Source organism: Haliotis rubra, unplaced genomic scaffold (assembly GCF_003918875.1).
Source record: "Haliotis rubra isolate DU_JTF1 unplaced genomic scaffold, ASM391887v1 Scf607, whole genome shotgun sequence".
NCBI lineage: Eukaryota > Metazoa > Mollusca > Gastropoda > Lepetellida > Haliotidae > Haliotis > Haliotis rubra.
The window spans coordinates 541678-613766 of record NW_025767310.1 but is presented as its reverse complement, the minus strand read 5'-3'; the positions used below and the strand labels follow the sequence as shown (position 1 = coordinate 613766).

Below are 72089 nucleotides of genomic sequence, written 5' to 3'. Positions count from 1 at the left end.
GCTTTCTGACTTGTAGCGGCTTATGATTTGGTGGCGTGGTGGAACTGCTCATGTCTTGCTGACTTGTTGCTCTTTATGATTTGGTGGTGTGGTGGAACTGCTCATGTCTTGCTGACTTGTAGCTACTTATGATTTTGTGGCGTTGTGGAGCTGCTAATGTCCTGGTGACTTGTAGTTGTTTATGATTAGGTGACGTGGTGGAACTGCTAATGTCTTGCTGACTTGTAGCTGCTTATGATTTGGTGGCGTGGTGGAGCTGTTAATGTCTTGCTGACTTGTAGCTGCTTATTTGGTAGGGTGGTGGAACTGCTAATGTCTTGCTGACTTGTAGCTGCTTATGATGTGGTGTCGTGGTGGAACTGCTAATGTCTTGCTGACTTGTAGCTGCTTACTATTTGGTGGCGTGGTGGAAATGCTAATGTCTTGCTGACTTGTAGCTGCTGATGATTTGGTGGCGTGGTGACTTGCTCATGTCTTGGTGGCTTGGAACTGCTTATGATTTGGTGGCGTTTGGAAGCTGCTAATGATGACTTGTAGCTGCCTATGATTTGGTGACTTGTGGAACTGCTCACTGGCTTAGCTGCTTATTTAGGTGGCGTGGTGGAACTGCTAATGTCTTGCTGACTTGTAGCTGCTTATGATTTGGTGTCGTGGTGGAACTGCTAATGTCTTGCTGGACTTGTAGCTGCTTATGATTTGGTGGCGTGGTGGAACTGCTAATGTCTTGCTGGCTTGTAGCTGCTTATGATTTGGTGTCGTAGTGGAACTGCTCATGTCTTTCTGGCTTGTAGCTGCTTATGATTTGGTGGCCTAGTGTGAACTGCTAATGTCTTGTTTACTTGTAGCTGCTTATGACTTGGTGGCGTTGTTGAACTGCTCATGTCTTGCTGACTTGTAGCTGCTTACTATTTGTTGGCGTTGTGGAAATGCTAATGTCTTGCTGGTTAGTAGCTACTGATGATTTGGTGGCGTGGTGGAAATGCTCATGTCTTGCCGGCTTGTAGCTACTTATGATTTTGTGGCGTTGTGGGGCTGCTAATGTCCTGGTGACTTGTAGTTGTTTATGATTAGGTGACGTGGTGGAACTGCTCATGTCTTGCTGACTTGTAGCTGCTTATCATTTGGTGGCGTGGTGGAACTGCTAATGTCTTGCTGACTTGTAGCTGCTTATGACTTGGTGGCGTTGTTGAACTGCTCATGTCTTGCTGACTTGTAGCTGCTTACTATTTGTTGGCGTTGTGGAAATGCTAATGTCTTGCTGGTTAGTAGCTACTGATGATTTGGTGGCGTGGTGGAAGTGCTCATGTCTTGCTGGCTTGTAGCTACTTATGATTTTGTGGCGTTGTGGAGCTGCTAATGTCCTGGTGACTTGTAGTTGTTTATGATTAGGTGACGTGGTGGAACTGCTCATGTCTTGCTGACTTGTAGCTGCTTATGATTTGGTGGCGTCGTAGTGGAACTGCTAATGTCTTGCTGACTTGTAGCTGCTTATGATTTGGTGGCGTGGTGGAACTGCTAATGTCTTGCTGACTTGTAGCTGCTTATGATTTGGTGGCGTGGTGGAACTGCTAATGTCTTGCTGACTTGTAGCTGCTTATGATTTGGTGGCGTTGTGGAACTGCTAATGTCTTGCTGACTTGTAGTTGCTTATGATTTGGTGGCGTGGTGGAACTGCTAATGTCTTGCTGACTTGTAGCTGCTTATGATTTTGGTGGCGTGGTGGAACTGCTAATGTCTTGCTGACTTGTAGCTGCTTATTATTTGGTGGCGTTGTGGAACTGCTAATGTCTTGCTGACTTGTAGCTGCCTATGATTTGGTGTCGTAGTGGAACTGCTCATGTCTTTCTGGCTTGTAGCTGCTTATGATTTGGTGGCCTAGTGGAACTGCTAATGTCTTGTTTACTTGTAGCTGCTTATGACTTGGTGGCGTTGTTGAACTGCTCATGTCTTGCTGACTTGTAGCTGCTTACTATTTGTTGACGTTGTGGAAATGCTAATGTCTTGCTGGTTTGTAGCTACTTATGATTTGGTGGCGTGGTGGAAATGCTCATGTCTTGCTGGCATGTAGCTACTTATGATTTGGTGGCGTTGTGGAACTGCTAATGTCTTGCTGGTTTGTAGCTACTTATGATTTGGTGGTGTGGTGGAACTGCTCATGTCCTGGTGACATGTAGTTGTTTATGATTAGGTGACGTGGTGGAACTGCTAATGTCTTGCTGACTTGTAGCTGCTTATGATTTGGTGACGTTGTGGAACTGCTAATGTCTTGCTGACTTGTAGCTGCTTATGATTTGGTGGCGTGGTGGAACTGCTCATGTCTTGCTGGCTTGTAGCTGCTTATGATTTGGTGGCGTTGTGGAAATGCTAATGTCTTGCTGGTTTGTAGCTACTTATGATTTGGTGGTGTGGTGGAACTGCTCATGTCCTGGTGACATGTAGTTGTTTATGATTAGGTGACGTGGTGGAACTGCTCATGTCTTGCTGACTTGTAGCTGCTTACTATTTGTTGACGTTGTGGAACTGCTAATGTCTTGCTGGTTTGTAGCTACTTATGATTTGGTGGCGTGGTGGAAATGCTCATGTCTTGCTGGCTTGTAGCTGCTTATGATTTGGTGGCGTTGTGGAACTGCTAATGTCTTGCTGACTTGTAGCTGCTTATGATTTGGTGTCGTGGTGGAACTGCTAATGTCTTGCTGACTTGTAGCTGCTTATGAATTAGTGGCGTTGTGGAACTGCTCATGTCTTGCTGGTTTGTAGCTGCTTATGATTTGGTGGCGTGGTGGAACTGCTCATGTCTTGCTGGCTTGTAGCTGCTTATGATTTGGTGTCGTGGTGGAACTGCTAATGTCTTGTTTACTTGTAGCTGCTTATGATTTGGTGGAGTTGTCGAACTGCTCATGTCTTGCTGGCTTGTAGCTGCTTATGATTTGGTGTCGTAGTGGAACTGCTCATGTCTTTCTGGCTTGTAGCTGCTTATGATTTGGTGGCCTAGTGTGAACTGCTAATGTCTTGTTTACTTGTAGCTGCTTATGACTTGGTGGCGTTGTTGAACTGCTCATGTCTTGCTGACTTGTAGCTGCTTACTATTTGTTGGCGTTGTGGAAATGCTAATGTCTTGCTGGTTAGTAGCTACTGATGATTTGGTGGCGTGGTGGAAGTGCTCATGTCTTGCTGGCTTGTAGCTACTTATGATTTTGTGGCGTTGTGGAGCTGCTAATGTCCTGGTGACTTGTAGTTGTTTATGATTAGGTGACGTGGTGGAACTGATAATGTCTTGCTGGCTTGTAGCTGCTTATGATGTGGTGTCGTGGTGGAACTGCTAATGTCTTGCTGACTTGTAGGTGCTTATGATTTGGCGGCGTGGTGGAACTGCTAATGTCTTGCTGACTTGTAGCTCCTTATGATTTGGTGGCGTTGTTGAACTGCTCATCTCTTGCTGGCTTGTAGCTACTTATGATTTGGTGTCGAGGTGGAGCTGCTTATATCCTGGTGACCTGTAGTTGTTTATGATTAGGTGGCGTGGTGGAACTGCTAATGTCTTGACCACTTGTAGCTCCTTATGATTTGGTGGCATGGTGGAACTGTTCATGTCTTCCTGACCTGTAGCTGCTTATGATTTGATGGCGTTGTGAAACTGCTAATGTCTTGCTGACTTGTAGCTGTTTATGATTTGGTGACTTGATGGAACTGCTAATGTCTTGCTGATTGTAGCTGCTTATGATTTGGTGGCGTTGAGGAACTGCTAAGGTCTTGCTGACTTGTAGCTGCTGATGATTTGGTGGCGTTGTGCAACTGCTCATGTCTTGCTGACTTGTAGCTGCTTATGATTTGGTGGTGTGGTGGAACTGCTCATGTCTTGCTGACTTGTAGGTGCTTATTATTTGGTGGTGTAGTGGAGCTGCTAATGTCTTGCTGACTTGTAGCTGCTTATGATTTGGTGTCGTAGTGGAACTGCTAATGTCTTGCTGGCTTGTAGCTGCTTATGATTTGGTGGCGTGGTGGATCTGCTCATGTCCTGGTGACTTGTAGTTGTTTATGATTTGGTGGCTTGATGGAGCTTCTAATGTCTTGCTGATTGTAGCTGCTTATGATTTGGTGGCGTGGTGGAATTGCTAATGTCTTGCTGACTTGTAGCTGCTTATGATTTGGTGGCGTTGTGGAACTGCTAATGTCTTGCTGACTTGTAGCTGCTTATGATTTGGTGGCGTGGTGGAACTGCTAATGTCTTGCTGACTTGTAGCTGCTTATGATTTGGTGGCGTAGTGGAACTGCTAATGTCGTAGTGGAACTGCTGGTCTTTCTGGCATGTAGCTGCTTATGATTTGGTGGGGTGGTGGAACTGCTAATGTCTTGCTGACTTGTAGCTGCTTATGATTTGGTGGCGTGGTGGAGCTGCTAATGTCTTGCTGGCTTGTAGCTGCTTATGATTTGGTGGGGTGGTGGAACTGCTAATGTCTTGCTGACTTGTAGCTGCTTATGATTTGGTGGCGTTGTGGAACTGCTAATGTCTTGCTGACTTGTAGCTGCTCATGATTTGGTGGCGTGTTGGAAATGCTAATGTCTTGCTGGCTTGTAGCTACTTATGATTTGGTGGCGTGGTGGAGCTGATAATGTCTTGCTGGTTAGTACCTGCTTATGATTTGGTGGCGTGGTGGAGCTGCTAATGTCTTGCTGGCTTGTAGCTGCTTATGATTTGGTGTCGTAGTGGAGCAGGTCATGTCTTTCTGGCTTGTAGCTGCTTATGATTTGGTAGCCTAGTGGAACTGCTAATGTCTTGTTTACTTGTAGCTGCTTAGGACTTGGTGGCGTGGTTGAACTGCTCATGTCTTGCTGACTTGTAGCTGCTCACTATTTGTTGGCGTTGTGGAAATGCTAATGTCTTGCTGGTTAGTAGCTACTGATGATTTGGTGGCGTGGTGGAAATGCTCATGTCTTGCTGGCTTGTAGCTATTTATGATTTGGTGGCGTTGTGGAGCTGCTCATGTCCTGGTGACTTGTAGTTGTTTATGATTTGGTGGCGTTGTGGAGCTGCTAATGTCCTGGTGACTTGTAGTTGTTTATGATTTGGTGACGTGGTGGAACTGCTAATGTCTTGCTGACTTGTAGCTGCTTATGATTTGGTGGGGTGGTGGAGCTGCTAATGTCTTGCAGGCTTGTAGCTGCTTATGATTTGGTGGGGTGGTGGAACTGCTAATGTCTTGCTGACTTGTAGCTGCTTATGATTTGGTGGCGTTGTGGAACTGCTAATGTCTTGCTGACTTGTAGCTGCTTTTGATTTGGTGGCGTGTTGGAAATGCTAATGTCTTGCTGGTTAGTACCTGCTTATGATTTGGTGGCGTGGTGGAGCTGCTAATGTCTTGCTGGCTTGTAGCTGCTTTTGATTTGGTGTCGTAGTGGAGCTGCTCATGTCTTTCTGGCTTGTAGCTGCTTATGATTTGGTAGCCTAGTGGAGCTGCTAATGTCTTGTTTACTTGTAGCTGCTTATGACTTGGTGGCGTGGTTGAACTGCTCATGTCTTGCTGACTTGTAGCTGCTCACTATTTGTTGGCGTTGTGGAAATGCTAATGTCTTGCTGGTTAGTAGCTACTGATGATTTGGTGGCGTGGTGGAAATGCTCATGTCTTGCTGGCTTGTAGCTACTTATGATTTGGTGGCGTTGTGGAGCTGCTCATGTCCTGGTGACTTGTAGTTGTTTATGATTAGGTGGCGTGGTGGAACTACTAATGTCTTGCTGGCTTGTAGCTGCTTATGATGTGGTGTCGTGGTGGAACTGCTAATGTCTTGCTGACTTGTAGCTGCTTATGATTTGGTGTCGTAGTGGAGCTGCTAATGTCTTGTTGGCTTGTAGGTGCTTATGATTTGGCGGCGTGGTGGAACTGCTAATGTCTTGCTGACTTGTAGCTCCTTATGATTTGGTGGCGTGGTTGAACTGCTCATCTCTTGCTGGCTTGTAGCTACTTATGATTTGGTGTTGAGGTGGAGCTGCTTATATCCTGGTGACCTGTAGTTGTTTATGATTAGGTGGCGTGGTGGAACTGCTAATGTCTTGACCACTTGTAGCTCCTTATGATTTGGTGGCATGGTGGAACTGTTCATGTCTTCCTGACCTGTAGCTGCTTATGATTTGATGGCGTTGTGAAACTGCTAATGTCTTGCTGACTTGTAGCTGTTTATGATTTGGTGACTTGATGGAACTGCTAATGTCTTGCTGATTGTAGCTGCTTATGATTTGGTGGCGTTGAGGAACTGCTAATGTCTTGCTGAATTGTAGCTGCTTATGATTTGGTGGCCTTGTGGATCTGCTAATGTCTTGCTGACTTGTAGCTGCTGATGATTTGATGGCGTTGTGGAACTACTAATGTCTTTCTGACTTGTAGCTGCTTATGATTTGGTGGCGTAGTGGAGCTGCTAATGTCTTGCTGACTTGTAGCTGCTTATGATTTGGTGTCGTAGTGGAACTGCTAATGTCTTGCTGACTTGTAGCTGCTTACGATTTGGTGTCGTGGTGGAGCTGCTCATGTCCTGGTGACTTGTAGTTGTTTATGATTTGGTGGCGTGGTGGAACTGCCAATGTCTTGCTGACTTGTAGCTGCTTATGATTTGGTGGCGTTGTGGAACTGCTAATGTCTTGCTGACTTGTAGGTGCTTATTATTTGGTGGCGTTGTGGAACTGCTAATGTCTTGCTGACTTGTAGCTGCTTATGATTTGGTGGCGTTGTGGAGCTGCTAATGTCTTTCTGACTTGTAGCTGCTTATGATTTGGTGGCGTTGTGGAACTGCTCATGTCTTGCTGACTTGTAGCTCTTTATGATTTGGTGGTGTGGTGGAACTGCTCATGTCTTGCTGACTTGTAGCTGCTTATGATTTGGTGTCGTAGTGGAACTGCTCATGTCTTTCTGGCTAGTAGCTGCTTATGATTTGGTGGCCTAGTGGAACTGCTAATGTCTTGTTTACTTGTAGCTGCTTATGACTTGGTGGCGTGGTTGAACTGCTCATGTCTTGCTGACTTGTAGCTGCTTACTATTTGTTGGCGTTGTGGAAATGCTAATGTCTTGCTGGTTAGTAGCTACTGATGATTTGGTGGCGTGGTGGAAATGCTCATGTCTTGCTGGCTTGTAGCTACTTTTGATTTGGTGGCGTTGTGGAGCTGCTAATGTCCTGGTGACTTGTAGTTGTTTATGATAAGGTGACGTGGTGGAACTGCTAATGTCTTGCTGACTTGTAGCTGCTTATGATTTGGTGGCGTGGTGGAGCTGCTAATGTCTTGCAGACTTGTAGGTGCTAGCTGCTTATGATTTGGTGGGGTGGTGGAACTGCTAATGTCTTGCTGACTTGTAGCTGCTTATGATTTGGTGTCGTAGTGGAACTGCTAATGTCTTGCTAACTTGTAGCTGCTTACGATTTGTTGTCGTGGTGGAGCTGCTAATGTCTTGCTGGCTTGTAGCTGCTTATGATTTGGTGGCGTGGTGGAACTGCCAATGTCTTGCTGACTTGTAGCTGCTTATGATTTGGTGGCGTTGTGGAGCTGCTCATGTCCTGGTGACTTGTAGTTGTTTATGATTTGGTGGCTTGATGGAACTGCTAATGTCTTGCTGATTGTAGCTGCTTATGATTTGGTGTCGTGGTGGAATTGCTAATGTCTTGCTGACTTGTAGCTGCTTATGATTTGGTGGCGTTGTGGAACTGCTAATGTCTTGCTGACTTGTAGCTGCTTATGATTTGGTGGCGTTGTGGAGCTGCTAATGTCTTTCTGACTTGTAGCTGCTTATGATTTGGTGGCGTTGTGGAACTGCTCATGTCTTGCTGACTTGTAGCTCTTTTTGATTTGGTGGTGTGGTGGAACTGCTCATGTCTTGCTGACTTGTAGCTGCTTATGATTTGGTGTCTTAGTGGAACTGCTCATGTCTTTCTGGCTTGTAGCTGCTTATGATTTGGTGGCCTAGTGGAACTGCTAATGTCTTGTTTACTTGTAGCTGCTTATGACTTGGTGGCGTGGTTGAACTGCTCATGTCTTGCTGACTTGTAGCTGCTTATGATTTGGTGGCGTTGTGGAGCTGCTAATGTCTTGGTGACTTGTAGTTGTTTATGATAAGGTGACGTGGTGGAACTGCTAATGTCTTGCTGACTTGTAGCTGCTTATGATTTGGTGGCGTGGTGGAGCTGCTAATGTCTTGCTGGCTTGTAGTTGCTTATGATTTGGTGGCGTGGTGGAACTGCTAATGTCTTGCTGACTTGTAGCTGCTTATGATTTGGTGGCGTTGTGGAGCTGCTCATGTCCTGGTGACTTGTAGTTCTTTATGATTAGGTGGCGTGGTGGAACTGCTAATGTCTTGCTGACTTGTAGCTGCTTATGAATTGGTGGCGTTGTGGAACTGCTCATGTCTTGCTGGCTTGTAGCTGCCTTATGATTTGGTGGCGTGGTGGAACTGCTAATGTCTTGTTTACTTGTAGCTGCTTATGATTTGGTGTCGTAGTGGAACTGCTAATGTCTTGTTTACTTGTAGCTGCTTATGATTTGGTGGAGTTGTCGAACTGCTCATGTCTTGCTGGCTTGTAGCTGCTTACTATTTGGTGGCGTCGTGGAATTGGTAATGTCTTGCTGACTTGTAGCTGCTTATGATTTGGTGACGTTGTGGAACTGCTAATGTCTTGTTGGCTTGTAGTTTCTTATGATTTGGTGGCGTTGTGGAACTGCTAATGTCTTGCTGACTGGTAGCTACTTATGATTTGATGGTGTGGTGGAGCTGCTAATGTCCTGGTGACTTGTAGTTGTTTATGATTAGGTGACGTCGTGGAACTGCTAATGTCTTGCTGACTTGTAGCTGCTTATGATTTGGTGGCGTTGAGGAGCTGCTCATGTCCTGGTGACTTGTAGTTGTTTATGATTAGGTGGCGTTGTGGAACTGCTAATGTCTTGCTGGCTTGTAGCTGCTTATGATTTGGTGTCGTGGTGGAACTGCTAATGTATTGCTGACTTGTAGCTGCTTATGAATTGGTGGCGTTGTGGAACTGCTCATGTCTTGCTGGCTTGTAGCTGCTTATGATTTGGTGTCGTAGTGGAACTGCTAATGTCTTGTTTACTTGTAGCTGCTTATGATTTGGTGGAGTTGTCGAACTGCTCATGTCTTGCTGGCTTGTAGCTGCTTACTATTTGGTGGCGTCGTGGAACTGCTAATGTCTTGTTGGCTTGTAGTTTCTTATAATTTGGTGGCGTGGTGGAACTGCTAATGTCTTGCTGACTGGTAGCTACTTATGATTTGGTGGCGTGGTGGAGCTGCTAATGTCCTGGTGACTTGTAGTTGTTTATGATTTGGTGGGGTGGTGGAACTGCTAATGTCTTGCTGACTTGTAGCTGCTTATGATTTGGTGGAGTTGTCGAACTGCTCATGTCTTGCTGGCTTGTAGCTGCTTATGATTTGGTGGCGTCGTGGAACTGGTATAGTCTTGCTGGCTTGTCTTGCTGACTTGCATGGAACTGCTAATGTCTTGCTGACTTGTAGCTGCTTATGATTTGGTGGCGTTGTGGAACTGCTAATGTCTTGTTGGCTTGTAGTTTCTGATGATTTGGTGGCGTTGTGGAACTGCTAATGTCTTGCTGACTGGTAGCTACTTATGATTTGATGGTGTGGTGGAGCTGCTAATGTCCTGGTGACTTGTAGTTGTTTATGATTAGGTGACGTGGTGGAACTGTTTATGTCTTGCTGACTTGTAGCAGCATATGATTTGGTGGCATGGTTGAATGCTAAAATCTTGCTGGCTTATAGTTGCTTACTATTTGGTGGCGTTGTGGAGCTGCTAATGTCTTGCAAGCTTGTAGCTGCTTATGATTTGGTGGCGTGGTGGAACTACTAATGTCTTGCTGACTTGTAGCTGCTTTTGATTTGGTGGCGTGTTGTAAATGCTAATGTTTTGCTGGCTCGTAGCGACTTATGATTTGGTGGCGTGGTGGAGCTGCTAATGTCTTGCTGGTTAGTAGCTGCTGACGATTTGGTGGCGTGGTGGAGCTGCTAATGTCTTGCTAGCTTGTAGCAGCTTATGATTTGGTGGGGTGGTTGAACTGCTAATGTCTTGCTGACTTGTAGCTGCTTATGATTTGGTGGCGTTGAGGAGCTGCTCATGTCATGGTGACTTGTAGTTGTTTATGATTAGGTGGCGTTGTGGAACTGCTAATGTCTTGCTGGCTTGTAGCTGCTTATGAATTGGTGGGGTGGTTGAACTGCTAATGTCTTGCTGACTTGTAGCTGCTTATGATTTGGTGGCGTTATGGAGCTGCTCATGTCCTGGTGACTTGTAGTTCTTTATGATTAGGTGGCGTGGTGGAACTGCTAATGTCTTGCTGACTTGTAGCTGCTTATGATTTGGTGGCGTTGAGGAGCTGCTCATGTCCTGGTGACTTGTAGTTGCTTATGATTAGGTCGCGTTGTGGAACTGGTAATGTCTTGCTGGCTTGTAGCTGCTTATGATGTGGTGTCGTGGTGGAACTGCTAATGTCTTGCTGACTTGTAGCTGCTTATGAATTGGTGGCGTTGTGGAACTGCTCATGTCTTGCTGGCTTGTAGCTGCTGATGATTTGGTGTCGTAGTGGAACTGCTAATGTCTTGTTTACTTGTAGCTGCTGATGATTTGGTGGAGTTGTCGAACTGCTCATGTCTTTCTGGCTTGTAGCTGCTTACTATTTGGTGGCGTCGTGGAACTGCTAATGTCTTGTTGGCTTGTAGTTTCTTATAATTTGGTGGCGTGGTGGAGCTGCTAATGTCCTGGTGACTTGTAGTTGTTTATGATTAGGTGACGTCGTGGAACTGTTAATGTGTTGCTGACTTGTAGCAGCATATGATTTGATGGCGTGGTGGTTTGCTAAAATCTTGCTGGCTTATAGTGGCTTATGATTTGGTGGCGTGGTGGAGCTGCTAATGTCTTGTTTACTTGTAGCTGCTTATGATTTGGTGGCGTTGTGGAACTACTAATATCTTTCTGACTTGTAGCTGCTTATGATTTGGTGGCGATGTGGAACTGCTCATGTCTTGCTGACTTGTAGCTGCTTATGATTTGGTGGTGTGGTGGAACTGCTCATGTCTTGCTGACTTGTAGCTGCTTATGATTTGGTGTCGTAGTGGAACTGCTCATGTCTTTCTGGCTTGTAGCTGCTTATGATTTGGTGGCCTAGTGGAACTGCTAATGTCTTGTTTACTTGTAGCTGCTTATGACTTGGTGGCGTGGTTGAACTGCTCATGTCTTGCTGACTTGTAGCTGCTTACTATTTGTTGGCGTTGTGGAAATGCTAATGTCTTGCTGGTTAGTAGCTACTGATGATTTGGTGGCCTGGTGGAAATGCTCATGTCTTGCTGGCTTGTAGCTACTTATGATTTGGTGGCGTTGTGGAGCTGCTAATGTCCTGGTGACTTGTAGTTGTTTATGATAAGGTGACGTGGTGGAACTGCTAATGTCTTGCTGACTTGTAGCTGCTTATGATTTGGTGGCGTGGTGGAGCTGCTAATGTCTTGCAGGCTTGTAGTTGCTTATGATTTGGTGGGGTGGTGGAACTGCTAATGTCTTGCTGACTTGTAGCTGCTTATGATTTGGTGGCGTTGTGGAGCTGCTCATGTCCTTGTGACTTGTAGTTCTTTCTGATTAGGTGGCGTGGTGGAACTGCTAATGTCTTGCTGGCTTGTAGCTGCTTATTATTTGGTGGCATTGTGGAGCTGCTCATGTCCTGGTGACTTGTAGTTGTTTATGATTAGGTGGCGTGGTGGAACTGCTAATGTCTTGCTGGGTTGTAGCTGCTTATGATGTGGTGTCGTGGTGGAACTGCTAATGTCTTGCTGACTTGTAGCTGCTTATGAATTGGTGGCGTTGTGGAACTGCTCATGTCTTGTTTACTTGTAGCTGCTTATGATTTGGTGTCGTAGTGGAACTGCTAATGTCTTGTTTACTTGTAGCTGCTTATGATTTGGTGGAGTTGTCGAACTGCTCATGTCTTGCTGGCTTGTAGCTGCTTACTATTTGGTGGCGTCGTGGAATTGGTAATGTCTTGCTGACTTGTAGCTGCTTATGATTTGGTGACGTTGTGGAACTGCTAATGTCTTGTTGGCTTGTAGTTTCTTATGATTTGGTGGCGTTGTGGAACTGCTAATGTCTTGCTGACTGGTAGCTACTTATGATTTGATGGTGTGGTGGAGCTGCTAATGTCCTGGTGACTTGTAGTTGTTTATGATTAGGTGACGTCGTGGAACTGCTAATGTCTTGCTGACTTGTAGCTGCTTATGATCTGGTGGCGTTGAGGAGCTGCTCATGTCCTGGTGACTTGTAGTTGTTTATGATTAGGTGGCGTTGTGGAACGGCTAATGTCTTGCTGGCTTGTAGCTGCTTATGATGTGGTGTCGTGGTGGAACTGCTAATGTATTGCTGACTTGTAGCTGCTTATGAATTGGTGGCGTTGTGGAACTGCTCATGTCTTGCTGGCTTGTAGCTGCTGATGATTTGGTGTCGTAGTGGAACTGCTAATGCCTTGTTTACTTGTAGCTGCTTATGATTTGGTGGAGTTGTCGAACTGCTCATGTCTTGCTGGCTTGTAGCTGCTTACTATTTGGTGGCGTGGTGGAAATGCTAATGTCTTGCTGACTGGTAGCTACTTATGATTTGGTGGCGTGGTGGAGCTGCTAATGTCCTGGTGACTTGTAGTTGTTTATGATTAGGTGACGTCGTGGAACTGTTAATGTAGTTGCTGACTTGTAGCAGCATATGATTTGGTGGCGTGGTGGTTTGCTAAAATCTTGCTGGCTAATAGTTGCTAATGATTTGGTGGCGTGGTGGAGCTGCTAATGTCTTGTTTACTTGTAGCTGCTTATGATTTGGTGGCGTTGTGGAACTGCTAATGTCTTGCTAGCTTGTAGCAGCTTATGATTTGGTGGGGTGGTTGAACTGTTAATGTCTTGCTGACTTGTAGCTGCTTATGATTTGGTGGCGTTGTGGAGCTGCTCATGTCCTGGTGACTTGTAGTTCTTTATGATTAGGTGGCGTGGTGGAACTGCTAATGTCTTGCTGACTTGTAGCTGCTTATGATTAGGTGGCGTTGAGGAGCTGCTCATGTCCTGGTGACTTGTAGTTGTTTATGATTAGGTGGCGTTGTGGAACTGCTAATGTCTTGCTGACTTGTAGCTGCTTATGAATTGGTGGCGTTGTGGAACTGCTCATGTCTTGCTGGCTTGTAGGTGCTGATGATTTGGTGTCGTAATGGAACTGCTAATGTCTTGTTTACTTGTAGCTGCTGATGATTTGGTGGAGTTGTCGAACTGCTCATGTCTTGCTGACTTGTAGCTGCTTATGATTTGGTGTCGTAGTGGAACTGCTAATGTCTTGCTAACTTGTAGCTGCTTACGATTTGGTGTCGTGGTGGAGCTGCTAATGTCTTGCTGGCTTGTAGCTGCTTATGATTTGGTGGGGTGGTGGAACTGCCAATGTCTTGCTGACTTGTAGCTGCTTATGATTTGGTGGCGTTGTGGAGCTGCTCATGTCCTGGTGACTTGTAGTTGTTTATGATTTGGTGGCTTGATGGAACTGCTAATGTCTTGCTGATTGTAGCTGCTTATGATTTGGTGTCGTGGTGGAATTGCTAATGTCTTGCTGACTTGTAGCTGCTTATGATTTGGTGGCGTTGTGGAACTGCTAATGTCTTGCTGACTTGTAGCTGCTTATGATTTGGTGGCCTAGTGGAACTGCTAATGTCTTGTTTACTTGTAGCTGCTTATGACTTGGTGGCGTGGTTGAACTGCTCATGTCTTGCTGACTTGTAGCTGCTTACTATTTGTTGGCGTTGTGGAAATGCTAATGTCTTGCTGGTTAGTAGCTACTGATGATTTGGTGGCGTGGTGGAAATGCTCATGTCTTGCTGGCTTGTAGCTACTTTTGATTTGGTGGCGTTGTGGAGCTGCTAATGTCCTGGTGACTTGTAGTTGTTTATGATAAGGTGACGTGGTGGAACTGCTAATGTCTTGCTGACTTGTAGCTGCTTATGATTTGGTGGCGTGGTGGAGCTGCTAATGTCTTGCAGACTTGTAGGTGCTAGCTGCTTATGATTTGGTGGGGTGGTGGAACTGCTAATGTCTTGCTGACTTGTAGCTGCTTATGATTTGGTGTCGTAGTGGAACTGCTAATGTCTTGCTAACTTGTAGCTGCTTACGATTTGGTGTCGTGGTGGAGCTGCTAATGTCTTGCTGACTTGTAGCTGCTTATGATTTGGTGGCGTTGTGGACCTGCTCATGTCCTGGTGACTTGTAGTTGTTTATGATTTGGTGGCTTGATGGAACTGCTAATGTCTTGCTGATTGTAGCTGCTTATGATTTGGTGTCGTCGTGGAATTGCTAATGTCTTGCTGACTTGTAGCTGCTTATGATTTGGTGGCGTTGTGGAACTGCTAATGTCTTGCTGACTTGTAGCTGCTTATGATTTGGTGGCGTTGTGGAGCTGCTAATGTCTTCTGACTTGTAGCTGCTTATGATTTGGTGGCGTTGTGGAACTGCTCATGTCTTGCTGACTTGTAGCTCTTTATGATTTGGTGGTGTGGTGGAACTGCTCATGTCTTGCTGACTTGTAGCTGCTTATGATTTGGTGTCGTAGTGGAACTGCTCATGTCTTTCTGGCTTGTAGCTGCTTATGATTTGGTGGCCTAGTGGAACTGCTAATGTCTTGTTTACTTGTAGCTGCTTATGACTTGGTGGCGTGGCTGAACTGCTCATGTCTTGCTGACTTGTAGCTGCTTACTATTTGTTGGCGTTGTGGAAATGCTAATGTCTTGCTGGTTAGTAGCTACTGATGATTTGGTGGCGTGGTGGAAATGCTAATGTCCTGGTGACTTGTAGTTGTTTATGATAAGGTGACGTGGTGGAACTGCTAATGTCTTGCTGACTTGTAGCTGCTTATGATTTGGTGGCGTGGTGGAGCTGCTAATGTCTTGCAGGCTTGTAGTTGCTTATGATTTGGTGGGGTGGTGGAACTGCTAATGTCTTGCTGACTTGTAGCTGCTTATGATTTGGTGGCGTTGTGGAGCTGCTCATGTCCTGGTGACTTGTAGTTCTTTATGATTGGTGGGTGGCGTGGTGGAACTGCTAATGTCTTGCTGGCTTGTAGCTGCTTATTATTTGGTGGCATTGTGGAGCTGCTCATGTCCTGGTGACTTGTAGTTGTTTATGATTAGGTGGCGTGGTGGAACTGCTAATGTCTTGCTGGGTTGTAGCTGCTTATGATGTGGTGTCGTGGTGGAACTGCTAATGTCTTGCTGACTTGTAGCTGCTTATGAATTGGTGGCGTTGTGGAACTGCTCATGTCTTGCTGGTTCGTAGCTCCTTATGATTTGGTGGCGTGGTGGAACTGCTAATGTCTTGTTTACTTGTAGCTGCTTATGATTTGGTGTCGTAGTGGAACTGCTAATGTCTTGTTTACTTGTAGCTGCTTATGATTTGGTGGAGTTGTCGAACTGCTCATGTCTTGCTGGCTTGTAGCTGCTTACTATTTGGTGGCGTCGTGGAATTGGTAATGTCTTGCTGACTTGTAGCTGCTTATGATTTGGTGACGTTGTGGAACTGCTAATGTCTTGTTGGCTTGTAGTTTCTTATGATTTGGTGGCGTTGTGGAACTGCTAATGTCTTGCTGACTTGTAGCTGCTTATGATTTGGTGTCGTGGTGGAACTGCTAATGTATTGCTGACTTGTAGCTGCTTATGATTTGGTGGCGTTGTGGAACTGCTCATGTCTTGCTGGCTTGTAGCTGCTTATGATTTGGTGGCGTGGTGGAGCTGCTAATGTCTTGCTGACTTGTAGCTGCTTATGATTTGGTGGCGTGGTGGAACTGCTAATGTCTTGCTGACTTGTAGCTGCTTATGATTTGGTTTCGTAGTGGAACTGCTAATGTCTTGCTAACTTGTAGCTGCTTACGATTTGGTGTCGTGGTGGAGCTGCTAATGTCTTGCTGACTTGTAGCTGCTTATGATTTGGTGGCGTTGTGGACCTGCTCATGTCCTGGTGACTTGTAGTTGTTTATGATTTGGTGGCTTGATGGAACTGCTAATGTCTTGCTGATTGTAGCTGCTTATGATTTGGTGTCGTCGTGGAATTGCTAATGTCTTGCTGACTTGTAGCTGCTTATGATTTGGTGGCGTTGTGGAACTGCTAATGTCTTGCTGACTTGTAGCTGCTTATGATTTGGTGGCGTTGTGGAGCTGCTAATGTCTTTCTGACTTGTAGCTGCTTATGATTTGGTGGCGTTGTGGAACTGCTCATGTCTTGCTGACTTGTAGCTCTTTATGATTTGGTGGTGTGGTGGAACTGCTCATGTCTTGCTGACTTGTAGCTGCTTATGATTTGGTGTCGTAGTGGAACTGCTCATGTCTTTCTGGCTTGTAGCTGCTTATGATTTGGTGGCCTAGTGGAACTGCTAATGTCTTGTTTACTTGTAGCTGCTTATGACTTGGTGGCGTGGCTGAACTGCTCATGTCTTGCTGACTTGTAGCTGCTTACTATTTGTTGGCGTTGTGGAAATGCTAATGTCTTGCTGGTTAGTAGCTACTGATGATTTGGTGGCGTGGTGGAAATGCTAATGTCCTGGTGACTTGTAGTTGTTTATGATAAGGTGACGTGGTGGAACTGCTAATGTCTTGCTGACTTGTAGCTGCTTATGATTTGGTGGCGTGGTGGAGCTGCTAATGTCTTGCAGGCTTGTAGTTGCTTATGATTTGGTGGGGTGGTGGAACTGCTAATGTCTTGCTGACTTGTAGCTGCTTATGATTTGGTGGCGTTGTGGAGCTGCTCATGTCCTGGTGACTTGTAGTTCTTTATGATTAGGTGGCGTGGTGGAACTGCTAATGTCTTGCTGGCTTGTAGCTGCTTATTATTTGGTGGCATTGTGGAGCTGCTCATGTCCTGGTGACTTGTAGTTGTTTATGATTAGGTGGCGTGGTGGAACTGCTAATGTCTTGCTGGGTTGTAGCTGCTTATGATGTGGTGTCGTGGTGGAACTGCTAATGTCTTGCTGACTTGTAGCTGCTTATGAATTGGTGGCGTTGTGGAACTGCTCATGTCTTGCTGGTTCGTAGCTCCTTATGATTTGGTGGCGTGGTGGAACTGCTAATGTCTTGTTTACTTGTAGCTGCTTATGATTTGGTGTCGTAGTGGAACTGCTAATGTCTTGTTTACTTGTAGCTGCTTATGATTTGGTGGAGTTGTCGAACTGCTCATGTCTTGCTGGCTTGTAGCTGCTTACTATTTGGTGGCGTCGTGGAATTGGTAATGTCTTGCTGACTTGTAGCTGCTTATGATTTGGTGACGTTGTGGAACTGCTAATGTCTTGTTGGCTTGTAGTTTCTTATGATTTGGTGGCGTTGTGGAACGGCTAATGTCTTGCTGGCTTGTAGCTGCTTATGATGTGGTGTCGTGGTGGAACTGCTAATGTATTGCTGACTTGTAGCTGCTTATGAATTGGTGGCGTTGTGGAACTGCTCATGTCTTGCTGGCTTGTAGCTGCTGATGATTTGGTGTCGTAGTGGAACTGCTAATGTCTTGTTTACTTGTAGCTGCTTATGATTTGGTGGAGTTGTCGAACTGCTCATGTCTTGCTGGCTTGTAGCTGCTTACTATTTGGTGGCGTCGTGGAACTGCTAATGTCTTGTTGGCTTGTAGTTTCTTATAATTTGGTGGCGTGGTGGAACTGCTAATGTCTTGCTGACTGGTAGCTACTTATGATTTGGTGGCGTTGTGGAGCTGCTCATGTCCTGGTGACTTGTAGTTGTTTATGATTTGGTGGCTTGATGGAACTGCTAATGTCTTGCTGATTGTAGCTGCTTATGATTTGGTGTCGTGGTGGAATTGCTAATGTCTTGCTGACTTGTAGCTGCTTATGATTTGGTGGCGTTGTGGAGCTGCTAATGTCTTGCTGACTTGTAGCTGCTTATGATTTGGTGGCGTTGTGGAAGCTGCTAATGTCTTGCTGGCTTGTAGCTGCTTATGATTTGGTGGCCTAGTGGAACTGCTAATGTCTTGTTTACTTGTAGCTGCTTATGACTTGGTGGCGTGGTTGAACTGCTCATGTCTTGCTGACTTGTAGCTGCTTACTATTTGTTGGCGTTGTGGAAATGCTAATGTCTTGCTGGTTAGTAGCTACTGATGATTTGGTGGCGTGGTGGAAATGCTCATGTCTTGCTGGCTTGTAGCTACTTATGATTTGGTGGCGTTGTGGAGCTGCTAATGTCTTGCTGACTTGTAGCTGCTTATGATTTGGTGGCGTGGTGGAGCTGCTAATGTCTTGCAGGCTTGTAGCTGCTTATGATTTGGTGGGGTGGTGGAACTGCTAATGTCTTGCTGACTTGTAGCTGCTTATGATTTGGTGGCGTTGTGGAGCTGCTCATGTCCTGGTGACTTGTAGTTCTTTATGATTAGGTGGCGTGGTGGAACTGCTAAAGTCTTGCTGGGTTGTAGCTGCTTATGATGTGGTGTCGTGGTGGAACTGCTAATGTCTTGCTGACTTGTAGCTGCTTATGATTAATGTCTTGTTTGCATTTGTAGCTGCTTATGATTTGGTGTCGTAGTGGAACTGCTAATGTCTTGTTTACTTGTAGCTGCTTATGATTTGGTGGAGTTGTCGAACTGCTCATGTCTTGCTGGCTTGTAGCTGCTTACTATTTGGTGGCGTCGTGCAATTGGTAATGTCTAGCTGACTAGTAGCTACTTATGGTTTGATGGTGTGGTGGAGCTGCTAATGTCCTGGTGACTTGTAGTTGTTTATGATTAGGTGACGTCGTGGAACTGCTAATGTCTTGCTGACTTGTAGCAGCATATGATTTGGTGGCGTGGTGGAATGCTAAAATCTTGCTGGCTTATAGTTGCTTATGATTTGGTGGCGTGGTGGAGCTGCTAATGTCTTGCAAGCTTGTAGCTGCTTATGATTTGGTGGCGTGGTGGAACTACTAATGTCTTGCTGACTTGTAGCTGCTTTTGATTTGGTGGCGTGTTGTAAATGCTAATGTTTTGCTGGCTCGTAGCGACTTATGATTTGGTGGCGTGGTGGAGCTGCTAATGTCTTGCTGGTTAGTAGCTGCTTATCATTTGGTGGCGTGGTGGAGCTGCTAATGTCTTGCTAGCTTGTAGCAGCTTATGATTTGGTGGGGTGGTGGAACTGCTGATGTCTTGCTGACTTGTAGCTGCTTATGATTTGGTGCGTGGTGGCGCTATTGTGGAGCTGCTCATGTCGTTGTGGAGCTGCTGGTGACTTGTAGTTCTTTATGATTAGGTGGCGTGGTGGAACTGCTAATGTCTTGCTGACTTGTAGCTGCTTATGATGTGGTGTCGTGGTGGAACTGCTAATGTCTTGCTGACTTGTAGCTGCTTATGAATTGGTGGCGTTGTGGAACTGCTCATGTCTTGCTGGCTTGTAGCTGCTGATGATTTGGTGTCGTAGTGGAACTGCTAATGTCTTGTTTACTTGTAGCTGCTTATGATTTGGTGGAGTTGTCGAACTGCTCATGTCTTGCTGGCTTGTAGCTGCTTACTATTTGGTGGCGTCGTGGAATTGCTAATGTCTTGCTGACTTGTAGCTGCTTATGATTTGGTGGCGTTGTGGAACTGCTAATGTCTTGTTGGCTTGTAGTTTCTTATGATTTGGTGGCGTGGTGGAACTGCTAATGTCTTGCTGACTGGTAGCTACTTATGATTTGGTGGCGTGGTGGAGCTGCTAATGTCCTGGTGACTTGTAGTTGTTTATGATTAGGTGACGTCGTGGAACTGTTAATGTGTTGCTGACTTGTAGCAGCATATGATTTGGTGGCGTGGTGGTTTGCTAAAATCTTGCTGGCTTATAGTTGCTTATGATTTGGTGGCGTGGTGGAGCTGCTAATGTCTTGCTGACTTGTAGCTGCTTATGATTTGGTGGCGTGGTGGAACTGCTAATGTCTTGCTGACTTGTAGCTGCTTATGATTTGGTGGCATGTTGGAGCTGCTAATGTCTTGCTGGCTAGTAGCTGCTTATGATTTGGTGGCGTGGTGGAACGGCTAATGTCTTGCTGGCTTGTAGCTACTGATGATTTGGTGGCGTTGTGGAGCTGCTCATGTCCTGGTGACTTGTAGTTGTTTATGATTAGGTGGCGTGGTGGAAATGCTAATGTCTTGCTGGCTTGTAGCTACTTATGATTTGGTGGCGTGGTGGGAATGCTAATGTCTTGCTGACTTCTAGCTGCTTATGATTTGGTGGCGTTGTGGAACTGCTAATGTCTTGCTGACTTGTAGCTGCTTATGAATTGGTGGCGTTGTGGAACTGCTCATGTCTTGCTGGCTTGTAGCTGCTTATGATTTGGTGTCGTAGTGGAACTGCTAATGTCTTGTTTACTTGTAGCTGCTTATGATTTGGTGGAGTTGTCGAACTGCTCATGTCTTGCTGGCTTGTAGCTGCTTACTATTTGGTGGCGTCGTGGAATTGCTAATGTCTTGCTGACTTGTAGCTGCTTATGATTTGGTGGCGTTGTGGAACTGCTAATGTCTTGCTGACTTGTAGCTGCTTATGATTTTGGTGGCGTGGTGGAACTGCTAATGTCTTGCTGACTTGTAGCTGCTTATGATTTGGTGGCGTTGTGGAACTGCTAATGTCTTGCTGGCTTGTAGCTTCTTATGATTTGGTGGCGTTTTGAGCTGCTAATGTCTTGCTGACTTGTAGCTACTTATGATTTGGTGGCGTGGTGGAGGTGCTAATGTCCTGTTGACTTGTAGTTGTTTATGATTAGGTGACGTCGTGGAACTGCTAATGTCTTGCTGGCTTGTAGCTACTTATGATTTGGTGGCGTGGTGGAACTGCTAATGTCTTGCTGGCTTGTAGCTGCTTATGATTTGGTGGCGTGGTGGAACGGCTAATGTCTTGCTGGCTTGTAGCTGCTTATGATTTGGTGGCGTGGTGGAGCTGCTAATGTCTTGCTGGCTTGTAGCTGCTTATGATTTGGTGTAGTGGAACTGCTAATGTCTTGCTGACTTGTAACTGCTTATGATTAGGTGGCGTGGTGGAAATGCTCATGTCTTGCTGACTTGTAGCTGCTTATGATTTGGTGGCGTTGTGGAGCTGCTAATGTCCTGGTGACTTGTAGTTGTTTATGATTAGGTGGCGTTGTGGAACTGCTAATGTCTTGCTGACTTGTAGGTGCTTATGATTTGGTGGCGTTGTGGAAGTGCTAAAGTCTTGCTGGCTTGTAGTTGCTTATGATTTGGTGGCGTTGTGGAACTGCTAATGTCTTGCTGACTTGTAGCTGCTTATGATTTGGTGGCGTGGTGGAACTGCTAATGTCTTGCTGGCTTGTAGCTGCTTATGATTTGGTGGCGTGGTGGATCTGCTAATGTCCTGGTGACTTATAGTTGCTTATGATTTGGTGGCGTGGTGGAACTACTAATGTCTTGCTGACTTGTAGCTGCTTTTGATTTGGTGGCGTGGTGGAAATGCTAATGTCTTGCTGGCTTGTAGCTGCTTATGATTTGGTGGCGTGGTGGAGCTGCTAATGTCTTTCTGGCTTGTAGCTGCTTATGATTTGGTGGCGTTGTGGAAGTGCTAAAGTCTTGCTGGCTTGTAGTTGCTTATGATTTGGTGGCGTTGCGGAACTGCTAATGTCTTGCAATATCAAGTTAGGGTTTAGTACCTGCGTCTTTTCAGAAGAGTGTATCGCAGATACCGCAATCATGAAAACAAGAAGGCAAATTGATCAATATCCCCTTCACTGGTAAAATACTCTTCATGAATATGTTAGCTAGTTTTGACGTTTTAAAGTGTTACATTGTTCTACCAAAAACATATATATGTCCACTATTCATATAGTAGCATGTTTGTATCAACAACAGACTGAGTGCTTCTACAGTTTGATGTACATCAGTAATGTTGATACTGGAAACAGAGTGGTACTGTTGATTGAAGTCATTAGGTTCTTGAATACCCACAAAGTGGAAGGAGAGTATTGAAAGGTTTGGGAGCACTACCACCAATTTCAGTCAATGTAATATTTGTTGCTATGGAAATGCAGAAATTATGTTATTCAGAAATCTAAAACTATCCAAAGGCACCAGTTCAACACCAGACCTATCTATGTGCCCAACTTGGTGAATAAACACTGAACGGTGTTAAAGTTCTGCTCTGGAAACAGCACTACCACTAATTTCAGCAGAAGTCAAAGTTGTTGCCATGGAAACGCAAATATATATTTTATTCAGAAGTCCCAAAGTACCAAATGGCACCAGTTCACCACCAGACGTATCTATGTACCAAGTTTGGTGAAGAAACATTAAAGGGTTAAAACCCTTGCCATGGAAACGCAAACTTTAGTTTATTCAGAAATCCAAAACTACTAAAAAGGCACCAGTTCACCACCTGACATATCTATGTACCAAGATTGGTGAAGAAACATTGAAGGGTTTTAAAGTTTTGCTCCGGAAAAGACGAATTTGCACGGACAGTCCAAAATATTGCTGGGAATAATTATCCTTCATTGTGCTTGGTGCCTTAGGTAAACATGAACATACAGCCCATAGCTTTGGAGATATTGTGTGAAGCACGTACTGTACATGTGCTTTCCAGTATGATAGGGTATGGTCGCCTGTTTGGTATACATCAGAATAATAATAATAATAATGAGTGAATTTGTAACGCGCCAATCTCCACGCCAGCTGGTGTGCTCAAGGCGCTACAAGTAAAGTTATTTGGGTGAAAGTCTAGACAAAGTACTTCTTAAATAAAAACGTTTTGAGGAGAGTTTTGAAGGAGTGCAGGCTTGGGGCTGTTTTGAGATCTTCAGGCAGAGAATTCCATAGAACAGCTGATTGTTAGGCAAATGATCTGATTCCAAATCGTTTTAGTCTGTATCTGGGCACTGTGCACAGAATTTGTGACTGGGATCTGAGAGTTCTGGTTGGATTATACTGGCTTACAAGTTCACACAAATAGGATGGCGCGATAGCGTTACGGTACTGGTATGCGAGTACAAGAACTTTAAACTCAATTCTAGCTAAGATGGGCAGCCAGTGTAGGGATAGTAGAAGTGGCTGTATATGTGCAAACTTTGGAGCAAGACACACAATTCGGGCTGCAGTATTTTGTATTTTTTGTAACTTTGAAACAGATTCTTGTGACACACCACACAGTAGGCTATTGCAATAGTCCAGGCGTGAGAATATCAGTGTTCGAACTAATGCAGCGGCAGCTTCCTGGGATATAAGATGCCTTACTTTGCCGATGTTTCTTAAATGAAAATGGCATTTTCGACATAGCTCTTGTATATGACAATCCATACTCAATGTGGACTCTATCAAGACACCCAGATTCTTAACCACAGGTTCAAATAGTATATTTTCGTGACACACAGACAGGTGTGTAACACCTACTTTCGTCACCATTGCATCCGTACCAATAAGCATAGCTTCTGTTTTATCTTGATTCAACTTTAATTTGTTTGTTGACATCCAGGATGCAATCTGTTGGTGCATGATTCTAATTTAGCCAGTGGTTGTCTATCATCAAGATTCAAACAGTCTGACATCTGAGTATCGTCAGCATACATGTGGTGATCGACAGAATTATTATCAATCACATGGCCCAGTTGGGTGGTGTACAAAGTAAACAGAACCGGTCCAAGAACCGAACCTTGTGGTACACCATAATCCATGTTGTGACATCTGGATTTTGACTGTCCGACCACAACTGATTGGCACCTGTTCGATAAATATGATTTGATCCACGACAATGTGGAGCCTTCAAGACCAAAAACCTTCTGAAGACGATAGATGAGCCTGGGGTGATCCACAGTGTCGAAGGCCGCCGATAAATCCAAAAGAACTAGAACTGACGGGCGGCCGCGGTCTACAGTTGAAGGCCGTTCATAGCAAGGCAGTCTCGGTGCTGTGATGTGCCCTATAGGATGACTGGAATTTGTAGGACAGTTTATTGTGATCAAGATGATCCTTTAAGCGTTTATTAACAGCTTTTTCAAGGAGTTTAGCCAGAAAAGGTAAATTTGATACGGGTCTGTAGTTGTTCAACTGATTATTATCGAGGGTGGGTTTCTTCAATGTAGGCTTAATAACAGCATTCTTGAGTGGAGGGGGGACGACTCCTGTCTCCAGACTTGTGTTGATTAACTTCATGATGACAGGAAGAAGTACATCAACATGTTCCGACAACAACTTTGTGGGAAGTGGGTCTAAGTCACATGTTGTTGGTTTAGACTGACTGATCAGCACCATAACATCTGCTGGAGTAAGCGGAGGAAAGGCTGTGAGAACATCACCAGCGAATTCATCACTCGTGAATCCAATATCAGAAGATAAGGCATCTAGGCCAGATCTTATCTTTTCTATTTTGGCTTGGAAATAATCACTGAAGCTTGATGCTAGCTCCAAATTATCATCTGTCCGAGGTAAGACAGTATTTGGAGCTTTACCCAAAAGGGAATTCAGGTGACAGAACAAGGTGTTTGGATTACCAAGACTCTGCAAAATTTTGTCATTTTAGTAGTTTTAAGCAGTCTGTTAAGAGTATTTCTGGAATGGTTATAGATTTGTCAGACAACGTTTTCATGACAATATTCATAGTTTATTTGTCCTTTTTGAAACAGTTCGTAACGACCTGATTTTAGTACATTTAAAAGAAATCAAACTGAATGATAAAATACAGATTTTTATCTCAAAGCAAGTTTTTACCCTTGAATGTGATATGTGACTGAAAATATTAAAATGCACACCATTTTCATTATGATTGTTAACATAAAGTTTATTTTATGACATTTCTCGCCGCAAATAGCTGCAACATTGCTGATGCTGTGTTAAGCAATTATTTATATTTACTCTCTCACTCAGACATGAAGGAAAGGCATCAAGGCATATTTCAGGGTGGGTCTAATGATATGGGTTGGGTTCGCTATGACTGCCAGAATGTCACTGTATATTGTCCATGTAAGGGCCATTGTACATAACTACCTAGACAACATACTGGCGCAGACAGTTGTGCCGTGTGCGAGCTATACTGGTTCTCCTTTTCTCTTTAAAAACGATAACGCTTGTCCTCACCGTGCACATATTGAAATTGGCTCCCAACAATAACTTCAGGGCGTAATGTCCAGTCATGAGTAACGCGGGTGTAGTTTACACTTGTGTATACACGTTTGGAAATAGCTGGAGGACATACTGAACGGGATTGCTGTTTTATGATTGAATTACATGAATGATACATAGCGGGAGCAGTAGATATTCAATGTGAGGTTGTGTACGTACAGCTGGGGCGCCACTCACACTCAGTAGGCCAGCCAGAGAGGACGACTGTATCACATGGACGCCTGAAAGAGATCAAGTAGTGGCTTAAGTTCAACTATTCTTGTGAAATTACAGGCTACAATAAATTATGACCGGTTTGTCAATATCATTTCAGTTAGATATTTTACTACTTCCCAGTTCCAGTCCGTTCGCCATAAAAGACACCAAAGGAGTGATAAATTACTCAAAGTACCTAACATGTTACCAGATAATTACCGTGCACAAATTTATCTAATCACATATAAAATAGGGGATCGTCATAGAGAACTTCTTTAAGAAATCATCATTTAATTCTGGATCCTTCCAATGATTTGGAAAATTACAAAAATATTCACAACCCCAAGGCCAGATATACAGTTTTAGACAAAATTGAATCCTTAGATCTTATTGAACTTAATCCTGATTTAAGAATAATACTAGTATACATTATTGGAAAAAAAAATCCCAGACAGCATTCAAGATTGGACTGTTTTTAATTTCGCAGGACATGTTTAATCTTTCACTTGATTCTGACATCATACCTGGCTATAAAACAGACCATTCAGCTATTAGTTTCACTTTCTCAAACGCTAGTAATAAAAAAAAGAGGGAGGGGTTACTGGAACGTCAATACTTCTTTACTCTTGAATCCCGAATATGCTGATTTAGTCAGATCAATATAAAAGGAGACGACCAAAGAATACTCAGTTATTGACTCTTACACTAGCTCCAAATTATCATCTGTCTGAGGTAAGACAGTATTTGGTGCTTTACCCAAAAGGGAATTCAGGTGACAGAACAAGGTGTTTGGATTACCAAGACTCTGCTTAAAACTACTAAAATGACAAAATTTTGCAGTCTGTTAAGAGTATTTCTGGAATGGTTATAGATTTGTCTTTCGATCTCTAACCGAGATTTACGCCATTTCCTTTCATGGGTGCGTTTCTGTGTCTTGGCTATCTTGATAGCATCATTGTACCAGGGTGAGTTCGTCCTTGGACGCACATGCTTTAATGCATCTGGTGCAATGGTGGATCTCTTCGAGGGAATGCTAATATATCCAATGTGCTCAGTGTGCGATTTGCGGACTTTGTAAAAGGTTTCTGTCAACGCAGAATATTATGACAGGTGTGCACTGAGCGCATAATGTCAAGGACAGACGCCTGGGATCAGAAACAATGCTTAAAGATATGAAGCCCAAGCACCCGATCACATTGCTATACACTTGATCCAGGCCACTGTCATGTAAATGTCCAGGAATTAGAAATTGTCTGTACACAACGAATTGCATGTACGGCTACCACGTATTGTACTGCCGTTAACTCGACGCATTCTTACCAGATGCCATTGGTGTTCATTATATTTGCCGGTGATCTGTAATGATTTCAGACGAATCCAGGCCCAGTCCTGACTTACAAGATAGGCATGACGTGTCTGGTAGCGTCTCAACGAACATGAAGTGATCTTTATTGCCATGATGACGTTGTATTACAACTTTGCCGCATTGGACACAGTATTTACACACATTCATTTTATTGAGGTGAGGTGAAGACCCTCCTTTTTGCATCCCTTGCAAAAGTCCACTTACTATCAAGCACATACTGCTTAAATGTGCTGATTTAGAGCTATTCAGACAACGTTTTCATGACAATATTCATAGTTTATTTGTCCTTTTTGAAACAGTTCGTAACGACCTGATTTTAGTACATTTAAAAGAAATCAAACTGAATGATAAAATACAGATTTTTATCTCAAAGCAAGTTTTTACCCTTGAATGTGATATGTGACTGAAAATATTAAAATGCACACCATTTTCATTATGATTGTTAACATAAAGTTTATTTTATGACATTTCTCGCCGCAAATAGCTGCAACATTGCTGATGCTGTGTTAAGCAATTATTTATATTTACTCTCTCACTCAGACATGAAGGAAAGGCATCAAGGCATATTTCAGGGTGGGTCTAATGATATGGGTTGGGTTCGCTATGACTGCCAGAATGTCACTGTATATTGTCCATGTAAGGGCCATTGTACATAACTACCTAGACAACATACTGGCGCAGACAGTTGTGCCGTGTGCGAGCTATACTGGTTCTCCTTTTCTCTTTAAAAACGATAACGCTTGTCCTCACCGTGCACATATTGAAATTGGCTCCCAACAATAACTTCAGGGCGTAATGTCCAGTCATGAGTAACGCGGGAGTAGTTTACACTTGTGTATACACGTTTGGAAATAGCTGGAGGACATACTGAACGGGATTGCTGTTTTATGATTGAATTACATGAATGATACATAGCGGGAGCAGTAGATATTCAATGTGTGGTTGTGTACGTACAGCTGGGGCCCCACTCACACTCAGTAGGCCAGCCAGAGAGGATGACTGTATCACATGGACGCCTGAAAGAGATCAAGTAGTGGCTTATGTTCAACTATTCTTGTGAAATTACAGGCTACAATAAATTATGACCGGTTTGTCATTATCATTTCAGTTAGATATTTTACTACTTCCCAGTTCCAGTCCGTTCGCCATAAAAGACACCAAAGGAGTGATAAATTACTCAAAGTACCTAACATGTTACCAGATAATTACCGTGCACAAATTTATCTAATCACATATAAAATAGGGGATCGTCATAGAGAACTTCTTTAAGAAATCATCATTTAATTCTGGATCCTTCCAATGATTTGGAAAATTACAAAAATATTCACAACCCCAAGGCCAGAGATACAGTTTTAGACAAAATTGAATCCTTAGATCTTATTGAACTTAATCCTGATTTAAGAATAATACTAGTATACATTATGGGGAAAAAAATCCCAGACAGCATTCAAGATTGGACTGTTTTTAATTTCGCAGGACATGTTTAATCTTTCACTTGATTCTGACATCATACCTGGCTATGAAACAGACCATTCAGCTATTAGTTTCACTTTCTCAAACGCTAGTAATAAAAAAAGAGGGAGGGGTTACTGGAACGTCAATACTTCTTTACTCTTGAATCCCGAATATGCTGATTTAGTCAGATCAATCTAAAAGGAGACGACCAAAGAATACTCAAAGAATACTCATTATTTGCATCCATTTCACATGTAGAATGATTCTATAGGGTATGAAGAGAAACTAGAATACATGATATCATACACAAGTACGAGAAATATGCCACGATTAACAGATGAAGGTATCGAAAGAGCCATTGGGATGGTGCAGATGGGGTCGACATACAATGCTGTTGCCAACGCCCTCGGATGCCACCGTATCACGGTTATAAGACATATTCAGGGCTTCAGTCAGACTGGGATCACCATAGACAGACCAAGAAGTGGACGTCCACGCATCAGAACGCCAGCTGAAGATAAGTACTTCCGTCATTAAGGAAGGGAAGTAACGTTTCATTTGGCGTTTAGTGTATGTTGAGAATGTGAATGACTCAGATATCAAACTTCAGATAGATGACAGCTTATTCTTAGAAACATTTCTGATGAATGTTCGAGGTAAATCAATATCTTTTTCATCTTATCTTAAAAGGAAAACAAAGGACAAATCTAATGAGTTAGAAACTAAAATAAGAGACTGTGAAGATACTATTAGAAAATATTTTCAAAACGTAGATGAAGCCTTACTATCTGAACTCTCTAAATTAAAATCAGAACTACAACAAATTAAGGAAGAAGAGATTCGAGGAATTCAACTCAGAAACATAATTCTATGATATTAAGAAGGGGAAAAACCAACAAAATATTTCTGTCACTTAGAAAATAGGAATTTTGTCAGCAAATCAATTAATAAAATTATTACAGATAAGAATGAAGAAATTACTGACAGGGATGCGATCTTAAATGAAGTTAAAGAGTTTATAAAAAATCTGTATTCTTCTGCTGAGAACTATGGGAATAATGCCTGTTTATAAAATGTGATAACTCCAACCTTGAGTCACCAACAGAGAGACAAATTGGAAAAAGAATTAGACATAAATGAAATACCATTGGCAATAAAAAGTATGAAAAATAACAAAAGCCCCGGTATAGATGGATTTCCAATTGATTTCTTTACATTCTTCTGGAAAGAACTAAAAGTCTGGATTTTCAGATTTATCAAAGATGTATCAAAAAGAATTAAGATGTCTCTTACCATGAAGTGAGGATTTATCACTTGTATACCTAAAGCTAATAAAAATAGGACCTTATTGAAGAACAGGAGACCAGTTACTTTATTAAATGCTCTGTATAAATTAATAAGTGCACGTATCTCAAGTCGGTTTAAAACTGTTTTTTTAACCTGGCAGAACATTAAGTGAAAACACAAGGCTATTATATGACATTATGTTTGCAACTTAGAAAAGAGACATGTCAGGTTTATTAATTTTGATTGATTTCGAAAATGCATTTGACACAGTTTCCAAGGATTTTATCAATTCTGTCCTACGCATGATTGATATTAAGACCTTTGTTAACGCCATGAAATTATCTACACTTAAACTATACTTAAGAAAACAAATCCTGGTAACCCATGCAATTTTCCGTTTAAGGATATGCTAAAATATGAAGCAAAGTTTCAGAATATAGTTGCAGTTGATAATCCTTTTTGGAAAGATGTTTAAAAGGGATGGAATTTATATTGTATCAAAAATACTATAGATGCAGAAAAACATTAATGAAATCTTATCCCAACCTTTATGGCTGAATAAAAATTTCAAAATCTCAAATCACATCTTTAGTCACTGGGCTAAAAGTGGAATCTTGACAATCAAATATCTTTGTGATGAACATGGGTTTATATCTTTTGATCATTAGAAGCTTCAATTTGATATAAGAGGTGCTCACTTAGATCTTGGATATGTTATACATATTTTACCTGAAACTTGGAAAAAGACTTTAAAGGAATATAGATACATAAACATTAATGACCTCCTATAAATTCTCTCCAAAAGGATTTCATATCCCTAAAAATAAGTTCAAGATTATTCTATGATAAATTATTATCTGAAAATATTAAACCTCACATGTGCCAAAAATGGGAAACATTATTTGATTGTATTCATTTTGATTGGCATTTGATTTTGGATATTTGAGAAACAATTTTAGAGATGTGAAACTGTTACATTTTCAATATAGACTTCTGCACGGAATTGTTTATACCAAAAAAGAACTTTTTATAATGAATCTGGTTGACAATACACTATGTTCTTTTTGTAATGATTCAGTTGAGACCTTATGCCATGTATATTGGGAATGTGATGAAACCAAAACTTTCTGGAAGAAACTTGAACAGTGGATTACGAAACGTATCCAAACACTTACTTTGACAAAAACTTTGATCTGGTTTGGCTTTTTAGGTAAGAATCCAATACTGAATCACATAATCTTATCTGCTAAGAGGTATATTTACACTTGCTCTTTGAAAAAACAATTCCAAAAGTTGATAATTACTTAAGGATATTGAAAGACATATTTACTACTGAAGCATTCATCTCCAGAAGAAATAATAATGTTGAAAGCATTTTAGCCAAATGGTTTCCTCTCATCCCTGAATTTGACCCTGAATGACTATTTAACCAAAACATATCACTGATATCGATATTTAATGTACTTAATGTACTATATCTCTATTGAGCCCACTCGCCGCTATGTGCACATATTCCTCTATATGCTTGTACTCATCATACTTTTGTACTCATCACATTTGGAACAATAAAAAACAAATCCAAAAAAATCACCATTTAAATGTCCGTATCCTACATCACATACAAAGAACAGACACCTTTGACCTGCACGTGGAGCATGCGGCAAAGTGGAATGGATTAATACATTTATTTACAAAGCTTGCAATAATTTCAAAGTAGGAGTTTAGATTATTTTATACAGTAAATATACTTGAAACTTGCATCTTCAAAATACAATTATTGAAGAAATAGGGAGGACGATACTGAACAGAAAGGGGCGTATAAACATCACTGAAAAATCCAAAATTAAATACCTTGCCAACCAGTGTTATTCACATTGAATTACAAAACTTTTATGCAAAAACAATTTGCTTCGCTATGAATTCTTCAAAAGGAGTTAGTGAGTTAAAAGTTATAGTCACATTGGCAATATTTCAGCCATATCGTGACTCTCTTCGAAAGGAGTTTGGCAAGGTGCACCATAATACATATATCCAAGCAAACTCTTTGGATGTTCCTACATAAATTTCGTTATAAATACCAAAATGCTACAAGCAGAACTGATGTTGTTTAGCTTATTGTTAACCTTTATCGGCGAACAATCCGACGAAAATGTGATGAATGGCACTTTTACCGAATGGTTACAGCTTTGCCTCTAAAATCTCTATTGAAAATGGAGAATGTCCCTTATCAGAGTGTGCAAATTTCAATGACAAGGTTTCAACCTCATACAAGCTGAAAGGGAACCTTGGGACACGGTTACAAAATCAGAACTTTGCATTTGCTGATAAAGCCACTAAGTCCCAACTCTGTGATATCTTTAAAGCAAACATTTTTTTTACAATCCGTCATAACACCAAATTTCATACGGGATTAGGTATAGCATATTCATCAACTTGTGCAGCGGAATTGTTAAATAATATGTTCAGCAATTTGAGTAAATTCTGATGTGTCTTTTTTGGCAAACGGAATGAACAGCATTTCAGTTGATGTGAGGAGGAAGTCTGTGACATTTATACTTAGATGCAATCTTGCCAATCAGGTGTACCTGATATTATACCATAATGATTTCATACAACCCTGAAGATAAGACATGTTTCTTTCCGTCAAGTGAATGACTAAGATAGAGGAGAACACAAACGGCTCTGATTACAAACGGCAAGGAATACATGCTAATTAATTTTGTGATCTAGTTGGCGGTTTACCTTTGGTTTTAAGGTCGGCAACAGCTTCTTGTGTTGAAATCACTGCTATGCCCCTGGTAGCATCAGCGACTGTATACGTCTTGTAGCCTTCAAATCACAATAGCTATTGTGAGAACAAAATGAAACTAGAAACACTTTTGCAAAACGGTCATTTCCCTAATGGCGCCGGACACAAGTACTACGGACAAAACCGTAGTGATGGAATAATGACGATCACCATATTGTCGGGCGCGTACATCAATATCTGGTGTGTCAACTAAATTCGGCCAAACATCTACGGTCTTTTAAGGCATACTGTCGGGTGTAGCCTCCCTTTGTATTGCCCATTATTCCTCCAGAAGAGCTACCCAAGTGTGGGCCAAGTCATCATGTATGCAATCACTTTGGTCACTAGAGGTTATGTGCAATGTAAACCAATATTAAAAACCAAACTGTGATCAACACTAGTCTGTGTTTTACACTTCGGTAAATGGTCTCACGTGCAACTGCAGGGCATTGCGTTACCCTACTTGTACCACCACCACCAGTGCCACCAGCAGGGGATGACGTCTTACTTATTCAAAACACAATTCAAATTCACAATTCACAATATATTGAAAACAAATCAATTTAAGAAATAAAAGATCACTGACATTATCCAACATATATACTGAAGGAAAGAAATAAGGGATCACACGAAAGGACAAGTGTTCCTTTATTTTTTTTTCCACGGTTTCTTCACAAGCTTTGAATCGCATAGCTTGTGAAGAACCTGGAAAAAGGTAAGGGAACACTTTTGCTTTCATGTGATCCTTTATTTGTTTCCCTCAGTATACCTTTCAATGATGATAAATGGCAATACACATCCTTTGTGACTCATCTACCCAGTCAAGCAAAACATACTTGGCGGCGATTCTCTCGTCACAAAGGACACCAAATGTAGGATCGTCACTTTTTAATACAATATTCATATATGCATGTGCAAAACGCGTGTAACCATATCGACATCACCAAAGAAAAAGTCCATTGTTCATTGCAACCATGAAAGGTACGAACTAAGGTTTGTCAAGTTTGTTGATACCTCCTTCGGTGTTCCGCTTGTATTAACACTTCCATTTCCACTTTCCGTAAAGGTTTAAAATCGGAATGAGATATTAGAAGTGGAGAGACGGACCTGCTTTAGCTGCATCATCTGCCTTTGTGTTACCGACTCTGTCGACATGGCTTGGTGTTTCAGAGTGCAAATGTCGGTCACGAGATCGACCTGTCCTAAAACCGAAGTGTGTACTAGAAATAGCTTATTGCTGAAAAACCGAATTCTTTTACAGCGGTCGGAAGTTATAGTTATTGGTATGCAAGCATGGAAAGAAGGAATGATAATTAATGACGAATATATTATTTTTTAAACATTTGACAATGTAAGATCAAATATAGGTGTCCTCCTTGGTTATTAAATATACTGGTTATATTTTTCCTGAGAAATGCTCTCAGTATGTATTATTCTATTTCAATAACATGGCTGTCTTTGCAGTAAATGTATATCTAGAATCTTTGAGGAAATTGGGCAGTGTTCAATTTTTCTTTGCCTGAATCATTTTGAAAGTTTTCTGAAAGAAAAAGGAAGTTTCTAAAGATCATGTAGGATCTGCATTTAATTATAACATAAGTAAAGGGATTATACAGTTCCTCTAGTACCCTTTAGGAATCTTAAAATCTTTAATGGTCACCGGCAGTGTCTTCCATGCGTCAATTATTTATGGCTTGTTAAAAAGCATACTTCCTCGAATACCTCTTAAAAATACACGGTAATAAATTTCGATGAACATTAATATTTCCCTTTCATACATGTAGCTTGGGTTTAGGAATTAGGAAAATAGTTTGCTGTATAACGTTTATCATTATCACCAGATTAAACTCAAGTGTCAGTTTTATCTCAGTTTAGATAGTGTCACCAATCAAAGTTACCGGATAACAGCTCTAATTTTACAGCAAAGGCTAATGCCATATTAACAGCCTTAAACTATATTAATAACACCATAAATACAAACAATTAATAAGCTTTTTTCTGATTCTTTCGGGCTATTACTTTTTTCCCTGTAAACATCCACTTTTAAAAGAAATATTTGAATTATATAATGATCTTGCTACTGGCCAATACGACATCGTCCTCTGTTGGTTACCCAGCCATGTTGGTATTTCTGGCAACACAATGGCCGATTTTGCTGCTAAGGCAGCACGCAACAAATCTGTGACACCACTTCTGATCCCACACTCCGATTACAAAGCCGTCATCAGATCGTATATCCGTGATCTGATGCAGAAGAAGTGGGACACCCAAGTATAAATAAATTAGATGAAATAAAACCCTATATTGGTTACACCTACTTGGGCTGTCAGTCCGCATTTGAGGAGGTCATTATACGCCGTTGTCGTATTGGCCATTAAAGATATACACACGAATACTTACTGAAAGGTGAGGATCCTCCGTTTTGCATTCCTTGTGATGAAAGAATCACGGTCAAGCATGTCCGGCTTGACTGCTGATTTTTCCATCACATAGGGTAAATATTTTACTGTAAAACCGGTTAAGGGTCTTTTTAATAATGCTAACGATCAACAGAAATTGGCTTGATTCATAAATTTTAATTGATCTGTTTTGTAGATAGTTGATGATGATGATAGGATATTTATATAGCACACATATCCACGCAACTAGTATACGCTCAAGGCGCTTGAGTGTTCCCTTGATCAACGGATGTCGTTTTTTCTGCGATCTTTTAACCAACTGAACTCCCTGAGTATTCAACTCATGCAGCCTGTTAGGCGCAGCGAGTTGTCACACAGCCTCATCCTCACAAGGTACCCATTTACAGCTGGGGGAACTGGGATACATAGTCACAGTATTTGGTCCAATGATACTGCACTTTACTGTACCCGCAACTAGGTGTGTGCGCCTGTTCGTGTGTCCTCCATCTGGTCACCTACCGTCGGATGAGTGAGTTCTTTTAAGTGCACAAGGTTGTGTGTACTGCACACTAGATACGTGTAGTTTTACAATCGGTATAGTTTAAATTAGCAACTGAGATTGTTTGTGTCTGTATCCTCAAAGAGGGTTGAAGTCCTGTAAAATTATTACCCTTCTGAGAGGGTACGTAAGTTCCGAAAACATTCAGTAAATTTGCCCGATTTTTAAAACGTAGCATTTTGTAATTTTACATTATGGCTAAATCTGACTACAATCGCCAACGGTTGTAGGGATGATGTAAATCCAGCTTCGGTCCAGCAGCTAGCAAAGGTACTGTTAGTCGAACTTAGTCCTCATAGTCCCTAGTATGGTGATCTCCCTTCACTTGTTGGCGATCTATAGCTCGTATTTTATATTGTATTGTCCCAAATAGTCACATGATTTTAAAGTTAAATGCTAGTTTTAATACCTCAAATTGTTATATTCTAGTTGTTTTACTGTCCTTTGATGACAGATTTTATGCTCTTATATTATCTATTGTTAATGTATTACCTGTTTTAGTCACGATATGGCTGAAATATTGCCGATGTGACTATAAATTGTAACTCACTCACTAATCAAAGCAGCCAAGGTAAACATTGCCCTTAAATAATGAATAGAAAATCTGCACGTTTCAGTGTTAAAATAGGCAGCTCTAAGTGGGTTGTATACAACATATGTTAGTGATAAAGCTTTCATACCTTGATATTATAAAACTTTCCAAAAATGGAAATAAATAGAAACACAGTGTTAATAGAAACGTTAGGTATTTGTAAATACGCGTTGTTTTGAAAGCCATGACTATTTTAAACACTTAAATATATATACTCCCGCTTTGTACACATCAACATGAATGTTTAGCTAAGTAAAGTTTGGGAATCTAAGCTGATCTTCAGTGATAAAAGATACAAAATACATGTGAGCCTCATTTATTACCAACGGCAATTTATACAACACCATTCTATTTTCAATGTGCTTTGTTATGTCGATATATATTCTCACTGCTGTTGCCATAATTGATTTAAGTATAAGAACCCAGATGACCAGATGGTGGCCACATGAATACGTGCAAACACCTAGTTGTGAGTTCAGCAACGTGCAGTAAACTTGGACGAGTACTTTGACTATGTGTCCCAGTCCACCCCGCTGTGAATGGGTACCTCGTAGGAATGGGAAAGCCGCAACAACTCGGTGCGCCTTGTGGCAGAAAGCGTTGTATATATGATGCCCAGGGAGTTGTGATTCATAATAAGATGTGCCGTTGAGATTGACATCCAATGATCAAGGGAAAAACTACAAGCGCCTTGCGCATGCACTAGTGTATGGAGATGTGCGCTATATAAATCCAATAATGATAATAATATCCAATAATAACACACATATGTCCCTGAGATCATTTATTTCGTTTCAGTCTAAACGTAACTTTAGGTTACTTACTTCAAAATATAATGATTCCTGCTACATTTTGTAAACATATACAAAATGTGTCAAAAGTAACCAAATACTGAGCTCACCGCCACACGAATATATACTAGGCACATAAAGAAACTGTGCATACAAAAATTTAAAATCTAATTTATCAAACCTGTGTAGACACATAAGGATTTAAACTCAGAGATTAGTGACATGTATCCAACATGGATGCACGTGCCACGTTCCGTGACGTCAGAGGGTTCGTCCTTGAGACGTGCAATACGTTGTTGCACGTGCATTCCGGGAAAGAGAAACAGAGCAAATGAATGACACACAATATTGTCACTTTGGAAAGCTCAACCCCTGCCCTTGCGATCGTTCAAAAAATTAAACGGCTATGGAAACGCATAGCATGCCAAGGCTCACGTCTGCACAACGTCATGAGGCCATTGGGATGGTCCTCGGGGGAATGTCTCAACGACAAGTGGCTGCATATTTCCACTGCCACCGGAACACCATTTCTGCACTGGTGAGACGCTACCAGAACACAAATGACGTCATCGATCGGCCACGTTCTGGACGTCCACGTGTAACAACGCCAAGACAGGACAGATGGATAAGGGTGACCCATCTTCGCCACAGGTTTCAGACTGCAGTGATGACTGCCCGAACCATCCCAGGACTTCGCCGCATCCACCCCAACACAGTTCGACAACGTTTACGTCATCCCGGAATCAGACCACGACATCCCGCCATACGGCCTATCCTGACACAACGTCATCGACAAGCTCGCCGAATGTGGTGCCGAAATCATGTCCGCAGACCCTTGTTTTGGTGGAGAAATGTTGTTTTTACAGATGAGTCCAGGTTTAACATTTCCCATAGTGATGGACGTCAACGTGCCTATAGACGCGTGAGAGAACGTTATGCACAGGCCTGTGTCTTGGTGAGGAATCGCTTTGGTGGAGGTTCCGTGATGATTTGGGGTGGAAGATTTGGTGATTGTTCAGGGCAACTTAACTGGTGTGGGCTACAGGGATCAGATTCTTCGACCTGTGACAATTCCTTTTCTGCAACGTCATGGCCCTGGGTTAACATTCCATCAGGACAATGCCCGCCCTCATACGGCAAGGGTTGCTTTGGATTTCTTGCAACACCACAATGCTGACTTACAGCCTTGGTCTGCAAATTCACCGGATCTCTCCCCGATAGAGCATGTTTGGGACGAGATGGTTCGACGTCTACGCCGTCTTCCTCATCCGCCAGATAACGTCCTTCACCTTGCAACAGAACTTGAGAGAGTCTGCCGTGACATCCCACAAGCCTTCCTTGCACGTTTGATAGGCTCTATGCGTCGTCGATCCACTGCTGTTCTCAATGCCGATAGTGGACATACCCGTTATTGAGCTTGTGACATGGTCGTTTGACCCCTGTCCCGCTTGTGGACTCGTGACGTCATTGTGATTGACTTTTCAAGTGAAATTCTCCCGACTTGTTATGGTCTCATGATCCCTCCATTAAAGTTTATATGTACCTTTGACATTGTTATCGTACTTATCAACTGGGATAATATTTTGACAATGCACAGTTTCTTTATGTGGCTAGTATATAACCAGGAAACTAACAAGGGAAAGTTACTCACGAACAATTTCAGTTGTACAGGCCTGATGTGATATTGACAGTTTGACACGCCTACCTAGGCTGTGGGCGTCCAGTGATGTGAAGTGATGATATATTGACATTTTGACACGCCTACCTAGGCTGTTGGCGTCAAGTGATGTGTAGTGATGATATTTGACATTTTGACACGCCTACCTAGGCTGTTGGCGTCAAGTGATGTGTAGTGATGATATTTGACATTTTGAAACGCCTGCCTAGGCGGTGGGCGTCCAGTGATGTGTAGTGATGATATATTGACATTTTGACACGCCTACCTAGGCTGTGGGCGTCCAGTGATGTGTAGTGATGATATATTGACATTTTGACACGCCTACCTAGGCTGTTGGCGTCCAGTGATGTGTAGTGATGATATATTGACATTTTGACACGCCTACCTAGGCTGTGGGCGTCCAGTGACGTGTAGTACACACAGTAGTCCAGAGCGAGTCCCACGACGTACACCACGCTGATATTGTTACGCTGGAGCAGTCGATGTAGTCTCGTGTGTCGCAGACCACCATTGGAGTTAAATGCAGAGTAGGAGTCCACCTGCAGGAAGAGAACATTATATACATGTACTGTATGCAAGCTATCTGTATCTGTGGCCGCTAGGCAAACGGCACGTATATAGTTATATTGATTCCTGCTTCTACTGGGGCAATGTCTCTAACCTGATCTTCTTCATCAGGATTCAGTGGTCTTTTAACAATACTGATCGAGCATACTTTCCTGGATTAAGGTTCATGTTCAATAAAAGTATAACTGTTGAAGTCGGTCGTTATAGCATTGTATTGTCTCTCGGACACTGAGAGGTAACCGCAACTATCAAGGTGATACTGAGAGGGCTGTCTTGGTAGATCTAGCATGTTAAATGGTGCTCATGATGTAGTAAAAGGGTCTTATGAGGGTACCGATGACTGTTTATAATGGTAATGATGGGTATACCTCGCAGTCATTTCCCTTCAATATGATCTCATCATTTGGTTTCCTGGTAAGCCTGGAGTCGATCGCAGATGACGTCGGTCCGGACGTTACATTCATGATGCAGTGGTCGGGCCAGAGGCTCTGTGAGATGTTGTAGCGAACCTGGCTGCAGGCGTGTGCATAGGGAAAGGATGGTGGGACACTGGAGCTGGTACACAGATGCCCTGCAACAGCGAGGCCATAGCCGTGTAATCTACTAGGATTGACATATTGTTATGTACACAAATGTCAGTCATTTGATTATTCTAAGGACGTTCGTAATATTGGAAACTACCTTTGGAGTCGTACTGCAGTGTGACTTCGTCAAAAGGCCTGTGGCCGGGGTGTTGGGACGCAAATGAAACATGGTCTGAACAATGCCAATCCTGAGATAAGACAACCATTGAAAAGGCGTCCTCATATGCACTACGTATCCTGTTGATAACTGGAATGACTTCTTTCCCTTCAGGGACCGGCAGGGTCCCGCTTTCCAGGAAACAGTCTTGAACGTCAATAATGATGAGGGCGGCCTTGTCGTCCTGTCCCAGTGCCTGACAGAGGACGCTCAACATCACAAGCCGCCATGTCATCATGCTGAATCCATGCTGAAACAGTTCACGGGAAGATTGTTAGAATGACCCGTACAATAAGACAAAACAATTTCCAAACGATGTATTCCAATTATGATTGCCATGAATGCATAATGAAACGGGGTTCGGATCCACCAAGCATTAAGTCCAACTGTACATGTTATTTCATGAGCAAAGAAAGTTACTTTTGCTGCCATTTTCAACCGTTCCACGATAGGTTCTGAATCTTTTCTAGAATGCAGTTATTTACGATCATTGTTGACATGTAGGTTCCCGCACATAAATAGCACAACCCGCATCATATTTAAATATATTAGTTGTTGTTTTATGTAATTATACCTGTTGAGTTAACGTATTTGAATTGATTGAATTGGTTAGTCATTACAGTTGAAATACTCTGCAACAATTTGATAATTGTAATCTGTATGGGTAGAGTGATGGAAAAATACTTGCGACCGAATTAACTCATTAATGTCTGAAAATGGCGAAAATACAGTTCAGCTTATGGATATGATATCGCTCATATGTTACGTTCATTTGAAAAGATAACCTATGATTAAAACAATTGCTGGTTTCTTCGTGATTGAGGGAATGTACACACATACAACTTTAATCCATAAGATTGTTCCGTGAGGAGAAACATACAATCAGAACACATAGCTGTGAGCCAAACATTAATTCAACAGCATGACTCAGGAACGTACCCATTAAAATCAGATTATCTACTCATCTCTCAATGGGAAATTTCATAAAGTGAAATGACTACTCCAGGTTTTCGGTGCAATCAACACATTATAAGTTGTACAACGTATTTATCTTACCGCCATGTTAAATGTACAAAGTATCATTTTATTTTATTTTGAAGATCGCTACTGATTATATGACATGTAAACGAAATGGCGTCTGTTTCTCGACTTGAATTTTAAAATCAGTGAAACATATTCTGACAAGCCCAAAACTGCTATATATAAATAGTTATGTTTAAATTGAGTGTGCAAACGATTCAATGTATAAAATAATTTAAGTAATGTAGTGAAAGTCGGTATATAAATGTGTACATAGTGAACTCAAGAACGGCTGATCGAATGATTTTCGAACTCCGTGCACTGCAAGCGTAATATTATGACGTCATACGATTGTTAGCGATACAGCTTCTCGGTGGAGAGTTTGGCGGTTAACGTGGCAGCGGGTAATATTTTTTCCAGTTGTCACCCTCCTGGGAGGCTGTTTTGGCAATATGTTGCAGTCTATCATTCCAACTTTAAATAAAATAGAAGTCCATTTCAGCAGTGGGTGCCTAGCTCTAACACTAAACATTAGTATCTTTGCCGATAAAGAGCTATTATTGTAAGATGTAATAAAGCTGAAATCGTATTTCGTGAAATCCTTTCCCAACCTTCAGTTTGTTTGGGCTGTGAAAGTAGTCCAGGATTCTCATGACGTGGCCTCTGATGGAGGCTTATGTATTTGCCCAAAGAAGAGTAGTTTCAGACTCTTCAGGTTTTAATGAGTGAGTGAGTTTACTTTAACGCAGCTTTTAGCAATATTCCTGCAATATCACGGCCGGGGAGTCCAGAAATGGACGTCACACATTGTGGGGGGATCGAACCCGGGTCTTCGGCGTGACGAGCGAACGCTTTAATCACTAGGCTACCCCACTGCCCAAGGCTTTAATGAAATTGAAAAAATCAGGGAGACGAATTAATGCAAATAACACCGGGAACCAGTCTACGACTTAGTTGCATCACTTAACTGGGTACTTCCACAGTGGCTGGGAACGAGACATCACTGAACTAGGTACTTCCACAGTGGCTGAGAACGAGACATCACTGAACTGGGTACTTCCACAGTGGCCGGGAACGAGATACCACTTAACTGGGTACTTCCACAGTGGCTGGGAACGAAACATCACTGAACTGGGTCCTTCCACAGTGACTGGGAACGAGACATCACTTAACTGGGTACTTCCACAGTGACTGAGAACGAGACATCACTGAACTGGGTCCTTCCACAGTGACTGGGAACGAGACATCACTTAACTGGGTACTTCCACAGTGGCTGGGAACGAGACATCACTGAACTGGGTGCTTCCACAGTGGCTGGGAACAAGACACCACTTAACTGGGTACTTCCACAGTGGCTGGGAACAAGACACCACTTAACTGGGTACTTCCACAGTGGCTGGGAACGAGACATCACTGAACTGGGTACTTCCACAGTGGCTGGGAACAAGACATCACTGAACTGGGTGCTTCCACAGTGGCTGGGAACAAGACACCACTTAACTGGGTACTTCCACAGTGACTGGGAACGAGACACCTCTTAACTGGGTACTTCCACAGTGGCTGGGAACGAGACACCTCTTAACTGGGTACTTCCACAGTGGCTGGGAACGAGACATCACTGAACTGGGTCCTTCCACAGTGGCTGGGAACGAGACATCACTGAACTGGGTGCTTCCACAGTGGCTGGGAACAAGACACCACTTAACTGGGTACTTCCACAGTGGCTGGGAACAAAACACCACTTAACTGGGTACTTCCACAGTGGCTGGGAACGAGACACCTCTTAACTGGGTACTTCCACAGTGGCTGGGAACGAGACATCACTGAACTGGGTCCTTCCACAGTGACTGGGAACGAGACATCACTTAACTGGGTACTTCCACAGTGGCTGGGAACGAGACATCACTGAACTGGGTGCTTCCACAGTGGCTGGGAACAAGACACCACTTAACTGGGTACTTCCACAGTGGCTGGGAACAAGACACCACTTAACTGGGTACTTCCACAGTGGCTGGGAACGAGACATCACTGAACTGGGTGCTTCCACAGTGGCTGGGAACAAGACACCACTTAACTGGGTAGTTCCACAGTGGCTGGGAACAAGACACCACTTAACTGGGTACTTCCACAGTGACTGGGAACGAGACACCTCTTAACTGGGTACTTCCACAGTGGCTGGGAACGAGACATCACTGAACTGGGTGCTTCCACAGTGGCTGGGAACGAGACATCACTGAACTGACCTTTATGTTCTGTATGTACAAAACCGTGACGTCTCAATTCATTTCTGGCATCAGTGGAGGGGAGAGTGTGGATTTAGTGATGCAATAAAATATATTTGATTAACAAATGATTATATGCATAATTGTAAGAACAACGGTATGAGTACAAATGTGGAGACAAGCAACAATGTCAGCGGGAACAGCAGTGCATCGCCGACGCAGATGGAGTGGTATGAAAGACGGATCTGGCGGATTTGGTTCACGACATAGACGTCACATAGATGCTTTAAATTCTGGTATATGATGTTAGATGTGCGTGAAAACGTCTTCCGAAAATAGTTCAGGATGTGCTTTTACATTTCAATATCAAACGAAAGTACACCATATGAATCTTACAGATGGTTTAAAGTCTTCTTGAACCTGAATTAACATACTATTGCGTACTAACATCTGGAAAGTTACGTGACTTAGTTGTCAGATATAGATTGGGTTAGTCAGAATTATAGATTAAAAAAGAAGAAAAATAGGGTTTGATAAATGAGTGAGTTAAGATTTTAAGTCACATCGGCAATATTTCAGGTTATCGTGACTAAAACATGGTATAGATTTATAATGATTAAACATTAAATTATAAACACCTGTCAACGAAGGGCAGTAAAACAACTAGCTTATCACAGATATATATTTAAAACTAGCAATTAAATCGAAAACAGTTTAACTATAGAGGACGATACAATATAAAAACGGGCTATAGATCGCCAACAACTGAAGGTAGATCACCATACTATGGACCATAGGGACTTACAGTACCTTTGTAACCTGCATGGACCCTAGCTGGATTTACACCATCCCTTCAGCTGCTGGCGATTGTAAGAAATGTCAGCCAAACTTAAAATAACAAGAATACTACGTTTAAAATTCCTGGTAAGTTTAAACTGACTTAGAAATTTATGGGACTTACGTACCCTCTCAGGAGGACAATAGTTTTACAATACTTCAACCCCCCTTGAGGGTACAGCCACTAACAATCTAATTTATTAATTTAAACTTCCAATTATAAAATATTTATCTATTTACAAATCATTTAACAAATCTAATTCTTTTAAAGATGCAATAATTAAATGAGAACTTATAATATTAAAAGGATCCTTCATAGTTCGTGATTTGAAATAGATATCCCTTGTGATGGAATATTCAACACAGTCAAGCAGGACATACTTGACCGTGATTCTTTCATCACAAGGGATACAAAACGGAGGATCTTCACCTTTCAATAGGTATTCATGAGAATATCTTGTGTGGCCAATACGACATCGTCGTATGATGACCTCTTCAAATCTGGACTGACAACCCAAGTAGGTGTAGGTGTTATTTATACCAACTTGGGTGTCCCACTTCTTCGGCATCAAATCACGGATATAGGATCTAATAGCAGCTTTGCAATCAGAGTATGGAATAAGAAGTGGTGTCACAGATTTGTTGAATGCTGCCTTGGCAGCAAGATCGGCCATTGTGTTTCCAGAAATGCCAAGGTTGATAAATGAAAGGACTTGTATGTTATGTAAAAGTATAGAGAATGACATCCACTGTATCTTTACATGTCCTGCTCTTAATAAACTGAACATTCTGTATGTACCAAAACCGTTAACCACCAGACATTGCATTCTCATATTTGATGACCCCAAGAACTGATACCGATATTGTACAGCTCCATTCGTATGGCAACAGACTCGCATCTGTCCCAAACGCCCTACAAAGCAACGTCGGTATGTTTGCACTGAGTTGAAATTCGAGATTAAATAAATCATGTTGACCTCAAGATAACCGTGTATTCACACCGCGTACACAAAACCCAAACCTCGTGTATTTCTGGCTCTGCTACAACGTCCTGCACCGCGTTTACTAATGTACAGCTTGCTGATTTCGCATAAACAATAAAAGTAGACATAAGGATTAAAAAGACATATAAATGCTTGCATTATTTTCGAAAGTGAAACAGAAGTGTTGTTTCTCTTTGACTTACGCATTTCTCTGACACAATATAATATGTATTATCTTTCAAACACGCATTTCCTTTCATCTTGATACATACTTCATGTGATCTGGGTACATACTACATGTGATCTGGGTACATACTGCACGTGATTTGGGTACATACTGCACCTGATCTGGGTACATACTAAAGTGATCTGGGTACATACTACATGTGATCTGGGTACATACTACACGTGATCTGGGTATATACTACATGTGATATGTACATACTACACATGATCTGGGCACATACTACATGTGATCTGGATACATACTACATGTGATATGTACATACTACACATGTTCTGGGTACATACTACAGGTGATCTGGGTACATACTACACATGATCTGATTACATACTACACATGATCTGTGTACATACTACATGTGATCTGGGTACAAACTACATGTAATATGTAAGTACTACACATGATCTGGGTACATACTACATGTGATCTGGGTAAATACTACATGTGATCTGGGTACATACTACATGTGATCTGGGTACATACTACATGTGATCTGGGTACATACTACATGTGATATGTACATACTACACATGATCTGGGTACATACTACATGTGATCTGGGTACATACTACATGTGATATGTGAGTATGTACCACTATGATCATACTACACATGATCTGGGTCCATACTACATGTGATATGTACATACTACACATGATCTGGGTACATACTACATATGATCTGGGTAAATACTACATGTGATCTGGGTACATACTACATGTGACATGTACATACTACACATGATCTCGGTACATACTACACATGATCTGGGCACATACTACATGTGATCTGGGAACATACTACATGTGATCTGGGTACATACTACACGTGATCTGGGTACATACTACACGTGATCTGGGTATATACTACACGTGATATGTACATACTACACATGATCTGGGCACATACTACATGTGATCTGGGAACATACTACATGTGATCTGGGTACATACTACACGTGATCTGGGTACATACTACACGTGATCTGGGTATATACTACACGTGATATGTACATACTACACATGATCTGGGCACATACTACATGTGATCTGGGTACATACTACATGTGATATGTACATACTACACATGATCTGCGTACATACTACACATGATCTGGGCACATATTAACAGTGATCTGGGTGCATACTACATGTGATCTGGGTACATACTACACATGATCATGGTACATACTAATGTGATCTGGGTACACATTACATGTGATCTGGTCACATACTACACATGATCTGGGTACATACCACATGTGACTGGTTTTATACCACATGCGGAATCTACAGATACTACATATGTGACCTGACATAATACATATTAGCTTCGTACACAGTAGATGTGACCTGGGTACATACTCTTATAGACCAACTTGTACGTATATGATATATACAGATAATTCGGCGTGTATATTTATACTTTACTGACAACGGTGTCTATGTGATCACATATACATCCATACCAACAGTGTTCATTTCAACAAAACCAGAACTCCTTTTTCCTACAATATCTTTTTTCGATCTCGTGAATCAAACCCCACATGCTGTACGAGACTATAACCGGAATATAGTATAGAGTTGATGCTACAGACAATTACAAAATGGAAATTCTTACCAGGAGCTTGGAACAAGACCATGCAATGATTGTGTCCTGTTTGCCGCACGACGCCATTGCATTGAGACCGATACAGATCTTTCGCTCGACTGGTGTGTGTTTTGATACGTGCGGAAACGCGGACTTCAGGATAAATAGTACAAGGTTACAGAAACCAGACACCAGCCAGGAAGATCATTCACCTCACCCGCTCTGAGAACGCTAGTACCACACTCGTGATACGGGTGCTGAACGGGTTGCAACAAGTTTAGTACCGATGAGCTGGCATAAGCTGACTCTTCAATGCAGGTACTGATATTTATTAAGTCACCATATACATCCCGCCTGTTATCCAAATTTGTGAAAGATGATCTTTGTTATCATTTTGATTTCTTTAGAACTCTGAATACCGATATTATCCTGTCTGGAGAATGTAATGAAGCAAATTGTATTCTATAAACTAAGCGTCATTAATAAAGGGTCAAATGTTATATAGCACATGTACCGAAAAGTTTCTCAGAAATAATAGGTACCGTAAAATACAAGTCGTTAGTCCAGAAACGGAATTGAAATAAAGCCATCTTCTCGCAGTGACCTTTATAACAAGTTTACAACCCTTGACTGTCAATCTCAGCCATTACGAAGTCCGGTACCCGTAGTAAGGGGTACTAGGACCAGGTGTTTCACTTGCCTCTCTTCACCTACACGGTAGGTATAGCAATGGTCATGGTCATATCAATCTGCTGGCTATGCTTCGCCCTGTGTATGGTCATTATTTTTTGCTCATATTTGACCTTTCAGAATATATACTAGGCGTCATTAGTAAAGGGTCAAATGCTATATAGCTAATGTAAAGAAACGTTTATCAGAAATAATATAACTAAGAGTGTCATCATAATGTTTAATGTGTTGACAAACGTGACACATCGAGACATACATACAAAAAGTTCAAACAGCACTAGCAAGCATCAGTTGTACATAGACCAATCCCTCAAAATGAAAATGGCAAACATGCAGCACTCAGTCATTCAATATCTTGTGTACCCTCTTCGTCCTAGACACAGGTACAGGTGCACCTTGCTCTCATGCTCCTTATCAAATTCATAAAGAAAGCTTGCGGAATCCTGGGAGATTTACTGGTGCTGGGTGAGGTGTGTACACACGTCGACCGAGTTCATCCCATGCATGCTTAGTTGGGTTGAGGTCAGGCGAGCAAGCTGTCCAATCCATCCGCTCTACACCCTGCTGCATAAGGAATTCCGTGACAATCCTGGCCCTATATATGAGGCCTAGCGTTGTCGTCTTGCAGAAGAGAGGGTCAACCATAAGCCATGCATAGCTTGCAGGAGTGGTGCTGCTATAGGAGCCAGAATCTCGTCCCGATAACGCTGTCTGGTAAGATTACCGTCGACCACGTGCAGTAGAGTACGTCCAGTAGGTGGTGGACGAACTGCAGGTCGCCTACAGCGGGGTACGGCGGCCCTTAAACGTCGACGAACGGTGCTCCTGGATATCCTTACATTGTTAACATTGAAGTGTTCTGTCTGAAGATCGGCTGCGTTAAGCTATCTGTTACGTAACGCAGTGTTAACCATGCTCCGACTCTGGGGCGACCTGGGGCCACCTGGTCAACGTGCATATTCCACAGACCCACTGGCTTGAAATCTCACAGTCTACCAATAGCACTCTGACTAACATTAAAGCGGACAGATTCCAAAAGGCCTACAGTCTGACACCTTTCAGCAAGTGTAAAAAAACGTCTCATTTTAAGCTGCGAATTCAAACAGGTACCTGAACATTGAAGGACAGTGAAAAAGCATCAATGCATGTATATTGTCCTCCATTTTCCATGGATAGAGCGACGTGCAAATCATTGACGTTAAGTAGCAGGTGGATTTCCATATTTACAATTTGAATAAAAGAATGTGCCATTTGTAACAGAATGCATATCGGACGTTAAAGAATGTAATAATGACATATCAACGGCCTGATGTGTCTTTTCCATACTGTTAAGAAAGTTTGTAAAACATTCAGTTGTATATACTTCAAGCAAAAACGAAGATTTTACAACTTTTAAGAAATATTGTTACCAATAGCTTGACCCTTCATTAATGACGCCGAGTACATATGTAATGATGGACCAAGTTGCCCCAGTGGATCATAAGAGTCGACCAATCACACTCACCAACTTGAATTCAAAACAAATTGTTAATGTAAAGGTTGCTTTTTTCGAGAGGGAACGGTGGCAATGAGATCAACATCTCACAGTTGAAGCATAAATGAAAAGATGAATGATTGGAATGAACGGCCCTAAAGGGACTCCTTCACAGACACAAATGGAACCATATATACTACTGCATGTCAGATGTCGTTGTTATAGGTCCAGGATCTGACAATCATTGTCTGGAAGGTTTGAGAAAGCACTAAATTGGTCGCAGATGAGACTGTGCCGACGTCTATAGGCCGAGACATTGTTGTCATTGGCATGAGGGAAGTGATAGTTTGAGTGCCAATGTAACAAAGTATTGATTGATCATCCAGCGATCCTGAGTAATGAACATCTTGACCCATCGTTTGTCAAAGAGGGATTCAATAAACTGGTGACATTGTCTTTGAGTCGCTTCTGACTTTTTGTTGTTGCTGACCCATCCGAGTTGGTGAAGTAGATGGTACATGAAACTAAAATGTTAATTAGAGTGTCCGTATCCTTGTTGGCCTGAATGTAGGCCTCGAACGTGTGTCAGTTTGTTGACGGGATTTTTGTGTTGAATAAATATTCATGGACTGAAGCAGTGTTGCTGATGAATATGGACGTATAAATACATGTCCCGTAGATTTAGAGTCATCATTGAAGTTGCGTGGATGACGATGTAAGGCAATTGATGCCATCCGAAAGTGTGCAGGTGTCTCTAAGTATAGTTTGTTGAAGGCTGTCAAGTTGAAAATGATTCAGAGTGGAAAGATGTCTTCTTTTGGCACCGGAAAGATTGGAGGAAAGAACACTGTTTTCATCGTTTATGTGCCGAGACACTCTATGACGATCTTTATGAAGAATGTATCATTAGCGTCTGTGACTGGAAGCTGCTTGTCTGGATAGAAATGTTGAAGAGGCTTGTGGGTGTTAGGTGGTGGAGTAGAGAGGACCCTGTTTGCAGAGGGTTAAGTACAGACAGGTCACCCAAGATTGCCCAGTTCATCCGACGTTGGGTGAGAGAAAAGCTAGAAAGGCGAGAGGCAGATAAATCCAGTTGTTCCTGTGGAGAAGAAGTAAGCCATTTGGAGCTTGTGTCCCAACAGAGAATCGACTTTCCCCTTACATCCTGAGAAAGAGACACCAAATTACCACGTCCAAGGTTGCAAATAGAACTGGATCGACTAGATTGGAATCTGGGTGAAGGTTGGTCGCAAACAATCCTCATGTTCCTCAAGTGGGTTCTTCTGTAATGATTAACCTTAACTTCAAAAGAAATATCCCACTGAACTTCATTTGGAACCTCATGGATGTATAAAACGAAGAGAGAAGTTGACGGTTCTTCAAATGGTCACCACAGTAACAGTGTAGGAGGACACTATGTCTCTGAAGGGTGGTAATTTATCGTACGTGGTAAGCATGAAGATCCAGGATATTTGCCATCTAATCTTGAAAAAGGGTCACTGCACCTCAGATGCATTCTGGAGATGAGATGTGAACCAAAACCAAGGAGAGAAATTCTGTCAGAATATAGTAGAAATGATTGAGAGTTAGCGAACTATAATGTCAAGGTGCACGAAATCCCTGTCGTCTACAGAAGAGCAAGAGAATCCGCATCTAGGAGCTAAAGTTACCACACTGTCACCGCCAACTCAGAACAATAGTTGCCGAAGTTGCTGAAGGTATTGACTTCAAACATGAATGCGCAGAAACTGCAGATACGTGAAGTGAAAATAGTATTTGTAGTATCTTGGACTGCTAAACTTCTTAACGGGGGTCTTTTTGGACTTTATTGTTTCTCCATCATCTTGGAATGACAATCTTTCTGGGCTAACTGGTGGCGTCATCAGACTTGACCTCACTGCCTCAGGGTCGACTCTTGGGTGTTTGGAAGTGGTCGATGAACACATTTACCACATATCTTCAAACTCCACGTATAAATTGTTCTCCTTTCTCGTACATTTTCGTTGTTAATAGGTTTTCGTGGTCACTATAGACGGAAAGCTCCGTATCTCAGCTTTCACAACAAATGCAATATGTGCGCGTGTCGTCATGTTTTCCACCTGGAGACAAGGCCCATGTGTGTAGCAGACACAAGTAAGAGGACAAATTTGAAAACAAACAGGATATCTCATGTTTAGTGCATGAGCTACTTGGTGATTGCCACAGGAACAACTTAAGGCGTGGTTGAATGTTCACGTCTATTTCGCCATCTGCAATGATAAACACATGACACATTTAGAAGCTGCAGGTTAGGCCTTCTTGGGCCAAAGGTTTGGTATAAAGCAGGTCGTTATGTGGTTATCTGCAGCTTGTTACCTTGGATTAAATTTGGCCACCAACACTCCTTCTTACTGGATGTTCTTTTACACGAGTTTGAACATCTCTTTTGATTTAGACGAGAATAGACACTCCCAAAGAAGAAACGCATAGGCGATATTGATTTATAATATATGATGTGTACAAAACACGAATGCACAACGCAAAAACTCATCTTCGGAAATTTTAAAGCACTTTTACGTTCGAAAGCGTCAACTTACATGAAAATGTCATGGAGAAAAAGTGCTTCACAATATGCACATGCAGTTCTTGGGAATCATAAGCAGGGACAAGACCTGTATAAGGTCTTTTTGCTTTTAGACAGTTATTGGCATTTTATAGCTAAATGAAAGAATATCATTATGCCGCGACTCACTGCTGTAACTCGAAACATTGCCATTGGACGTCTGGAGGCTGGGGAGTCTCAATCTACCATTGCACGTCACCTAAATGTTCACCAGGGTACCATAAGTCATTTATTGGGCGATATAACAAACCAATTCTACGCAAGATCGGCCTCGAAGTGGCAGTGTCGGCTCAAACAATTCGTATACGAGACGCTGGACTTCGAGCCAGAAGATCCTATTTTGTCCCTGTCCTACATCGACATCCGATACTGGAATCGACAAAACTGTTGACGTAACGTATTCAGTCCATGCCGTGACGGTGCAGAGCAGTTTTGGGGGTCATGGTAGCCATAACACATATTGAACACAACGCCAAACTGGGAACGGACGCCTTCACTTATTGAACTTCTTATAAGCTATGCAAGTTTACAGATATTTGATCTTTTATAATGTGAAATTTGGCTGCAACTGATCCAGAATTACATGTTTTATCACACTTCAAAGTTAAGCAGATTAAATTTGTGAAAATACACTTATGCGATTCTTTTTTGGGAGAGTATATATCAAACTACAGTTTTATATACATTGTTTTATATGAACAAATGATAGGAGAATAGCTCCTGCTGGACAGAGACCAAATAGGCGATAGAGAATTTACGTGAGCTTCTTAATTCAAACAGCATGCTTACTTTTCATACATTATAGCAATGGTGCACCTTTTAAGGACGCTTCGCATATGCACCAGCACATCACTCGTAAATATCATAACTACCACAGGTATCAGGCACATCCTTTACATAATAAGTGGAAGCAGTGGAACAAGTAGTATTTTATATGCATTGTTTTTTCAGTTTTATAGATATGTTTAAATATGTCTTATTCTTAAATAATAAGTTTAAATATGTCTTATTCTGGTTTAGTAATGTTTTTTACAAGTTTGTTATACTATCTAAATTGGTTATTCTCCCAGGGTAAGTATTCCTTGTTCAGCACAAATTCTTTAAAGAACGTAAGTTTTAAAACTATGAAGAAAAATACGTTCTTATGCAGTCATTTAAAAGTGAGTTCATATTCCAACCTATCACCTTAGTAGAAGGCCACGTGGCTCTCTAGTAATTCAAGTCAAGGAGAATATAGAAACGGGCAGTCAATGGATCACCCTTGTCCGCGTCACCACCATTAGCAACACCTACGCGCAGTCTCGTTGTGTTCCGAAGTTTCTTTTCCAATGCCTTGATAATGTAAGTTCTTCCGCTGTTCTCCAGAAACTGAAATACTTCACTCGTCAGTCCTCGAGACCTCATTAACAGTAATTGTAATCGTGGTTGTCGTTACAGTTACATCGCCTGTGCTTTGAACATGCTCATTGTTATCATCAGGGAGGTTAGACAAATTGACAAAGCTAGTCGAACAGTTCCTATCACATTATAAGTATCGAGATTAGGGAAGTGAACCAGATGTGTCCATTGAAATATGTAACTATGATATTGATCTGGGTGATATAACAGACACTACGGATGCAGCTGAAAGCAGAAGGAGGAGAGACCGATGATTCAGGCTTTATAAGACGACAACGAGGAATAGGTCTTATTGGAGAACGTTTACAAACAACTGTTAATGATTATCTATGATTAAAATATACTGATGTACAAAAGAAAGTACACACCTGATGTTTTGAGACTTGAAAAAACGTAAATATTTTGCTAGCAATGTTCCAGTTGGGTACGATATCTATGGTGTTATTGCAACACGTAGACAATGTTTGTGACTTGTGAGTCGCAATCAAAACACTTTTCTAAATATTTATAGGAAAACATTTTACCAAAGCATCAGGTGTGTACTTTCTTTTGTACGTCAGTTTATGTTACTCCTACTGGCCGTGACTATTTTAAATTTACAACAGATTGTAAAGGAATACTGCGACTACATGAATCTGGAGATATTGATCGTAGGAATACTTATACTCGGGAACCCCTAGCATTGGCTAATGATAAGGCCACGAATATTGCGCTGAGCCCCACGCCGCACGGACATGCACTGAGCTCATACAACGAGGTGGACATTATTACCCCGGATAACCCTAACTGCTTGTGAGATCTGCTGGGTGAACAGAGGCAATTTTGAACAAACTCACTTGTCTAAGATGAGACCACATATGTGCTTCATTGTGGACAGGACAGAAGTCTTAGAAACTCTCAGCAGTCCAGCTGCCCAACACGGTCACCCATCCAACGACTCTCATCGACCTACGTTGCTTAACTTTAAATGATTTGTGGCCTGGGCTATATACACAAGACCAAACACTACCACAAAAGTGTTACTCCTACTCCAGTCTACAACAGTAGAGCGTGGACAAGGGGGTAAGCGCAGTAGTTGGAACAGTGAAACAAATGCACGTGCGGTACGTGAAGAGCTTTAACTTATAACAACCCTTGTCGTTTTCGGTGTTTCATTTGATGTGCATACGCCCTTGTAATACAAACCAATGATAGCCATGTGAAACTTTGATCGTTTGTTCGTTTGTTAAACAACTTTTATCGTAAGTCGAATGAAATTCTGAGATTTAAATGTTCAATTGGCAAGGTAACATCATGGGGATTCGCTGTCTTAATTTCACTTTATTTGTTTTACTTTTTGGTTTAAAGTGACATTCATCGGTACGTTTTCACTGCAAACAATGAATTAGGCCTTGTAGACAATGATAGCTCGCAAGGAACACTTTCCGCGAAGACAGTGCGGTTGGAACTTGATGCAACAGTGGTAGATAAGGATAATTTGAAGGAAACACCACAAACTGATTTCAAATGAACTTGAAGAAATCTTACCTACCATTAATGATTCCCCATCAAAGCCAGAGCCAAGATCCTTGCAGTAGAGTGTTAGATAATTCTGAGGTCTAGACAAGGCAATGCAAACAACGCTGGACTCACCACCAATAACACAGCTTAGCTGGACGAACGTGACAAGCATATAGCACATGAGAAAACAAAACTTGCAGAAAGATTAAGCTTAAGAGATGAAAGATCATTTCAAGTAACAAAAGAGAAGCACTTCGGTCCCAAACAGTTGATTTCGGGACACTGCTGACAAAGCTCTCAGTCGTGGTACGTTGGCGCTCATTAGTCAACATTAGTCTGCCCCAACATCTACACCGCCTAGTGCTGAGGGAAAGAGAGGATAAACAAGCATTTACAGGCACTAGGAGAGGCTCAAGGAAAGCTTGCGGAGAACGTTGCTTGTGCGCTCCTGGGACATGAGGAAGTACTACATTCTGGCTATTGTGTTTTTTGGCTACGACTGCTACTTGGCTCAGACAAAATATGTACTATGGACAGTGATTGTAGTAACTACCTGTCGTCCTTGGAATGGAAGTTGCATTTTGAGTTCCTGTTTTACATGTGAGAAAACCAACAAACAGTAGATAAAGGATATGTGAGTGTGATACAAATCATGGTTGATTCTACAGGCCCTACAGGCCCTAGACCTTCCACAATGTAATACCACTGATCCTGGTCACACTGAAGGATTGGATTTGTATCCCCTTTGCCAGGGGGACGTTATCTGTGTCGTGGTTTGACTTGACTCCTTCCTTCCTGTATTTGCCTACTCCATCGCAGAATATATAGGTATACAGTGTACTCTGTCAATACCGGCATCACTCGGGACAAAATAAAAATGCCGGTTTTGACAGAGTGCCGGTACATATATGTATTATGATCAGCTATTATATCAGGACACTGCGGCAATTATAGGCTGCCGTTGCTGAAAAATTACAAATATTCATAACCTTATAGCTCTTCTGTCGTATGTGCTCCAAGGGCACACCTCACGCTGCTCGGGCTCAGGAAAAGTGCTGTAACAAAATCCAGCTGAGTAAAACGCTATTGTATTATATGATCTGATCTGGTGACCAGAAGTAACCTACTATACACAAAGAAATAGTTAATCACCCCCTGACATATATCGCGATTGAATGAGCCTCGACCTTAACCCAGAGCATATCTGGAGCATAGTTGGTCGTCGTGTGCAACAAGGGATCCTCCTGTGCAGAACCTGGCCCAATTGGAAGCTGCTTTACACGAGGAATAGCGTAGACTGTCCCTTCAGAGGATCAGGAGGCTGACAGGGGGTATGAGGAGGAGAGTGGTATCTGTCATACAGTCACATGGAGTTTACACTGGGTATTGACTTTGAATCGTGTAAGACACGCAAAATGAAATTTTGAATGTTCAAATTACCAGTAAATTCAACATTAACCATTCCAGGGCCATATTTGTACACACATGGTTTTGCAAGAATATCAGAGTTGTATTTTTTTTAAATGAGCAATTATAATAAAAACAACATGGATTACAGTCATTTTTGTTGTTTTTTATGAGAAGGTGTTAAAAACCTATCATTGCAAAAATACAGTGGACACTTAATTAAGTTCTTTGTGTATATATTTAGAAAGAGCGTTTCCCGATCATATAAAACATACACATATATGATATGGGACAACACGCTTCAAAAAGCATTTGGCATCCGTCAGTGGAGGAAAAGACGGGACACTATTCTGGAAACATGGCAATAGTTTGTGTGCCACTACATATTTCGCCATATAGTTATCTTTGATGCTGATCAAGAGGAAGTATCACATCCCCGAATTGGCCTCTTTTCGCCGCCCTCGACAACATTATGGCAATTTATGTTTTGTACAGATGCATTATACCGAAGAGGAATAGAGTGAGCCTTACATGAAACTTTAAGAAGCTCCTCCTAGCATCCTGAAACAAACTACACCGGTACATTATGCTAGAGCAGATTCCTCGTTAACGCAGATTCTAGTTGATTTGTTAGGACAACAATAAGGCCTGCAACATAAACGTTGGGCAGGCTGCGCCCACGTCGTATATCATATGCATTGCTTTGTGTTTAGAAATAACAGAGTGAATATATTCATTTAATTAAGTATTATAATATGTTCACTGATCCAACTGTATTGGGTATTTTCATTAAATATCGGTACGTAACAGATGTGTAGTGATATGTTGATGTTGATAATAATATCTTCAGTAGCGTGGCTGTAGCAAACACAGTGGGCAGCTGAGGGTCTGTCCATACAATATGGGGGTGAGGTGAGATTGATCTTAGGACTGTTCGTGTTTTGTCCACACGAACATTTTGTATGGCAACCCCACCCCACCCCCCACCCCACCCGCTCCATTCCCACACACTCAACGCTCGCGCGCGCACGCAAAAAACAAACACACACATTACCCACACACTCGCACGCGCGCGCGCACGCACGCACGCACGCACACACACACACAAAATCTCATTGGTTTCCCTTGCCAATAATACTTTTAGTAGTGATCATGAATACTCTAGTATTACCAGCCAGTCAGGCAGTAAGTACAGCTATATATATGTTAAAGTAGCAGTTGTTTAACCTGGGCTGTGACTGTACATATAGGTGGTCTCTCAACATAGTCCTGTGTGACGACACAAGTAGCAGACACCCACGGAAGAGCGGCGAGTATAGGTGTTAACGCTAGCCTGAGACGTGCCTGGGCTTGAGTCGGACCCTTGAGTCAGCTGTCAGTGTGGCCACTCACGTAGCAGTCACGTGACTGATACATGTATATATCTTCTGGGATACTGACACTGAAGGTGTTTATAGCACGGGGAAGGAGAGGGGTGGATTTAGCAAATTGTTTTCCGAGTTCACATCCATCTTTCTGAACTGACCCGTCGGTAAACATTACACCTTTATTCACATCAAGGTATGTACGAGTTTCTCTCTGTGAGTTCTACTTTCGATTCTGATCACTGGATTGTCTGGTTCACCCTCGATTATTTACAGGCCGCCGCCATATAGCTGGGATATTGGTAAATGGTACGTTAACCAATAAACCAACCAACCAACCAACAAACAAACGTTCGACTGAGTACTAGTTTACATGCTTCTATGATGGTATTCAGCGAGGATTACTACGTAAATACTGTACACTGGTGGCATGTATATCTCATAATAGAACGCGCATGCTTGTTGACAATCATAGAGAATTTGATAGAGTGGCTGTATGCTGGTGTAGAAGGACATATTTAGAAATCGATATGTTTACAAAATGTCGGGGGTTGTTTCACAACGGACACGTCAGTTTGTGTTAGACCCGTTCGGGCAAGGAATGTCCATGTTACTGTGGTATTCCCTACATACGTCACGGAAGTATTCCGTTTCCAGTATTGCTGCACTTTGATATGCACATGACCAAATCATATTACACAATAACTCAACGTCAGTGCTTGACGTCGGCGTTAAGTCCTCACTTGCCATGGGCTCCACCCTAGTATTTACCCTTAATTTGTATAAAACCAAAGGGAGAAGATACTCCTAACTTAAAATACCCATGTGATATCATAACGCTTCATTTAGACAGCCGCCATAAGAGTTCTGTCTTTGGTTTTGGTTATTCATGCCAAGTCACTGACGGTTTGGGATCTTCGTCTAATTACTCGGAGGGAAAATCCCCATGATTAGCTTTCTAGGGTTAAACAAGAAATGTAGATTGCTATGCTACTTTTGTACGTAGAAATTAGGGCGTGAAATATCGTCACTGCATGCACGGGGACGCTGGGTTCACCTTCACAGGCACGAACCAATGACTGTAGGTGGTGTCTGACGGTATTAGTTACACCGTGCCCTTCAGCTGCTGGACTCGAAGGTCACTGTTAGATTACATTTTGTAGATAAATAAATTACTTTACTTGCTAAAGTCGAAAGACTCTTAACAAGCATTACGCAAATTCGTATATAAAGCAACAACAACAAAAGTAAAGAAAAGGTAGAAACTATGTGTCACAGCTGCTAATATGTAATTACAACATATGCTAGGGGTCGTGTACTTGCAAATCTATATCTTACACCAGTGTTTAATTTACATAGAATTACCCAGCCATAGATTACATTTTACAAACTGTTGCTGCAACAAGTGACGTGTAAAGCAGACACATTCAATTTAATACCAGTCCTCTCAATTTCTCTATAATTATGTTTTCTTTTGCTCCTCGATTGAATACGTTTATCATCAGAGTAAACACGGTGTCTTAGAGCCGACAGTGTTAAAATAGCACTCTTTGTCAGGTTGTGAACATACTTAATCCACTGGCCCTGCTAACACGTATGAGTATTATTTATACATGTAGGTAAACAAGTTGATAATCTCTACTTATCTATACTTCCAGATTACTGTAATGTTTAAGAAATCTAAATGCATGATAACACTTAATATTATATACGAATGCTGTTCAATAGTCAGCGCTAATCAAAGAGGTCAAGTTTCAGGAATATATCCTCATGTATGACATACAGCCACTTTAAGCAAATCAGTAACTCGATCGGTACACTGATATCCAGCACTTAACATACGATGTTGTTCAGCAAGGTTTGGGTGATTGTGCAGCAAACAAATGACAGTGCCGATGAAATAGTTTACATCAACCGGGAGTTTGTTTTCTCATATATTTTCGGTGAGTACTCGATATCATTGTTCGCTTCCTTCAAATAAAATGTTCGTGGAACTTTGTCTCATGCGACATTGAGAGAGGCGAGCATACATGTTGATATTTAATCCAGTGTGTGCCAGTTTATAGCGTCGTGTGACATTGTTACACATGATAACCTGGTTTATGTATCATGTGTTGACAGGCAGAAAGGTAACACGTACCGCCGTAGTGGAAAACCAACAGTCACGTGTGGTCACACCTCAGGTTACTTTGACCTCACTCGCCAGTTTTTGAGAATAGCGGGATCGTAGAAATCAATGGGGGTGTGAGGTCAAGCATATTGAGGTCACTGAACAGCACGTGGTGGTCACCTGTTTGTTTCCGCTAAGGCTGGAGCTTTATGAAGACTTGTCGCTGACTGTACTGTCACCCTCAGGTAGGACATACCAGCAATCACCGATACATATCTTCTGACCCATATTCCATATGGTATTAGCAAATGAAAATGATATGATCACATCTACCGAGGAGTTGGCGATTAAAGAGGTCGTAAGACAAATTCGAAATTTCATTCTACAACTAACCTTGACCAAACGTGCACACGAAACCTTCGAGGAAGGCATATATGGGGGAATAGATCACAACCCTAGCAAGGTGAGCGGGTGCATTATCATCTGGACAGATGAAACGTTGCCCAGTACGTTCTATCATGAGTGGTGCAATCATGTTGTGACGATGGTGAGTGAGTGAGTGGGTATGGTTTTACGCTGCCTCCAGCAATATTCCAGCAATATCATAGCGGGAAAAACCAGAAATGGGCTTCACACATTGTACACATGTGGGGAATCGAACCCGGGTCTGCAGCGTGACGAGCGGACGCTTTAACCATTAGGCTACCGCTTGTAACGATGGTATTGACCTGTTGCCATGGACACTACGGTCGGAAGTCACTTAGGTTGGTCATTGTTTTACGTTATTTTTATGGACCATATCCCATAGTCGAATAGCTGCAATAGCGGATGCAGCGTTAACCAATATTCACTCACTCACTCACTTCCATTACAGTCCGTTTGAGACAAAATGATACCGATGAATTGCAATCTAACACAAAAACAAATAGACATAAAAGAATCAAACCAACGCGGACTGCAATAAAAACAACACACCAACTCTAGAAAAAAATTGCATAATTTTGTCACAAAAATAAAAAAGTAGTTTAAGAAACTGTCATCATTTATTTGTGCGCACCCTAGTTTGTTACAAGGGCGCAGTGGCAACTAAAGGAGCAGCGCGAAAAAGCGAGAGTGTGAGGGCACGTGCACCACGCGCTCGCTGTCTGTGCAGACGACTTCGTACCATCTGGGCATGTGCTGTTTCACAAAGTAAAACCCCGTCCCTTGTATGAGTATCAGTCCACAACCACTTTCTAAATATCATTATTTTGATTAATCTGTCCTGGGCTGAAGTTGTTGCCCTTGATCAATCTAAGCACGTCATGTTATATCGTGCAGCGTCACCCCGCCGTGTGAGTAGTAGTTGTCCTATCTACCGTGATACCCATGGTATATGATAGTCTTTTCCCGTACTATCAAAAGTAAGAAATCGGTATAAGAGGCTAGTTATCCTGGTGATAGGTTGTTATAGTTTTATGCCAGAATGAAATACAATATTGTAACACGTTTATACAGTTTTACATACAGAGGTTCTATTCCAAGTTGGGCATATACCAGAAGGTCAAGTGTTGAATAACGGAGGCCAGCATCATGTTCAAAATGCGTTTTAAATCAATAAGATTTACGTTCTCAAAAACCCAAATCTCAAATTCGTGCAGTAGAATTTTACCAATCATCGTGTCAAATGCAGTTGACGTGAAATCAAGCGGTAAGATAATATTTCGGCCATAATAATGAAAACATGACTTTCGTTGTGTTTTCGACTAACGATTTCATATCTGTTATAAATCTTAGATTTTATTTATGCAATACAGTTCTCTCTACCACCATGTATAGTGTAATAAAGCAAACTTTCGCCCTGAACTATTATAGTTAAAGTACGAGGACGCTTGCGTCCGACTGCTTTAACGTTATAATAGTTCAGGGCGAAAGTGTGCTTTATTACACTATACATGGTGGTAGAGCGAACTGTATTTCTTTTCTAAGATGCCAAATGTAATACTTTCTAAGGATAATTACGATTATTTTAAGGCAAAAAACTAACGACGGTGTCAGTGAGCTAAATTAAGAATCTCTGCACAGGGCTAACTGGCGCGCTGTTCTATTGATGTGTCTGCCCCTGCCCCCACACAATAACACACACACCCTCACCCCCACGTTAATACGAACGTTACCTGAAAAAAACAGTTTGATGACTGTTTACGTACGGATTAAATACCTTCTCTAAATTATTTAATTACATCTATGATTAACGTAAACCATGTGGGGCAATGTGAACGTCGCATTTCTACTACCTAAGTTTAGATCAGTACATCCAGATGAAGCTGAGTAGTCAAGCGACATTCCGCGATTGCATTGTGGGAATGTAAACATTGCGAAAGTTACCGTGTCGCTGAAAACTTGTGAGTCGAATTGAGACATTTTAACCGTCGGAAAACATAAACGTAATGATTCCACCAGTGATGTTAGCTGCGTGAAGCAACTGCAAACCAAGAAACGGGATGCAACGGAGTAGTTTACTGTAGGAGGCTGTACGAAGAGATGAAAACTGACATGCATCGTGACGTCGCTAACATTGTGACGTAACGCAAAATTGTTTCGATTACGAGGGGGCATGTTCTCATGTCGCCTACATCCCAATTCGCCTACAGTCTTAAAACACCATTTCATGGTCTGTTGACTGTTGATTACGCAATGGTAAACTAGTGGCACCCCTATGATCTAAAAGTGGACTCTTCTAGTTGTAGGACAAAAAAACATTTTTTAAAGTATTTATTTCTGTTATTTGTCTGTTATTTATTTACTCTGTTACTTGTCCATTTTCCGATCACAATGATATTCACATCATATAACATCATATCACATATGCTTAGTGTTAAGGAACTTTATTTGTGGGGATGTCCATTCTCGCTTCTCCACGAACACGTTGTCTCAGTCTGAACTTCTTAGTGGATGCAATTAAATATATTCACATAGTGTGTGCAGTCGAGTATTTCATATATACAGATGAATAAGTAATGCATTTTATATATAGATAGATTGCAAATCTATCTGCAAATACATTGCATAAAGATAAAAGAAATATTTAGATGGAGTATTCTTACCGAAGATTCTTAAAAACATTTATGATGATATTACAGAATAAACAGAGTTTTCTAAGAATACCTTTCTTATTGCTATTGAATAATGTATACATTTTATGAAAATTTGGTTTGGAATAAAAATATGACTTTAAATATTTAACTCTTGCATTTATGAGTTCTTGAGTGAGAACAAATAAATAAATAATGAAATTCATCGCCAATGTCCTTTCCATTACAAAGTTTACATATTCTATGACGTTTTTGAATATTGCTCCAGCGGCCTGTTTCAATGGGTAAGTTATGATTTGCTGTTTCATAACGTAAAAATGCCTGTGAACAATTATCATTTAAAATATCCAAATATTTACTCAACCTTAAATCTAAGTTAGATACGGAGCTATATAAGATACCTTTTGATGAATGTTCTACCGTAGACAACCACACTTGCTTATACGCCTCTTAGTTTACATTCAAACTTTTGGGAATTCCAGATATAACTAAGTCCAATTTCGTCAAAAAAATATTTAATATTATTATCCATTGATGCTTACTTTTTCCAAAATGTGTGTCGTTAACAGTAATTTAGACATGAGTAAGGATAATTTGGAAGATTTACCTAATTGGTATGGCACTGACCAGTGAGTCAGGTTCATTATAAGAGTAGGGGTGCATTTTTAATCCCAATTAGCCTACATTGTTTTTGTATGCGAAATGGGATGTAGGCGAATTGAGATGTAGGCGAATAGAGACTAAACCTACGAGGGGGCAGACTAGAATGGCGCAGTGACGCCAATACATTGTGACGCAATGCAAAAAGTGCACATTATCGTCTGATAAAGTACTGCCGGCGCCTTTGATCTTTCACCGAAGCATCTTAGAATTCCAGATAAGTGTCGACAATTTTTATTCATAGTTCATAGTATATATTATTTTTGAGCTTGTGTGCTTGGCAAGCCCTGTTCCAAAAACAAGGATGTTAGTTTTAGAGATATTTACATTTGGTATCCACATTAAATAACATTCATAGAAAGCATCCAATGACCTCTGCAATGCGGGCGGTCCATCGCTAAATAGAACAGCATTATCAGCATGAAGTACTACTGGAAACTGTACCCAGATCTTTATATCGCCATGTATTACATCTTCTAAACTAACGCCTGTACATATTTCTTTAAATAAAAAAGACTCAAGATCATTTACTAAGCCCGAGGACAGAAGTAAATATTTTCTCCTTGTCTAACGTCAGTGTTACACGGAAAATGGCAGGATAGTTTCAAGTATAGCTGTAGACTGGTTATTTTAGTGCATATTTGTAACTAGAGTTAGACCTTCTCCTTCGGATACACTTGTAGCATTTTGAACTACACAATGTCGAACGCTTTTGTTAAATCAATGCCAACCCTATAAGTTACCCTGTAGCTGTTTACATACCACTGTATGTTCATCATCTAAGAAATATAATATATATTATTGACAAACATTGCGGAACGGTCATTTTATATTGTGAAGAACATGTCGTATGAGGAGACAGGTATGTTTTGTCTCTTGGTATTTTTAATTTGAACAGTCGAGACGAACAAGAGCGTGTGGACCCGAATCCCAGATGGGACTCAACCCAACAAAAGTACAAGAATCTGTACTTTACTGAGAAAGTGTAATCCCTAATATAACGTGTTACATGAGACAAACCAGGTTAACAATACCACCATTACTGATGGTTATATGTGCGGCAATAACTTACATCACCAATGTCTTTTATTTATTTTGCAGATGCTCCTACAGCGGAAACCATGCATGTTTCGTGGACGTGTAACGCCATCAGTGTCGACATTGGTCATTACTTGCAGCATACTGAGCCACACACAAATTACAACACACGAGATCTATCATCAGTGCACAAACTTCTCCTCTTGGTGCTGTCTTTGGTAGGGAATGCGTCTTTATGTGACGTCCATGTTGTTGATGGCAGAACCCCGCTGAAAAATCAACAGTACCTGAGCACGTCCGCGAGTCACGTGATGCTCTCGGCAAGATGATCATTGGTTGTTAGTGGCGATGCTTTCCGTACCAGTGAAATGTTCGTTTATCGACTACCAATACGAACGCGTTGGAGAGCAGATAACACAAGGCTAACATACAATCATTGTTCTAATTGTTAATATCTGGACAGGTAACTTAAGTTAGTACGGAGGTGTCGGCTGGAGTGAAAAGCATCATAGCGAGTAGTCACATTAGACAACAGTAAACAGTATATGACCCAGGGATCACGCCACAGAGATCGCTCCTGGATACCCCGCGCTTACCGTTAGTGAGGAGGCGAATTTACCTGTGTCATTACAAGCCTCCGTTGAATGGGAATAGAGTCAGGGACGGGAAGATGTTCGGAATGGGTGTTAAAATATTACATACTGTTGGCAGAAACCCTGCATTATAGAAATAGACGGGAGAATGTGCCCACAAAAGTAATAGGAAACTGATGTGGCAGTTCGTGGTATATCAAACTGACCCTTTCTTTTGAACAATGGCATCGGTTCCAGAGTCAAACAAGATTTCACTGACCGTGGAGATAACTTTGCCAATCTTTTATCTTTTATGTTTCATTTTTCTGGGATTCCTGGTGGTGTGCAAGAACCATGTTTGTGACTTTCTGAAGAACTTTTCATCATTTGGCTTGTTAAGGGCCGGAAACGCCATTCCTGGAGCGGACGATGAATATGATGAGGAAAATGCCACGACAGAAGTGTAAGCATGACGGCTGGGCGGATCTGGGTTGATGAGGGAGTCTGTGGCAACTCTCTGTACGCCAGAAGTGTAAGCATGATGGCAACTCTCTGTACGACAGAAGTGTAAGCATGGAGGCTGTGTCGGTCTACATTACGTGTCTGGAAAGTTGATGAGAGGGTCTGTAGCAACTCTGTACGACAGAAGTGTAAGCATGGTGGGTGTGTCGGTCTACACTACGTGTCTGGAAAGATAACGAGAGAGTCTGTAGCAACTCTGTACGGCAGAAGAGTAAGCATGGTGGCTGTGTCGGTATACACTACGTGTCTGGGAAGTTGATGAGAGGGTCTGTAGCAACTCTGTACGACAGAAGTGTAAGCATGGTGGGTGTGTCGGTCTACATTACGTGTCTGGGAAGTTGTTGAGAGTCTTTGGCAACGCTGTACGGCAGAAGTGTAAGCATGGTGGTGTGTCGGTCTACACTATACGTGTCTGGGAAGTTGAATAGAGGGTCTGTAGCAACTCTGTACGACAGAAGTGTAAGCATGGTGGCTGTGTCGGTCTACACTACGTGTCTGGAAAGATGATGAGAGGGTCTGTAGCAACTCTCTGTAGCAACTCTGTACGACAGAAGTGTAAGCATGGTGGCTGTGTCGGTCTACACTACGTGTCTGGAAAGATGATGAGAGGGTCTGTAGCAACTCTCTGTACGACAGAAGTGTAAGCATGGTGGCTGGGTTGGTCTACACTACGTGTCTGGAAAGTTGATGAGAGGGTCTGTAGCAACTCTCTGTACGACAGAAGTGTAAGCATGGTGGCTGTGTCGGTCTACACTACGTGTCTGGAAAGTTGATGAGAGGGTCTGTAGCAACTCTCTGTACGACAGAAGTGTAAGCATAGAGGCTGTGTCGGTCTACATTACGTGTCTGGGAAGTTGATGAGAGGGTCTGTAGCAACTCTGTACGACAGAAGTGTAAGCATGGTGGCTGTGTCGGTCTACACTACGTGTCTGGAAAGTTGATGAGAGGGTCTGTAGCAACTCTCTGTACGACAGAAGTGTAAGCATGGTGGCTGTGTCGGTCTACACTACGTATCTGGGAAGTTGATGAGAGAGTCTGTAGCAACTCTCTGCAAGTACAAATGCTCCCCGTCATGTTCTCAGATTTGGCCAGACTTGAAACGAGGCCAAATGCATTTCGTACGCATTCTCCTACACAGACATGTTTGTATTTACGGAATAATTTCACCGAATTTCACGGTTTTCTCAACAAATACACTGAGTGGGTTTTGTTTGACGTTTAATGAAACAAAAATGCCTTTGTTCCAGGAGAACCATGATCTCTTTCTACAATGCTTACCAACCAGCAAACTGACTTCCAACACTTACATTTCTCTCAGAACTGCTACACATGACGTGATATCAGTTGCTGTCGCTATGTGTTTGTGTTCAGAACATGTATAAGAGGATTGTTATTCTTATTGCAATATGAGGCTATTGGTAATAAAGCAAGGTTTCCAGCAACTGACGACAGTTCGTCAAACACTGCCTTCTGTGTATATGAGTTCAAGCACCCAGTCAAGCAATCCATGGCAGATGAGTCCAGTCAAGCAACCTTCTGTATATATGAATGAAGCCAGTCAAGCAACCTTCTGTATACATGAGTCCAGTCAAGCAACTTTCTGTAAATATGAGTCAAAGCAACCAGTCAAGCAACTTTCTGCTTGTGAGCGAAGTCAAGCAGCCTTCTGTATAGATGAGTCCAATCAACCAGTCTTCTGTATAGATGAGTCCAATCAGGGAGACTCTATGTTGTAGAGTATCCCTGGTCCAATCAATCAGTCAAGCAACCTTCTATATACATGAGTACAGTCAACTAGTCAAGCAACCTTCTATATACATGAGTACAGTCAAATAGTCAAGCAACCTTCCGCATAAATGAGTGCAGTCAACTAGTCAAGCAACCTTCTGTATATATGAGCCTCCTTTACCCTTGAGCTCAGAAAGGAGAGTTCAAAGACAAGGAGAAAATTCCTTGTAAGAAATGTTTTTAGAGAAGGTAAAGAAACATCAATTGATGGATGAGGTGCAGCGACTTGGGATACTCCGTACCCCAATATATAAAAATTGCTAAATCTTCTTCAGGATTAATTTTAACCAGTTTATGCCAAAGAATAGATAGTAACATAATATTTTCGCTTTGAAAATATGCAGTCGCCGTTTAACATCTATTGCTGATCTGTTGGTGTGGGGAGAGTTTATTTACTTGAAATAGCAGTTTGTAGAAGCGGCTCCAGCAACTGCCCGAGTGTGAGGACGTCAAAGACAACCTTCGGAATTAGTAGTGAACTATGAAATGTGTTCTCGAATATATATTCTAAAATTAAGTAAGTTCACGAATCAAATACAATTAAAAGTTTAAAAAAAGATATCACTATGACAGTACAACACTGTATGGCAGTACTGATTCAGAGGCGGTTTAATTCCAGATCAGGGATGGAAACAATAAAGACAGTAATGGGAATATATTTACCTCTCAGTAGCAGCAGTCCTACTTGTAACTATATACCTAGCTAGGACGGGTATATCATCAACACTTACAGTGATACACGTCTCTTAACTGATATAATGTGAGATGAGGGGGCACTATATATATATTCTTCCCTTATATACGCATAAACAAGTTGCAAGAAAAGTCTACAATATCATGTGGGAAACAACACGCTGGAACATTTTATCAGATTTTATCTTTATATATCATGTTAAATACACCAATGATTTTTTTTTCACACACTAAAAATGTATGCTCAATGTCTGTTGTAATATGAATAGAATTAAAACATTGAGAAACTCGCGTTTCAGTATTTTTTGTTGTTGACTAAATCCTACCACTTCGTGTAATACCACCCACTCCAGAGAGAGAGAGAGAGAGAGTTGACATTTGATGTATACAGAAACACAATCAAACATTCACAAAGTGACGACTTTCATGATCATTGTTCAATTCCTCATCTGCGTATACATATTTTGTGCGAACTACAGCAACATTTTTATCACGCCTTACAATAATTCATGTTCACTTCATAGTTTTTGCTTACGTCACCTGTCAGTCATTACATCAATTGAACCCACGCCCGGAATGATTGGATCAAAACAATCACGAAAGAATTCTAAACTGAACATGAATTATTGTAGGTCGTGAAAAAGCTGTTGCTGTAGTTCACACAAAATATGTATCTGTAGATGGGAGCTTGAACAATCATCATAAATAAATTGAATAAACTAATGAATAAAATCAACAACAGCATTCATAAAAGATGTCAAACGTACATATAAAATTACTATTTCCATCTTTTTGTGCGATCATGTCATGTAAGTCGATCAAGTCACTGACAAGTGACATCTCGGCTCTAGCCGCCTCAATCTTCATGCTCGGACACGATGTTTAATGTGAAAATATGTGCATGAAGCATTTTTGTCACAGGCACAATACATTCAATAAGTTCCATGATTTACGTATAGGTAGCGATTTCCTGCTTAATATGTACAAAATAGCATTATTTTACCCGAAACTTTCGTCTAAAAGTTTTCGTTTACGAGGACGGTATCCATTGCCGTAATTTGATTGGCTGCCTTAGGTCACGTGTCTGATTTTGACCAATAACGACCTTATAGCAGACAGTGGCGAAAAAGCGTCATTAGAAACCAATCTTTATCCAATAAAATCGCTTCTTACAACTGTGAAAATACTCTCGGCAATGGTACAGTGATGTTGTTGATGTTCAGAGCATTCGAACGATACCCGACATCAAACGATTCGCCTCCGATGTTATTCATACGAAACTTCGAAAACGGAGGTATTTTCCGTTGTCGTGTAATGTTACCGAGCGGAAAGCCACTGGTATCAGGAAATAGGCGACCATACATATTATTTAAGAAATCTTTTTATAATAATTTTCTGATTACGTAAAAATGAAAATATAAACGAAAAAGGCACGGGCATGTTATGACATGTCACATGCAAATGGGAAAAAATCGCCATAGTTTTTGCTTCTTTCGTGGTTTATCTGGACATTATAAATGTAAGCTTGCATTTTCATTACAAAAATAAATCTATTTAAGTTGTAGTTGTATTATTTGAATAATATGATAAAATAAACTTCATATTTATCAACAATGCGATTAGATCTTTTAAATGGTGTATGGGATGTAGTATCCCACCGTAACATGAATTCGGCGTTCTCCTGTTTTCGGCGATCGTACTTCTCGCGTGATTTCGCCCGAACGCGCGCGAGGTCTGGGGGCAGGATGCAAATTTCCTGAAATGAGGTCACGTCAACTCGCTCCGTGAAAAAAGTTTTCAATAATGGAAATCAGGAAGGTAAGAATAACGAAAAAATAGCAGTACCTAAATAATAACATTGATTTTCTAAATACTTTATTTCACCTCATTATAAAGCTGTGTAAATAAGGTAAATGAGCCCACTATCAATCTTCGTTTGCATCGTCTGCTAGCCGATGATGTTTGTCAACATTATATCACGTGACTTGTGACGTAAGATGCCGCGCGATTAAAAAACTACGGAAACATTTTCGGGCCATCCTTATCCAATTTCTCCGTAACGTTAAACAATTTCTGATAGGTTTTTCTTGTATCCTTTCATACAAATACGACTGTGCGCGGTCCGTATAGGTCCAATTACACCAGAGATGATCTAGATAATGCTTACAGACTATAGGTAGAAGAAAATGTGCCCGCACAGAGAGCAGCAGCCAGGTGGGGGGTTCCGGTTTCTACCCTTAAGGATCGTTTGTTGGGCAATATCAGCGTAGATACTGTCAGGTCAGGTCCCATGCCTCTGTTCTCACAAGAAGAATCCTTTTTAGCGAGCCATATCAGAGTTATGGAGGAGATTGGCTATGGTTCTACGCGTCAGGAGACCATTAATCTTGTAAGCGATTACGCTGTCAATCAAGGACACAGAGGCAGAGATCATCCTTTAAGTCTCCGATGGCTGTACAGTTTCTGAGATAGATGGCCGGAACTTAAAGTACAGAAACCGAGGAAACTTGAAGCAGCGAGGGCGAGATCAGCCACCAAAGAAAACATCAGTCGGTATTTCACAGAACTCTCCAACGTCATGCAAAAGTACAACTTTCAAAGTTCACCCCAGGCAATTTTTTAATATCGATGAAAAGGGACTATCAACTGATGTAACACCACCCAAAATCGTCGCCGGGATACATTGCAAACCACAGACCGTGACATCTGGGAAATCACAAACGGTAACAATGATTGCCGCTGTTAACGCAGCTGGTGGCAGCGTTCCCCCTTACTTTGTATTTCCTGGACATCGTATGAGAGATGAGCTGTTATCAGGAGCTACACCCGGTACTGGAGGCACAGTTTCAGAGACAGGGTGGTCTAATACGGAAGTATTCAGCACGTATATGAAAACGCACCTGGTCCGACACTTGCCCTCACGCAGCGCCGACTCTCCCGTTCTCATCCTCTATGACGGACACAAGAGTCACGTTTCCCTTGGATTGATAGAATGGGCACGGGAAAATCACATCGTCCTATTTGTTCTTCCCCCTCATACAAGCCACCTCCTACAGCCACTGGACATCGGATGTTACGGGCCTTTTGAGACGACATGGATACGATCATGTCATTCATTCTTAAGCGTGAACTCTGGAAAAGCTATCGGAAAGCATGATATATGCAGCGTAGCATGTCGTGTTTTCAACTCAACGTTAACTCCTGTTAAAATTTTGTCATCTTTCACAAAATCAGGAATCTTCCCCCTCAACCCCGAAGTGATTGATGACTTGGCTGTAATACCGGCCCGATCTTTCTCTAGACCGACACCCGCGGTTTCAAGTTCAACAGGTACGCTCGTACAGGACACCGACGACAGACTGGGGTACTGCAAGGACATTCTTGGAATGTCGGGGAAGAGAAGTTTTGAGAAATGTTCAAACACACAAGCCAAGGAACACCATCAGTAAAATCGTTGGCGGGAAAGTCATCACAGATCAGGCAGCTGTTGACAGGATAGCCGAGCACAAGAAACAGCATCCAGAGAAACGGAAGGCTGATAAGGAAGTCGGCAAGGGGAAGAAGAAGTCAAGCGGCACTACATCGTTGTCCACATCGTCCCTGTTGTCGAAAGGGAATTCTGCCCAGAATAAGTCAAAATGGAAAGGACCTGCACGCAAGAAACGCAACGCTCCGCCCCCATCAACAACCTTCTCAGACTGTTTTTCCGACAGTGCAACTGATGACGACTAAGTTTGCTGTGTGTGCGGAAGATTTACACCCGATGCATTGCATCGTTGTGACTCAATCACGTTTGTGAAATGGGCACAGTGTGACAAATGTGGTCACTGGGTTCACCTTGTCTTTTGTACAAGTGTCACCGTTTTACGTACACATGCGGCATTTTTCTGTCCCCACTGTGATCACAGCCCAGTGGAAGAGTGAACTGCATTCATAAACTGTCATCAACAGTGTATATAACCTGTTTGGATTTCATCGTTATCTGTGCTTGAAATTGTTGAACTGACATTTTATTTTAACTCTTAAAGATTGACAAGTGACTAGAAGACATGAATTTGCCTTGATGAATTATATCCACATTGGAACACCATAGATATTCTGTGTATAACGTTATCGCCGAAAACTGGTGCCAAATATAGAACGTTACGGTCATGGCGGCCTTGCTCAACCGACGAAGCCGAGAGAATCATTAAAAAAGTAAGTCGAAACACCTTGGCTAACGTACTTTGTCTTGAATGTAAAATATATTTATTACGATAGCATGGTTACATATGTACCGCGAATCCCTGTTACGTCGCCGAAAACAGGTGAAACTGGGATAGCAATAACGTTTTACAAACTTATAATTTCCTTCATAAACATATGCTTCATCTGTGACCTTAAGAGTCTTTGGGAACTCGGTGTCATGGCAGTAAATGCCTCTGGTTGACTGGTGTTGAAACAGTTAAAATGGCAGTTTAAGACCGCAATTAAAGTGACTGATTCACCGCGTATGAATGCAACGAACAAACATGTCGGACATAGGCAATTTCTATCTCAGCAGCATCTTTGATGTTTTTGAAGTTAAAAGCGAATGGTGTGAAGAAGAATTTCCGTCAGAAGCGCAACAGCGGCAGTATGTTAAATTCAAACCGGGTCCAGATGTACGTCGGCCCACACGTCCTAACCTGACCGCTTCCGCCCCGGCCGTAGTGCCCAGTCCTTCCACTTCCACTGTCCATGTATCCCACATAAAACGTGGCATGTCAGGTCTTTTCCAAATTGGGAATAGTAG

General features: G+C 41.8%; 2 protein-coding genes and 1 long non-coding RNA gene across 4 annotated transcripts; 2 read left to right on the top strand and 1 right to left on the bottom strand.

Annotated features, from left to right (window-relative positions):
* Positions 1 to 25182: 25182 nt before the first annotated feature.
* LOC124255727 (nicotinamidase-like) lies at positions 25183 to 46697 on the bottom strand. Of its 2 annotated transcripts, XM_046689632.1 has the most exons (7): positions 46454 to 46694; positions 39468 to 39777; positions 39155 to 39357; positions 38605 to 38758; positions 32155 to 32241; positions 27625 to 27686; positions 25183 to 25330 (listed from the first exon to the last, which is right to left on the bottom strand). In XM_046689632.1, the coding sequence occupies exons 1-7, from the start codon at positions 46508 to 46510 to the stop codon at positions 25319 to 25321; spliced, it is 885 nt and encodes a 294-aa protein (XP_046545588.1). In that variant the 5' UTR covers positions 46511 to 46694; the 3' UTR covers positions 25183 to 25318. The 2 variants fall into 2 exon arrangements, with proteins under 2 accessions (XP_046545588.1, XP_046545587.1); XM_046689631.1 differs by lacking the exon at positions 27625 to 27686 and having other exon boundaries at positions 46454 to 46697.
* A 10232-nt stretch (positions 46698 to 56929) lies between these two features.
* Positions 56930 to 67606, top strand: LOC124255723. Its single transcript, XR_006892740.1, has 3 exons — positions 56930 to 57054; positions 63804 to 64844; positions 66082 to 67606. It is a non-coding gene; the product is annotated as an uncharacterized LOC124255723 (long non-coding RNA).
* Positions 67607 to 69937: 2331 nt separating this feature from the next.
* Positions 69938 to 71047, top strand: LOC124255714 (MFS-type transporter clz9-like). Its single transcript, XM_046689621.1, has 2 exons — positions 69938 to 70679; positions 70810 to 71047. Exons 1-2 carry the CDS (start codon positions 70045 to 70047, stop codon positions 71045 to 71047), a joined length of 873 nt encoding a protein of 290 aa, XP_046545577.1. The 5' UTR covers positions 69938 to 70044.
* Positions 71048 to 72089: the final 1042 nt, after the last annotated feature.

Coding starts and splice junctions, on each gene's coding strand:
- LOC124255727 (XM_046689631.1), bottom strand. CDS start 46,510: ATGGCGTCGTGCGGCAAACAGGACACAATCATTGCATGGTCTTGTTCC. Junction 39,358..39,467: donor ACTGCAGTACGACTCCAAAG/GTAGTTTCCAAT, acceptor TCGCTGTTGCAG/GGCATCTGTGTACCAGCTCC. Junction 38,759..39,154: donor TGAAGGGAAATGACTGCGAG/GTATACCCATCA, acceptor CTCTTCCTGCAG/GTGGACTCCTACTCTGCATT.
- LOC124255714 (XM_046689621.1), top strand. CDS start 70,045: ATGATTGCCGCTGTTAACGCAGCTGGTGGCAGCGTTCCCCCTTACTTT. Junction 70,680..70,809: donor GACACCGACGACAGACTGGG/GTACTGCAAGGA, acceptor AGCTGTTGACAG/GATAGCCGAGCACAAGAAAC.